We start from the raw sequence: 72,089 nt of genomic DNA on the forward strand, positions 1-72,089 counted from the left end.
ACAACACCCAACACACAAATATACGCACATACCGCACAACACACACACTGCACAAAACATACCTCCCCCAAAACACACACACGCACTCCACACCCACACAAACCGCGCAACACACACAGCACCACACACACAGACAACACTGCAGACACACAGCGCTCCACAAACAATGCAACACACACAACGCAACACACATACAACACCGCTCTCACACACCCCCACACCAAGACAACACCCAGAACATTTACAGCGTCCTACACAAACACTGGCAACTACACACAACAACATCGATATAAATAACAAAAAACATACATTAACTACATAATAAATTCTAGAATACCCGATGCGTTAGAATCGGGCCACCTTCTAGTAAATAATAATTGTGCAATAGTTTATGCTCATTTTAACCCCTTTAGCCCTAAGCTTGGTTTTCACCTTCATGACAGGGCTATTTATTTAATTTCTGACCAGTGTCACTTTGGCCTGCAACACACATCCGTTTAAAACGTGCATGTTTGGTCCGTTTCCGTACATACCGGAGATACGACCAAACGTGCACATATGTTTTTTTATGTTTAAAGGCACACGTGCGTGTTATTTGATCTTCCGTGTGTTCGTGTGCGTCCCACGTTTTTTGCTCCTTTTGGCACAGAAGCATGTTCGTTTTTGGGACGGAGCACGCACACACGGACATAATGTTAGCCTATGGGAGTCCAAATAAAACGTTCCTTGCACGGATGTGTGGTTATGTTGTCCGTGAGAAATGTCCGTGTGTAATGAAAAATGTCGTTACTACATGTCGGAAGACAGAGTAGCGGGATGAGAATGAACTCAGGTGAACTTCACCCGATTTCATTGTCATGCCGCGGCTCTGTCTGTGTGCCATGTACTGATTAGCGGTCACCTGTGAAGGATTCACCGGTGACCGCTAATCCCCCGAATGACTGAAGTGTCCCCCCCTCTCTCATACTCACCGATCCCCGATCACCGGCGCTGCACGGCGTTCACACTGCTCCGGCGGCTTTTTCTAATTTTAAAAAGCCAGCCACTCATTAAACAATCTCGTATTCCCTGCTTTCCCCACCCACCGGTGCCTATGATTGGTTGCAGTGAGACACGCCCCCACGCTGAATGACAGGTGTCTCACTGCACCCAATCACAGCAGCCGGTGGGCGTGTCACTATGGAGTATATAAATAAATAAATAATTAAAATAAATGGCGTGTGGTCCCCCCAATTTTAATACCAGCCAGATAAAGCCATACGGCTGAAGGCTGGTATTCTCAGGATGGGGAGCTCCACGTTATGGGGAGCCCCGCAGCCTAACAATATCAGTCAGCAGCCGCCCAGAATGGCCGCATACATTAGATGCGACTGTTCTGGGACAGTACCCGGCTCTTCCCGATTTGCCCTGGTGCATTGGCAAATCGGGGTAATAAGGAGTTAATGGCAGCCCACAGCTGCCACTAAATCCTAGATTAATCATGTCAGACGTCTCCCCGAGATACCTTCCATGATTGATCTGTAAATTACAGTAAATAAACACACACACCTGAAAAATCCTTTATTAGAAATAAAAAACACAAACACATTCCCGGGTTCACCAATTTAATCAGCCCGACAAAGCCCTCCATGTCCCGCGTAATCTAGGATGGTCCAGCGTCGCTTCCAGCTCTGCTGCATGAAGGTGACCGGAGCAGCAGAAGACACCGCCGCTCCTGTCACCTCCACGCAGCAAATGAAGAGAACTGCGTGATCAGCTGAGCTGTCACTGAGGTTACCCGCTGTCACTGGATCGAGCGGTGGCCGCGAGTATCCTCAGTGACAGCACAGCTGATCGCGTTACTCACCTCAGTTGCTGCGTGGAGCTGACAAAAGCGGATGTGCCTTCTGCTGCTCCGGTCACCTTCATGCAGCAGAGCTGGAAGCGACGCTGGACCATCCTGGATTACACCGGACATGGAGGGCTTTTTTGGGCTGATTAAATTGGTGAACCAGGAAATGTGTTAGTGTTTTTTATTTATTTCTAATAAAGGATTTTTCAGGTGTGTGTGTTTATTTACCGTAACTTACAGATTAATCATGGAAGGTATCTCGGGGAGACACCTGACATGATTAATCTGGGATTTAGTGGCAGCTATGGGCTGCCATTAACACATTATTACCCCGATTTGTCAACGCACCAGGGCAAATCAGGAAGAGCCGGGTACTGGTATTATGATTCTCCAGGTCTGTACGAATTTGTACATACCAAATATATATATATATATATATATATATATAGTTCTACTTTTATCTACACGGTGATAAAAAATTCAGAAGTTTGTTAAAAAAAAAAAAAAAAAAAAGGGGTAGTGCTTTTGTTGACATTTTCCAAGACCCATAGCATTCTAATTTTTTAGGATCTGGGGATCAGTGTTGGCTTTTTTTTTTTTTGTCTTGAGCTGGAGTTTTTAATTATACCATTTTTGCGTAGATGTGATGTTTTGACCTTCTGTTATTGCATTTTAATTCGATGTTGCAGTGACTATAAACAGTAATTTTGACATTTGTAATTTTTTTTATTGCTATGCCGTTTACCTATCAGATTAACTGATTTTATATTTTGATAGATCAGGAATTTCTGAACATGGTGATACTATATATGTGTCTTTTTATTGTTTTATTCTCAATGGGACAAAAGGGGGGGTGATTTGAACCATTAGGGTTTTTTATTTTTTAATATTTTCAACACTTTTTTTTACTTTTTTTTTTAAATTTATTTTACTAGTCCTCCTAGGGGACTTTATCACTGCACAGCGCAATCACTTGTGCTGATCAGAGCACTGCTTCAACATCACTCTAATCAGCAGAAATGCTATTCTGTGAGCGCCAGCGCTCTGCCAGCATTCACAGGAAGTGAGTCATAAGAGTGACAAGGTTCATCAGCTGACCTCATAATGCCTTGTCAACCCATTGGCGCCCCATGATTGCGTCCTGGGGCCGCCAATGGTGGTGGGGAATGGCGCGATTCCCACCGGTGCTCTTTAGATCACGCTGTCAGAGTTTGACAGCGTAATCTAAGGGTCTAACAGGCGCCTTTTAGCCACACATGTCTGCTTATCAGGTCAGCAGACATACGCGTGGATGACCGTTGGCTTGTTGTAACCAGGGGCAGGCAACCTAGGACATACACATACATTCTAGGTCATGAACGGGTCAAATGAAATGGTGAAGAAAAAAGTCAGAAATTTGTAAAAACAATTGTTTGCGTTGCTAATTCTTGAGATTCACAATTTTTATTTTTAGGCCGATGGAGGTTTGTGAGGGCTTGTAATATTTTACTGAAACTGTTTTGGGGGTACAGAGAACATTTTCAGGACTTTTTCTTGCATTCTATTAGGTAAGTGTGTGACCAAAAACTGCAGTTCTGGCAAGTTGTTTTTTTTTCCTCTTTTTGGTGTATAGTGATTAATTTAATATAATATTTTTACAGCTACAGCTTTTATAGATGTATTGAAACCAAATCTGCAAGTTTATTAATTTGTTTATTCTTAGCTGGGAACAAATGAAGTGGTTAGAATATTTATATTATTTTATTTTTTTATATTTTAATATTTTTTTTAAAATGTTTTACTCTTTTTTGGCTCTTTAGGGAACTTAAACCTGTAATCAATTAATCACTATATATATATATATTTATATATTTACTGCTGTATTGCATTGTATGGCCAAAATAATGTCATCCTATGAAACACAATCACGGAAATAACATGTTAGCCATGTCACAGGCTGGGAGCGCATCTGACTGCAACCAATCACAGACGACAGGACGGCTGGTGGGCGGGGAAAGCACGTAAAGCTGTGCAGTACAGGAAGTGAATGCGCGACCCAGAAGCAGTTTCCCACCATGACACCAAGTCTCCGTAAGTATGAAACTCTCACATAATTCTTGTTTTCTTTATTTTTCAATTAATTTCCCCATCGTGTACCCGGTATCCCGAGCCCGGATCCGGCACCAGGGTATCTTTGCAACCGCGCGGATCCGGACTTTTACAAATATTGTTTGCATAGGCTTCCTGTTACGTCCGGATGGTGGAAGCACTGGACCGTACACCGATTTCCCCTGAGGAGGCAGCCAGGCCGGTCACCCCGCCAGAGGGTCCTGATGCACGGCAGCCGAAGCACTATTGGTAGCCAGACAGTCCGTAGAGGAGCAGGAAAGGTGTATGTTGCTGAACCCACGGAGTTCTGGACTGTAGTTCGGGTGACGAGGCTCAGGGCCCGAGGCCGGGTTGTAGGGTCAGGCGGAATCCGGAACCTGCTGAGCGATGGGGCGGGTCACCGAACGGAGCCAGGGACTGGAGACTGGTGGAGCTGCAGAGGTGGTGGAACATCCGCCGAAGTCACCGTCAGGGTCCAGGGATGAACTTGGTTCGGAGCGGCTGGCGTGGCAGGACAGGCTCTACGAGACAGACAGGGTTAATACAGGGCAAAGCACAGGGTAAAGCAATACGGGGACCTGAACACTAGCTTGCTAAACACGTAGAACAGGCCCCGCCCACCAGGAAAGAGAACCCTAATATACCCTGTACCTGTCTATGCAATATCCTGTTTCTGGGTGCTGGCCCTTTAAGAGAGGGTCAATGACCTAATGCGTATGCGCGAGGCCCGTGTGCCAGAAGCCAGTCCAGGAAGCGGTGAGGAGGAAGCAGGAGCGCCCGGCTGTGTGTCCCATGTCGCAGAGGAGCGCCGGGAGCGGGGAGCAGGACACAAGGAGGGTGCAGGGGAGGAGGACGGGACCGGGACCGGGGTGGTGAGCAGGGGACGCCGGCGGGAACCGGGGAGCGGACCACGGGGACCGGAGTGCGGGGCACGGGGACCGGAGAGCGGGGCCCGGGGACCGGGAAGCGTGACAGTACCCCCTCCCCCACGCCCGCCTCCCCGCAACCGGGACAGGAAGGCATGTATCAGAGGAGTGCCAACATTCTCCCGGGGCTCCCAGGACCTATCCTCGGGACCATAACCCGCCCAGTCCACCAGGAAGTATTGCCGACCTCGCACGGTCTTCATGGCCACGATATCCCTTACCGCATAGATGTCATCGTCAGCGATGGGAGGAGGAGCAGTACCGGCATCAGCGGAGAAGGAACCAAGGACAACAGGCTTGAGCAGGGAGACATGGAAGGAGTTGGGTATCCGCATCGTGGCCGGGAGCTGCAGCTTGTAGGAGACTGCATTAATTTTGCTGATGACTTTAAACGGCCCGATGTAACGAGGACCCAACTTGTACGATGGCAACTTCAATCGGACATATTTGGATGCAAGCCAGACCAAATCACCAGGGGAGAAACACGGGGGATCCAGGCACCGTTTGTCCGCATGTCTCATCATCCGCAAAGAAGCATGCTCTAGGGAAGTCTTGACAGAGCTCCATATGGCTGAGAAGTCTTGGACCAGAGCATCTGCTGCGGGGATGTCGGAAGCCGAGGATACTGGCAATGGGACAGAAGGCTGAAGTCCGTAAACGACTCGGAAGGGAGAGCAGGAAGTGGACTCGCTGATGTGGTGGTTGTGGGAGAACTCAGCCCAAGGAAGAAGCGCGGACCAGTCATCGTGATGGGCATTAATGTAGTGGCGCAGGAAGGAGGTCAGGATCTGATTGACCCGTTCCACTTGCCCATTCGACTGAGGATGGTAGGCTGAAGAGAAGTCCAGAGATACTCCCAGATGTTTGCAGAGGGCCCTCCAGAAGCGCGAGGTAAACTGAGTTCCTCTGTCGGACACAATGTGTGCGGGAAAGCCATGCAATCGGAATATATGTTGTATGAAGGAGTCAGCTAGTTCCTGGGCAGAGGTCAGCCTGGCCATGGGAATGAAGTGAGCCATTTTTGAGAAATGGTCCACCACAACCCATATGACTGTGTGTCCGGAGGATAAGGGTAAGTCCGTAATGAAGTCCATTGCAATATGTTGCCACGGAATGGAAGGAATGGGCAGAGGCAGAAGACGTCCATATGGTAGGTGCTTGGGTGTCTTGTTCCAGGCACAGGACGAACAGGCTGAGACGAAGGTTGCGACGTCTTTACGGAGAGACGGCCACCAGTAGTGACGGACAATCGTACTCCACGTCTTCTTCTGACCAGCGTGGCCGGCGATCTTTGAGGCATGGCCCCATTGCAGGACTCTGTGTCTGTCAGTATCAGAGACATAGGTTTTCCCAGGGGGTATCTGAGTCAGAGCGACAGGAGCCACCGGAATGACTTTACTGGGGCTGATGATGGGCTGGAACGTCTCCTCCTCCAGCTCAATGGGCACGAAGGACCTAGACAAGGCGTCTGCCCGCATGTTCTTGTCCGCGGGCCGAAAATGGAGTTGGAAATCAAAACGAGCGAAAAACAAGGACCAGCGGGCTTGTCGTGGGTTCAGTCTTTGGGCTGACTGCAGATACTTCAGATTCTTGTGGTCCGTGTAGATAATCACAGGATATACAGCTCCCTCCAAGAGGTTGCACCATTCCTCCAAGGCCAGCTTGACGGCCAGTAGCTCCCGATCACCGATGGTGTAGTTGCGTTCGGATGCCGAGAAGCTCTTGGAGAAGAATCCGCATGTAACCATCTTCCCGGAGCAGGATTTCTGCATCAACACTGCCCCGGCCCCTGAGGAGGAGGCATCCACCTCCAAGGTGAACTGTCGGTTCAATTCAGGGCCTTGAAGAACTTGGGAGGAAGCAAACGCCTGTTTCAATGAGCAGAACGCGGCATCGGCCGCCGGTGGCCAGTCCTTAGGATTAGCTCCCTTCTTGGTTAAGGCAGAGAGGGGCGCAGTCAGGGCAGAGAAGTGCGGGATGAATTGCCGATAATAGTTCGCAAAACCAAGGAAGCGTTGGATAGCCTTCAGTCCGGATGGAAGAGGGCAGTTGAGGATGGAAGACACTTTCTCGGGGTCCATCTGCAGGCCGGTGTCCGAGATTACATAACCCAGAAAGGGAAGGGACGACTTTTCAAAGACGCACTTCTCGTATTTGGCGTACAGACGGTTCTCTCTAAGCCTTTGGAGCACTAGCTGCACGTTCTCTCTGTGGGTCTGTAGGTCCGGAGAGAAGACCAGGATGTCGTCCAGATACACCATGACACAGACATAGAGGAGATCTCTGAACACGTCGTTTACCAATTCTTGGAAGACTGCCGGAGCATTACACAGACCAAAGGGCATGACACAATACTCGTAGTGCCCATCCCGAGTGTTGAATGCGGTCTTCCATTCGTCTCCAGAGCGAATGCGAACCAGGTTATAGGCCCCACGGAGGTCCAACTTGGTAAATACACGAGCTCCTCGGAGCCGATCGAATAGTTCGGGGATGAGAGGCAGAGGGTATTTGTTTTTTACTGTGATCTGGTTTAATCCCCGGTAGTCAATGCAAGGGCGCAGATCACCCTCCTTCTTCTTGACAAAGAAAAACCCTGCTCCGGCAGGGGACGAGGATCTCCGAATGAAGCCCTTAGCCAGGCTCTCGGTAATATAGGCAGACATGGCCCGTGTTTCAGCAGGGGACAAGGGATATATTCTTCCTCTAGGAGGCGTAGTTCCTGGCAATAGATCGATGGCACAGTCGTAGGGACGATGAGGCGGTAGTACCTCCGACTCCTTTTTATCAAAAACGTCCGAGAAGGACCAGTAGGCAGAAGGCAGTTCTGGTAGAGACTCTGGAACCGGAGGTCGTCGGATGGGCTGGATGGATTTCAGGCATCTCTCGTGACACGAGGAGCCCCATCGGGTAATTTCACCTGTACTCCAGCTGACCGACGGTTCGTGTGCCCGTAACCATGGGAGTCCCAGCAGGATCTGATGAGACATGCGCGGGAGGACGTAGAAGGTGATCTTCTCGGTGTGCAGGGCACCGATCCGTAAGTCCACAGGCTTGGTGATCAGTGAGACGGTGTCAGAGAGGGGTCTCCCATCTACAGAGGCGATCACCAGCGATTTTCTAGTGGGAGAACAGGCACCTGGTACTTATCCACTGTGGCATGCTGGATGAAGTTGCCTGCTGCTCCGGAATCGAGAAACGCCACTGCCGTGAACCGGGTCTCTTCTGTAGTGACTTGAACAGTCCATGTAACGGAGTCTGAGAGAGTCCCAGCACCTAGGGTGGCCTCTCCTACCAAGCCTAGGCTTTGGAGTTTCCCGGCTTCTCGGGATAAGAGCGTAGCAGGTGTGTGCCATCACCTCAGTAGAAGCAGAGACCCTTTGCTAGTCGTTCTGCTCTGCGTTGCTCAGACTGCCTCAGGCGGTCAATCTGCATGGGCTCGATGGTAGACGCGCCAGGTGACGCTGACTGGGGAGCGATGGACTTCTGTGGTGGGGAGGAGTGCCTTATCGGACGCCTCTCGCGGGACACCTCTTTGGCTCGTTCCTGAAAGCGAAGATCCACTCGAGTCGCTAGATCAATCAGGGCATCCAGGGTGGAAGGCACGTCACGACCAGCCAGCTCATCTTTAATACGACCCGAGAGTCCTTCCCAGAAGGCGGCGGTTAGAGCCTCATTGTTCCACCCTAATTCCGAAGCCAAGGTGCGAAAACGTATAGCATATTGGCCCACCGTCAGAGTCCCCTGACGTAGCCGGAGGAGGGATGAGGCAGACGCGGAGGCGCGTCCGGGCTCGTCAAAGGTGCCACGAAAAGCCTGCAGGAACTCCTGGATGTTGGCGGTTACCGGATCCTCCTTCTCCCACAAGGGGTTCATCCAGGCCAGTGCCTCTCCCTCTAGATGGGACATCATGAACGCGACCTTGGCTTGGTCAGAGGCAAAAAGGTGCAGCAGCAGCTTGAAATGGAGGGAGCATTGATTTATGAATCCCCTGCAGGTCTTGGGATCTCCGGCGTACCGGGGTGGTGAGGCCAAACGAAGTTTGGAAGTATCCGAGGAGGCTGCCATGGGAGCTGCGGCCGTGGATTGCACAGGGGACACCTGAGATGCCAAGGACGTGGCCGTTGCTTGTAGCTTGTTCAGGCGGGTATCCACAGAAGACATGAAGGACAGCATGCGGGTCTGGGTCTCGCGCTGTCGTACGAGTTCCTGCTGCAAGGCCGCTAGTGCTTCGGCGGGATCCATGGCCTGTTCTAGCTGTTACGTCCGGATGGTGGAAGCACTGGACCGTACACCGATTTCCCCTGAGGAGGCAGCCAGGCCGGTCACCCCGCCAGAGGGTCCTGATGCACGGCAGCTGAAGCACTATTGGTAGCCAGACAGTCCGTAGAGGAGCAGGAAAGGTGTATGTTGCTGAACCCACGGAGTTCTGGACGGTAGTCCGGGTGACGAGGCTCAGGGTCCGAGGCCGGGTTGTAGGGTCAGGCGGAATTCGGAACCTGCTGAGCGATGGGGCGGGTCACCGAACGGAGCCAGGGACTGGGGACTGGCGGAGCTGCAGAGGTGGTGGAACATCCGCCGAAGTCACCGTCAGGGTCCAGGGATGAACTTGGTTCGGAGCGGCTGGCGTGGCAGGACAGGCTCTGCGAGACAGACAGGGTTAATACAGGGCAAAGCACAGGGTAAAGCAATACGGGGACCTGAACACTAGCTTGCTAAACACGTAGAACAGGCCCCGCCCACCAGGAAAGAGAACCCTAATATACCCTGTACCTGTCTATGCAATATCCTGTTTCTGGGTGCTGGCCCTGTAAGAGAGGGTCAATGACCGCGCGCGCGCCCTAATGCGCATGCGCGAGGCCCATGTGCCAGAAGCCAGTCCAGGAAGCAGTGAGGAGGAAGCAGGAGCGCCCGGCTGTGTGTCCCATGTCGCAGAGGAGCGCCGGGAGCGGGGAGCAGGACACAAGGAGGGTGCAGGCGAGGAGGACGGGACCGGGACCGGGGTGGTGAGCAGGGGACGCCGGCGGGAACCGGGGAGCGGACCACGGGGACCGGAGTGCGGGGCACGGGGACCGGAGAGCGCTGCCCGGGGACCGGGAAGCGTGACACTTCCTTTGCTTGAGAGAGGAGATCCTTCTGCCACTTAGTCCTTCCTTTAGGCCCACTTGCCGGAGTTAAGGAATCCTTCCTCCACTTAGTCTTTGGTTGTCTTTAGAACATTCTATCCAATTTGGTCTCCCCTTTCTTGGCTCACAAAGACCCATTATGGATGGCTGCGAGAAACAGGACCGTAGGTCTGTTCCTTTTCAACACTCCTCCTTATATAACGAACAAATTGGAAACTGCAATTCTTGTGCCACATAACTCCTACCATCCTAAGATGGTCCCAATAGTTAAATCCTGTCTGCAGTTAATGTATGTCAACCATAAAACAGATAAAACCACATTTAAAACATTACAGTCCATTATATAAAATAATATCTTCAAGGAGTGTCGGCAGCTTTTCCGCTCCTTTAGCAAAAAGCTATTATGAAATAAGCTGACCAAGAGGTGGCTTGAGGAGGAGAAAATGCCTAGTGTCTAGCAAGATGCATCAAATGAATCACACAGCTCCCACCAAAGTAATACTGGAAATCTAACACAATTTCTGTATGTCCCATCCACTATTAAGCTGTCCACAATGAAGACACTATTAATAGTGCTCTCCTCTCAAAGTTACAGAAACAATAGACCTTATATAATTTTATGTTTACATTGTAAGGGCTTCCATAGATTTGTAATATATTTTCACCAGGGACGGGCACATTCTATGGCCATTGGACGGGCACTCTGAGAATTGCCTCATACTTCCCAGCATCCGTGGCTTTTCTTTTGATTAGCAGGCTTAGCATGTCATTGCATCTGTGTCATGCAACAGCAATAACGTTGTGCCAGTCCAGCTAATCAAAAGAGAAGCTGTTGATGCCACCTTTATAAGGCTGTTTGAGGAGTTTCTGTCCAATGGCCACAGATTACTGACTCTGGCACATAGACCGCGTCCTGTGAATCAATTCTCGCCATCTCTAGTGCATGTCACCACTACTATACCAAATGTAGCTGATCTTGATTTTCAGTTTTTGTATTTGTCCACTGACACTGTCTATGTCTTTGACAATACAGTTGTCACCAGATACCAAATAGACCTAATATAGCAATATTTTTGCAGACAGTCAAGCTGTTGCATAATTTTATAATTACTAGTGATGAGCGAGTATGCTTGTTACTACTCGGTACTCGCACTATACTCGGGCTACTCGGCGGGGACCGAGTAATTTCGCGATACTCGTGCTGTACTCGTGGTCTTCATCCCTGCATGTTGGTGCTCTTTTGAGAGCCAACCCTCATGCAGGGATTGGCTGGCAGACCACTGCAATGCCACAGCCCTGTTAGTTGTGGAATTGCAGTGATTGGCCGGCCTGCACAGCGTGACCGAGCCTTTATACCGGCGGGCGCGCTGTGCTCTGCACACAGCCATCTCATATTCCCTGCTTTCCACGCCCACAGGCGCCTATGATTGGTTGCAGTGAGACACGCCCCCACGCTGAGTGACAGGTGTCTCACTGCACCCAATCACAGCAGCCGGTGGGCGTGTCTATACTGTGCAGTAAAATAAATAAATAAATAATTAAAAAAAACGGCGTGCGGTCCCCCCAATTTTAATACCAGCCAGATAAAGCCATACAGCTGAAGGCTGGCATTCTCAGGATGGGGAGCCCCACGTTATGGGGAGCCCCCCACCCTAACAATATCAGTCAGCAGCCGCCCAGAATTGCCGCATACATTAGATGCGACAGTTCTGGGACTGTACCCGGCTCTTCCCGATTTACCCTAGTTCGTTGGCAAATCGGGGTAATAAGGAGTTACTGGCAGCCCATAGCTGCCACTAAATCCTAGATTAATCATGTCAGGCGTCTCCCCGAGATTCCTTCCATGATTAATCTGTAAATTACAGTTAAAAAACACACACACCCGAAAAAATCCTTTATTAGAAATAAAAAACAATAACAAAGTCCCTCATCACCAATTTATTAACCCCGACAAACCCTCCATGTCCGGCGTACTCCACAGTCCTCCAGCGTTGCGTCCAGCTCTGCTGCATGAAGGTGACAGGAGCTGCAGAATACACCGCCGCTTCTGTCAGCTTCACACAGCAACTGAGGTGAGTAGCTGCTGTCAGTCAGGTAACTCACGGCCACCGCTGGATCCAGCGGTGCCGCGATTAATCTCAGTGACAGCAGCTGATCGCTATACTCACCTCAGTTGCTGCATGGAGCTGACCGGAGCGGCGGTGAGTAGCGCGATCAGCTGAGCTGTCACTGAGGTTACCCGCGGCCACCGCTGCATCCAGGTAACCTCAGTGACAGCTCAGCTGATCGCTATACTCACCTCAGTTGCTGTGTGAAGCTGACCGGAGCGGCGGTGTATTCTGCAGCTCCTGTCACCTTCATGCAGCACAGCTGGACGCGATGCTGAAGGTCCGTGGATTACGCCGGACATGCAGGGTTTGTCGGGGTTAATAAATTGGTGATGAGGGACTTTGTTAGTGTTTTTTATTTCTAATAAAGGATTTTTCGGGTGTGTGTGTTTTTTAACTGTAATTTACAGATTAATCATGGAAGGAATCTCGGGGAGACGCCTGACATGATTAATCTAGGATTTAGTGGCAGCTATGGGCTGCCATTAACTCCTTATTACCCCGATTTGCCAACGCACTAGGGAAATCGGGAAGAGCCGGGTACAGTCCCAGAACTGTCGCATCTAATGTATGCGGCAATTCTGGGCGGCTGCTGACTGATATTTTTAGGCTGGGGGGCTCCCCATAACGTGGAGCTCCCCATCCTGAGAATACCAGCCTTCAGCCGTATGGCTTTATCTGGCTGGTATTAAAATTGGGGGGACCGCACGCCGTTTTTTTTAATTATTTAATTATTTATTTCACTGCACAGTATAGACACGCCCACCGGCTGCTGTGCTTGTGTGCAGTGAGACACCTGTCACTCAGCGTGGGGGCGTGTCTCACTGCAACCAATCATAGGCGGCGAAAAGCAGGAAAGCAGGGAATACGAGATTGTTTAATGAGCGGCCGGCTTTTTCAAAAGAGGAAAAGCCGCCGGAGTTTAGTGAACAGCTGTGCAGCGCCGCGGCAGTGATCGAGGAACGGTAAGTAAGAGAGAGGGGGAAGAATGACCGACAGACTGTGAGAGGGGGACAGACAAGACAGAGAGAGACCGACAGAGCGAGACCGACCGACGGGAGATAGAATGAAAAAAAAATGACCGACATCGCTAGTAAAAAGCACAAAACGTGCGTTTTGGACATCGGAGTGCCACACAATGTTTTACGTAAAATTTTTCATGTATTAATCTCAAAAAGTAACATACACCAGCTCTATCTCACTATTGGGTATGTGCCCTTAACATTTCCGCCATGAAAATTCATTTTGGTGTCATTTTGGAAGGTTTTCTGGTGAGTCCGTAAAAATGGCGTAAAACTCGGACAAAATTGTTCACAGCTGTGACTTTTGAGTGATAAATGCTTCAAGGGGTCTTCCCCATGCTGTTGCCATGTCATTTGAGCACTCTTCTGAGACTTTTGTGACATTTTTAGGGTTTCTACATGCTGCCGGGGGTCATTTCATAAAAATACTCGGGTCTCCCATAGGATAACATTGGGCTCGGTGCTCGGGCCGAGTACACGAGTATCTTGGGATGCTCAGTCCGAGCCTCGAGTACCCGAGCTTTTTAGTACTCGCTCATCACTAATAATTACCAATTTATTAATATATTGGCTTAGTCAGTCCCATCAGAATTGAGGTTGAGTTAAAGAAAATGAACTGGCCTAAAGAAGTACATATGCAGAAGTGTATCTAGGTTTTCCAGGCAACCAGAGCAAGAATTCAGTTTGATGCCCCCCCAAGTGGTTTGAGCAGTCATCATGTGACCAATCATTTATATACAATTTGCATGCTTACAGTCACGTGCCAATGAGCTGCTCTTCATAACTCTCTCAATGTTCAGTGAAAAGCTAAGAGAAGCAAATATAATTTGCCACATTACCGTAAGAATGAAAATCACATGAGTGAAGTGGCAGAGTGAAGATGTGATGACCACTGGAACTAGCAGACACAGCTTAATCCTGACAGTGAGAATATTACGCACTGTTAGGATTGGCATGCTACACTGCTTAATTTTATAATTAAATACTTTATCATTTGTGAGAGTGTATGGAAGTGGTAGGATTTTGCTGGCCACAGTATGGACAGGTGCAACAATGTGGACCCTCGGCACCATTATAGGGCGGTGGTTGTGGCAGAGACTTGTAGTAAGCATAACACAATACATTGTCTTTCTAACCACGTACTTCTTCCTCCACATAACCTTTGTTTACAATTGTGCAGGCTACTACTATACCAAGCTTAGACTGTCCCAAATAATCCTGCATCTTCCAAAGTTCCTTTCTGTTCTTTCAATGCCTTATTCCATTGTTCATGTTGTAATTGACCATGTTCTGGCATACTGCAAATTAGCATCAACTTTTTTTCATTTTTCTTTAAAAAAAAATTTCTACGTTTCGTGCTCACTCAGTGGGTAACCAAATCACGGGCTTTCATGTTTCCAGGGGTTAAGCCACCAACAGACTTAAAAATGGACTTAAAGGCGTCCATTTCGGGAATTTTTCGGCCGGTTGTGATTCCTGAGACAATACCTAACATCGTGTCCACTCAGGTGGACACCCAACCAGGACCTTAATTGGCCTTTTCCCACTACTCAGAAGACGGCTAGTCTGAAGTCTGTAGCAAGGGCGTATACCTTATCTGGGCCTTATGACATTTAAGTCTGCCACTTATTGCCAATCAAGCGTACCTGGTCTACACAATTAAGGGGTACTTCACACACAGCGAGATCGCTACTGAGATTTTTGCTGAGTCACGGTTTTTGTGACCTCATTAGCGATGTTGCTGTGTGTGACACTGAGCAGCGATCTGGCCCCTGCTGTGAGATCGCTGCTCGTTACACACAGCCCTGGTTCGTTTTTTTATTGTTGCTCTCCCGCTGTGACGCACAGATCGCTGTGTGTGACAGCGAGAGAGCAACAATCCTGAATGTGCAGGGAGCAGGAGCCGGCGTCTGACAGCCTGCGGTAAGCTGTAACCAAGGTAAACATCGAGTAACCAAGGTGGTTACCCGATATTTACCTTCGTTACCAGCCTCCGCAGCTCTCACGCTGCCAGTGCCAGCTCCTGCTCCCTGCACACGCTAAGCTAAGCGGTGTGCGCTGGTAACTAAGGTAAACATCGGGTAACCATACCCGATGTTTACCTTAGTTACCAGTGTCCGCAGCTTCCAGACGCCGGCTCCGTGCAAGCGTAGCGTCGCTTGCACGTCGCTGCTGGCTGGGGGCTGGTCACTGGTCGCTGGTGAGATATGCCTGTTTGACAGCTCACCAGCGACCATGCAGCGACGCAGCAGCGATCCTGACCAGGTCAGATCGCTGGTGGGATCGCTGATGCGTCGCTAAAGTGTGACGGTACCCTAACTCAGAAAATCCAGTGTCAGAAAACACAACTTGCTAGACATATCCCCAATTTCAAACAGAGAACAATTTCAGAAGACAGTCACTTACAACCTTTTTGGGTTCTTTAAGGTCGCCCAGGAGGAAGGCGATCCAGTTGTAGAGATAGACCCATGGGACTGACTAGACTACCCCAGGCTAATGGGAGCCGCCCAAGGACACAGATAAGAAAATTAATATAAATCAAAACTCTTACCATAGTCCATTGGAGTTGATCAGGCTCCAAGTTGGGCAGTCCACAGTCACCACAGGGACATCCGGTGTTGGTCCCCTAAAGGCTGCTTTACACACGTCGATTTCATGTGCGATCACACCCACCCCATCATTTGTGCGGCACGGGCAATTTCTTGCCCGTGTCGCATAAAGTCAGTAACCCCGGTCACACGTACTTACCTCCCGAACGACCTCGATGTGGGCGGCGAACATCCACTTCCTGAAGACGGAGGGATGTTCGGCGTAACAGCGACGTCACACAGCGGTCGGCCAATAGAAGCAGAGGGGCGGAGATGAGCGGGACGTAAACATCCCACCCACCTCCTTCCTTCCGCATTGCCGGTGGCTGCAGGTAAGCTGCAGTTCATTGTTCCCGGAGCGTCACATGGAGCGATGTGTGCTGGCTTGGGAACAATGAACAACTGGCACGCAGAAGGACGTTTGATTTTTAGAAAATGAGCGACGTGTCAAAGATCAACGATAAGGTGAGTATTTTTGCATGATCACACTCACTCGTAGCTTTCACACGCTACGATATATCAAACTATGCCGGATGTGCGTCACTACCGACGTGACCCCGACGACATATCGTAAGTCTCCATTCCTCCCTTGTATTAAACATCAACAGCAGACTTCAGTGTACACATGCTTGCTTTCATGATACACAGCAATAATCAGGAGACAGACTGTATCTTATTCCTCATATACAAAAGAAAGCTTAGTTATAGAAAAGCATATAGGGATAAAAATATATATATATAGTACTCTACCAGTAGAAAAACATATAAAAAAATATATTGTATCCTAACAACTTGTGTACACGATCAAAACCAATAACGCACAAGAATGCATCATCAGGACCACCAGCAATAAGGAAATACATCACCAGAACCATCAGCAATACTGACATACAGTGCCTTGCGAAAGTATTCGGCCCCCTTGAAGTTTTCAACCTTTTCCCACATTTCAGGCTTCAAAGATAAAAATTATAAATTTCATGGTGAAGAATCAACAACAAGTGGGACAATATTGTGAAGGTGAACGATATTTATTGCTTATTTTAAATTAAAAAAAAAATAAAAAACTGAAAATCTGGGCGTGCAATATTATTCGTCTCCTTTAAGTTAAAACTTTGTAGCGCCACCTTTTGCTGCGATTACAGCTGCCAGTCGCTTGGGGTATGTCTCTATCAGTTTTGCACATCGAGAGACTGAAATTCTTGCCCATTCTTCCTTTGCAAATAGCTCGAGCTGAGTGAGGTTGGATGGAGAGCGTTTGTGAACAGCAGTTTTCAGCTCTTTCCACAGATTCTGGATTGGATTCAGGTCTGGACTTTGACTTGGCCATTCTAACACCTGGATATATTTATTTGTGAAACATTCCATTCTAGATTTTGCTTTATGTTTTGGATCATTGTCTTGTTGGAAGACAAATCTCCATCCCAGTCTCAGGTCTTTTGCAGACTCCAACAGGTTTTCTTCAAGAATGGTCCTGTATTTGGCTCCATGCAACTTCCCATCAATTTTAACCATCTTCCCTGTCCCTGCTGAAGCAAAACAGGCCCAAACCATGATGCTGCCACCACCATGTTTGACAGTGGGGATGGTGTGTTTAGGGTCATTTGACCAGAGCACCTTCTTACACATGTTTGGTGTGTCTCCCAGGTGGCTTGTGGCAAACTTTAAACAACACTTTTTATGGATATCTTTGAAAAATGGCTTTCTTCTTGCCACTCTTCCATAAAGGCCAGATTTGTGCAGTGTACGACTGATTGTTCTCCTATGGACAGACTCTCCCACCTCAGCTTTAGATCTCTGCAGTTCATCCAGAGTGATCATGGGCCTCTTGGCTGCATCTCTGATCAGTCTTCTCCTTGTTTGAGATGAAATTTTTGAGGGACGGCCGGGTCTTGGTAGATTTGCAGTGGTATGATACTCCTTCCATTTCAATATGATCGCTTGCACAGTGCTTCTTGGGATGTTTAAAGTTTTGGAAATCTTTTTGCAACCAAATCCAGCTTTAAACTTCTCCACAACAGTATCACGGACCTACCTGTTGTGTTCGTTGGTGTTCATGATGCTCAATGTGCTTTAAAGAGAACACTGAGACTATCACAGAGCATGCATTTATATGGAGACTTCATTACACACAGGTGGCTTATATTTATCATCATCAGTCATTTAGGACAACATTGGATCATTCAGAAATCCTCAATGAACTTCTGGAGTGAGTTTGCTGCACTGAAAGTAAAGGGGCCGAACCACTAGCACCCCCATTAGTACAGAAACACAGCCTCAAAACCCTCATCAGTACATAAATTCATATGCAGAACCACCAAGAGCACAGAAATTCATCATCAGAATCACCAGCAGTACAGAAATTCCTCATCAGAACCTTCAACAGTACAGAAATACATCACCAAAATCACTATCAGTATACTCGGACCCATTTACATTTGTATTATAAGAACCTACAACTTCCAGTACTTCCTTAACAATAGTAAGGAGATACTGGGAGTTGTTGTTATCAGTCATCGTCAGACTCAGGACCATACAGGGACCACAGTACTGATGAGATTTAGTAAGTATCACAAACAAACATTTACATACAGGTACCTTATAGATAATGTTGTCTCTGATTGGAGTAGTTCTTTCTTTTCTTCATCTTGTCCAGATGCCATGCTGACTTTTCACATCCACAGCTCGTCTCTGTAGACTTCCATCTTCTCTGATTTTGTCCAGCACATCCTGGCATAATACCCCTAGCGGTGACCTTATAATGCTCCTGAATAACAATATAAGCATTACATGTGTGCCTGAATAAATCATTAATCCTCATTGAGTTCCCTCCAAAAAATATCACGCACACACTGTCCCTATTATACTACATACCCTCCAAATTCCTCTCTTCTTTCCATACTGGGCCCCATCTTCACACTGTCCTATTCACTGTATCTCACTATAGTGCCCAGTCTCTATACTGTTTCCCCTTTAACACACTCCCCCATCTCGGCATACTGTTCCATCCTTGCTTTGCCCTCACACTGTCTCTCCATGCTGCTGTAAAATAGTGAGTTTATGGAGATTGATTCATAGACTGGAGTACATATATTCATAAATATATGTATATATTGCCCCGTCCCTTTAAGGATGCCTGTAAGTTGGAAAATGCTAACCAAAAGTTTGAGATGGTAAGAACCAAACTCATCTGCTAGTTGTTCATCAAAGCCATCTGACATTGTTTGTCAAAGTTGTCAAAGTAGTGCTATATTCTGTTTGGAATGTTGGGCTATGAGCTGAAATAGCTATGAGAAACGTTTTACTGTAAGTTACTGTTACACTGAGGTCAAAGCTCAGCGAGCCTCAAAGGGTTTCTATATATATATATATAGATTGAAGTAGGTTTTGTTACAGGTCTCTAGTGCGCAGGTACACTTATTTCGCGGGTAAAATGTACCACGTGACATGATGTAATGCTCAACCTAAAATAAGGATAGTTAGTTTTTGTGTTACCATGTAAAGAGATAAGGGCTATCAGGAGGAGGGGTTTTGGGTTATAAAAGAAGCCCACACTTCAAAGGTAGTGGAGAAGGAGGGAGAGGCAGAAGGTGACAGGAGAAAGACGGACCCATCCGACCAAATCATCTACAGACCATCCCGAGACGGCTTACACACTACAAGCGATGTAAGATATATGAACTGTTATTTTTTTCTATCTGTCTCCATCTATTAACTCAAGCCAAGACAGTTATTTTTCTCTAATGACTGTAACCCTCCAACTCTTATCTGAATAAATTCATAATATGTTTTTGACCTATCTTCGCTCCAATCATTATATACTGGCTATGCAGTTGTCGCCGTAAACCCATTATTTAACATTTGGCGAGCACCAGCCTGAATGATTGTGAAACACAGCTGTTTTCTGTGCAAGGTGATTTTTTTCACGCTGCCTATTCTTGCAGAAGGACTTTTTTTTTTTCTTTTCTCTCACGTCATTCCCTGCCCTTTGTCCGAGAAGGGGGGTCTGTGGGTCTGTGAGTAATTTCTGTCCAAGTAATGCAGGCAAAGACGATACACTGTGTCCACATCAGAACCTAAGAGAGGGTTAACGTGACAAAGCTGCACGGAGGTCGTATGTGTCAAAGCCATTCCAGGACCATCCATCCAGTCGGTTGGAGCCATCCGAGGACCATATCCATAAGACGGTTGAAGCCATTCCAGGACAAGCATCACATATTGGTGAGATATGGATTTCATTCATCATTATTCTAATAATTGTCATGTAGAGTATACATTTGACCAGAGGCACACTGACGCACAGTTATGGTCAAATTTGTACCGGCAATGTGAACTTGAGAATACTAAGCTAGATAAAAAGTTTTTTACTGTGAATCGGTTGCAGAAAAAGATACAGAATGTATTGGGTATGGTATACACTTACAACTCCATGGTGGGTGGGGCACAGCCATATGCACACACTATCTGCATGGTGACTGACACACCCATAACAACAGGCACGTCCAATACAACAGACACACACGTCACAGATTCAGAAGCAACAGATTGTCCAAATTGTTCGATATTAGCAGAACATATCGAACATCTGGAGGATCAGTTGGAAACAAGAGCAGATTTAATATCAAAACTACGGAAAGATATTAAATATGTATCTGTTAATACGAGACAGAACACGACAGATGCTTCCCAATCACCTGCATCAGGTTTAGGTTCAGACGTACCGGACGGGCTGGATACGGCCGAGGACGAGACTCTGAATGAGGGGGAACTTCGGAAAAAGAAGTTACATGATAAGGCCGCCCGTCTTAACATTAAAATCCATGACCAATTAATGAAAATCATTAAAGACATACCGAAATATGATGATAAAATGGACGCCTTCCATAATGCGGACATTTTTGAGTCACATTCCGATAAATATAATCTAACAAATGAACAGAGAAACAAGATTTACAGGGTATGGCTTCCCTCCCACATGGCAAAAAGGTTACAAGCAACACCTAGGACTGACGAACACAATGACCTGATCCATGACACAAAGGAAGATAGGTTGAGACAGTTGATTCTCTTTACCACAGGAGAGTCTACCCCAACAGTCGAATTGTTAGAAAACCTTAAGACACACATACAGGAGGATCCGTTTGTCTTCCTAGTGAAATTCGAGCAAGGATATCGTTTGATAATGGAAATCGGATCTGATCAAGAACCGCCTTCCATGATCAAGGCCTTTGTTAAAAAGTTTAAATATTTGGACCCTGCTTCATTCGAAATAGCTTCTAGAATGGAAAATCTACAAGAGGCCACATCATTTATTGATAGAATACGTAGACGAATGAAGCAAAATCAGGTAAAATCAAAAATAGCCATGATAGAAGGGAACACTGACACATTAGTATCCCAGGAAAAACAGATCAAAAACAACAAAAGACCGGTGTTGAATTCTAAAAACAAGAATTCAGGGGGGGGTAACAGGAAAAGCACAATTCACTGCTTTTTTTGCGGCCTACCCGGACACCTGAAGTGGGAATGCAAGAAATTCCTGAGGGCGGGAGTTGAGGAAAGGCTGGGTAAGGAAAATGGACTGATGCCAAACACATCCAGTGCACCTCCCCCATCTTCAGCACCTCCATCATATGCACCCACTCATACTGACAACAGAAATAACCAATCACCATACACGCCCACTCATACTGACAACAGAAATAACCAATCACCATATGCACCACTGACCAGACAGATAAGGGAAATGTCCATACAGGGATTGGATGGAAGGGGCAAGACACCTGTTGCTCTTCTCCCTTCTCCATCATCCTGACTCGCAAAGCCGGTCCCCAGGCTGCATCCACTGGAATTTGTCACTCGAGTTTCAATGGATAGCTGTGGTCGACCATTTTTAAAGGTAAATCTTGAAGGTCAGGAAGTAACATTTCTCCTTGATACAGGTGCGCAATTGAGTGTCACAAATGTTGATTTACATTTAAAGCCAGATTCCCCTGTATGCACAATTGTTGGTTTCAGTGGTAAAAATGGAACAAAGGTGACTTTAGCGCAGGATGTTTCTTTGGAAATACCTGGTTTTTTGAAAACGAAAATGGATATTTGGTGTTGTCAGGATACTGAGAATATAATTGGCACTGATTTTATGGAAAAGCATGGCTGGATTATTGATTTGGGTAACAAAACAGTATGGAAAGATTCTAACGGTTGTAAGGCGGTAGTTATTGATCCAAATGAATATAGTCATGTCGGGACCATTTGTTTGACCGATGTAGTGTCAGCAGATCATTTGTGGCCTGAAACTGGTGGTGACGAAGTATTGACTGAGTTAGTACAGCGGTTTCCTTCTTTATGGGCTCAGTACAGGAATGAGGTTGGAACAATGAAGGATGTAGTTGTCAAAATTGAAGGCCGAGACCCACCTCCACAGCGTCAGTATAAGTTGCCTCCGGAGTCAGTTGCTCCGATGTCGAAGATTATACAGGAATTGTTGGCTCAAGGTGTCATACGTAAGGCAAATTCTGTCTGTAACAATCCATTGTGGTGTGTTCTGAAAAGCGATGGTAGCTATAGGATGTTGTTGGACTTGAGGATGTTCAATAAGTGTACTCCCAATGTAGCACCGATTGTAGCTGATACACATGACATGATGTCGAGATTGGATGCTAAGGCAAGGTATTTCTCAGTGTTGGATATCAGTAATGGTTTTTTCAGTATACCGATTGAGCAAAGGTGCCAATATCGATTTGCATTCAACCACCTCGATCAGCAATATGTATGCTGTAGGCTTCCTCAGGGGGCTAGTATGTCGCCAAGCATTTTTCATCAGGCGCTAGCGAACGTTTTGTCGAAATTTTCTCGTCCGGAATGTTTATTGCAATATGTGGACGATATCTTGTTGAGCACGGAGGATGAGGAGATGCACGTGATCTTGCTTGCAGAATTGTTTGAGCTGCTGCATGATGCAGGTTTAAAACTGAATACCAAAAAGGTCAAGCTGATGCAGACTGAGGTCAGGTTTTTAGGAGTTCTGCTAAGTCCAGGTACACGGCGACCCCTACAGGACAGAATAGAGGCAATTGCATCTCTTCCACTTCCAACATCACACAAGGCACTAAGACATTTTTTAGGACTTGTAAATTACTCAAGGGATTTCATTGAAAATTTTGCTGACAAAGCCAGACCTTTGTATGATCTTTTAAAAGGTGACAATGATGATTATTTTGGTCCCTGGAGTGTCGAACAGGAAAAAGCCTTCACACAATTGAAACATGATCTACAACACGCACCTGCGTTAAGTATGGTGGAAAAGAACGCACCTTTTGCGCTTCAAGCACACACTTCAGAGACAAGTGTCTCTGTGGTTTTGCTGCAGCTGCAAGGGGGGGAATGGAGAATCTTGGGGTACTTCTCTAAGCTTCTCTCACCTGTTGAGAGGGGGTTTGAGGTGTGCGCAAGACACCTGGTGGGAGTGTATTTTGCAATAAAAATCACTCAACACATCATCGGGTTCCAAAAGGTTATTCTCCAAACGCCACATTCCACACTGAAACTTCTCTTTGAGAAAAACATCCCAGGTGTGTCACATCAGAGATTTGCCCATTGGTTGCTCTCATTGTCTCCAAATCAAATTGAGGTAGATTATAAGGCCAAGTATGTTCTTCCTCAATTGATGCAGTATGAAGGACAAACCCATGATTGCATAGAAACGTTCCATGAACCAAGTCCATCTCTCTTCAGACGACAGTCGGAAGACGCAGATGAACCTGTGTTTGTAGACGGTTCTAGATTTTTTCTGGAAGGACACTATCACACAGGATATGGAATTTTCTATTCCAAGCGAGGACAAGTGGTAAAACACAAGTTACCGAGTCATTTCTCAGCTCAAAGGGCAGAGATAGAAGCGGTAAGAATGGTCCTACAGCTGAATGAAGCTGATGATCAAACTCCAATGGTAATCTACAGTGATAGCTCCTATGTTGTCAGATCCCTAACCGATTACCTGCCTGTTTGGGAAAGGAGAGGCTACGTGGACTCGTCCAACAAAGCCTTGTTGCACCGCGAAACTCTAGAATCAATTTTTGAGATGGCATCTAGGGCCCCAAATAGATTTGCTATAGTGAAAGTCGCTGCACATCAAAGATCTGATGATGAGTTATCTGTAGGTAATGCAACCGCAGATGCTCTAGCCAAAGAAGCTGCCCTGACAGGAGAGGAAGTGTTTGACTCTGAACCCTCTGAGAATTCAGCGGTTCAGAGAGCAGACACGTACATACCTTCATTTGCAGAAGAACAGAGAAAAGATCCTTCTCTTGTTATTTTTCTGGATGATCCAAAACCTCCTTTCATTTGTGAAAATGGGGTTTTGTGTCACAGTTCAAATGAAGAATTGCGTCCAGTTGTACCAAAACATCTACAGGTAGAATTCACTCGATACAACCATGAGAGTTTAGGTCACTTGGGACAACAGAAATTGTTAGTCATTCTCAAGGAGAAATTTTATTGGGAAAAAATGGACGAAACAGTTCAAAGTGTTGTACTATCATGTCTCATTTGTGCCCAAATAAATCCAAGACCTAAAGGACAGAAGCCACCACTTCTACGAATCGCACCTGCAGATGGTCCATGGTCTACACTGCAGATAGACTATATTGGTCCTTTACCCTCAGGTAAACATGGTCTCAGGTATGCATTGATTGTGGTAGATGTGTTCTCAAAATGGGTAGAAATATTACCTGTTAGGAAAGATGATGCTTTGTCCACAGCAAGGGAATTGGTACAACATGTCTTTTGTACTTGGGGGATCCCAAGGATGATTACCTCCGATCGAGGTAGCCACTTCACAGGTAAAATCATGCAAACTGCTTGTGCTATTCTAGGGGCGCGACAGCAATTTCATGTCCCCTATCATCCACAATCTGCGGGAATTGTGGAAAGAATGAATAGGACAATCAAGTCCAGAATTGCAAAGATGCTTTTGGACAAAGGTAACACTTGGGTTGACAAGGTGCCTTTCATACTGATGAGTATAAGAGGTTCAATCTCTTCTACAACTCAATTCACTCCGTTTGAGTTGATGACGGGAAGAAAAATGCCATTGTGGTTTCCACATGAGCCATTTTTATCCACTCCACAAAAAGATGCTATCTCAAGGTCCCAATGGTTGAGATCGCTGCAGGAGAACCTGAAAGCGATTCTGCCATATGCGGCATCGAGAATGCAGAAAATGGAGCCACCCTATGAGTCCAAATTCAAGAAAGGTGCTCTAGTGATGATCAAAACCTTTCGCAAGAGTGGACCATGGGAGTGTAATTGGGAAGGTCCTTTTGAAGTCCTTGAGACTATGGGACAAGTCATGATTCTTGTGCACCGAGTGTCAAATGTGGTAAAAAAGACCCGGAAAACACAAAAAGTGTGGGTTCACGTTGACCAGTGCAAAATATTTGTGACAAAATAATGATACTGCATTTCTTTCCAGGAAGAAATGGTTTCCTATACGAACTGGAATAAAGAACCTAAAGACTGTGAAGGAAAGATGACATCAAGCCTACCGGAGAAAGAACATCTTCCCAAGCTCAAGACAAGCTTCTACGTGATGGGATCTACGTTCCTGCTGCTTTGCTTTATTTTCGTCATTGTTTACATGTTACATCAAGGAACAATCGCCAATGATGTGAATGAACAGACTAGAGAGATTCAACATTCTCGAAGACCAAGAGGATCAGATACACGGAACTTACTGACAGAGGACATCACGGACAATTCTGTGGAGATAACAGGAAATATCTGCATGGGATATGGAACAAAATGTTGCATTGAATTGCATTTCATACACGACACAGACATAATATTACATGCGATTGCAGGACCTAAAACTAGATTCACACAATTACAAGGAGAATATGTACACAATAATAAAACTGGTACATGGGAATGTTCTCCTACAGATGTACTATACTGGAACATAGAGATCAGAGGTGATGAACCTGCTGTATGGTCCGGTGATATTACAAATGACATGATTGCAAAGGGAAAGTTTGGAAGATCCAAAACAGAAATTTTGTTAAAAACTCAGGTTTTTGGGAAAATTCTGGATCCTTCTTTACTCTCCATCACAGAAGGAGATAAAGATTGGGTCAAAACATGGAATTTCCAGATAACACGGGAACCTGTGCAAGTTCAGGTATCTGTAGTGTTTACCGTTACTAACACTATAGTTCCGGAAATAAGGGTTTCACCACAGACAGTACATAATAAAGTAAATACATTTCCCATAATGTTAAAATGTAACACAAGGTTGAAATTGCCTTCTGAGTCTTTGTTGACATGGACCAAAAATTCATCATTTTTGGGAAGTTTTTTAAACAGTCCAACTAATGTCATTCACAGAGGTCAGATTGGTAATATCAGGTGGATGGATGATACTTTCATTTTTTCCATAGAAAATCCATCTTCCAGGGACTCTGGAATTTACCAGTGTTGCGTTGAAACAAAGACACATTACAGACATTGTAAAGACGTTAGTGTGAATATTTGGTCAGCAGCAGATAGTGCATGCACAGACACGAGGTTCATGCCGTCTACTCCTTTCCAAATTAATCAATTTCAGTCCAAGTCCTTATTAAGGGATGGAGAATTTATGACTATGGTGTGGATTTTCAATATGTCTCATTGGAAGATCTCTACCAGGTTTCCTCAGTGTCAATCACATCTCATAAACATGGAGATGGGGATAGAACAGTGGTTTGGGAAAAGAACAGCTCAAACTAGGAGTAAGAGAGGAGTGTTAGAAGGAATTCTGGGAGGAATTGGGACAGTGGGAAGTCTGACTAATGCCATGAATATACAGACACTTAAGTCAGATTTGGATAATATTGGTTTTATTGGAGGAAAAGGTGTAAAGGTTCAGAAGAGTCTGAATCAACTTCTGGAAAAGATGGTAATGAATACAGCTGCTGTACTAGGCTCTTCCATGTCACATCTACAGGATGCTACATTAGCTCTCGTGGAAAGCACACACGAAACACAAGTGGCTAAAGCGTGCCTGGAGATACAGGTAGAGTACTCTTCTAATTTAAAGTTGATTGCACAAGCTTTACAGAGTGGAATTACTCCACTGGGAATACTGCGAAATTTACCTGTAGAGTATGATTTTGCATTGAATCATACGGATTTGTGGGTAAATAAGTGGTTAGGATGTGAACGAAACATTTGTGTTGGCACATCACTAATCCCAGTGATCGTAAGAGAAGGAACTATTGTTCCTGTTACAGTTTTGGGTATACCTGTGAGCAACACACAACAAGTGTTCTATCAACTGCAGTACACAGATTTTGCATTTGATGGAGTGAACACTGAACAAGTAGACATTTCTTCATGTTTGCATTTTGTTTCTAAGGTGATGTGTTTACCTGGACAGGATAAGGTGATTTATCATTCATGTTTTCATAATCATTCTTCTTGTCATGCGAGAATAGGGACTGTACAGACACTACATGATCTGGTGACTCCAGTAAGTCCAACTAAGATATGTTTTCAGGTCATGTCTGAGACAGAAAAGGTTTCTGTTTTCTATCCTGCTTGTGTACATAAGGAAAACCTACCTATGGGTTTGTATTGTATAGAAGGAGATGTGATATCTCTTTCAAAGAAGGAAGGAAGTTTTAATATCACTTCTATAGAAAAGAGAAACTTAACGGCATTTCCGATACAATTCAATTTATCACAGATAAATGATTTTCCTTGGGATATGTGGACAAGTGAAGTAAAGAAAGACAAGGGTTTGTTAGATTTATTAACGAAACAGTTAAAGGAAGCAGAAATTATATTCAGACATGAACAAGGTGAATTAAGTGATATTGAACACGAATGGAATGGAATGTCAGGTAGAACTTGGTGGAAGAGTTTTAGTAAATCTGTACATTCCTGGTCTCAGTCATCTTTTCAGTCAGCGGTTGGTAATGTTTTATTTAATCCCATCATAATCATATTTTTATTAGTTTTGATGTGTATTATATATCAAGTTTTTGTGATGTGTAGAATTCAGAAGATATATAGGAACATAAAAATAGAAATGAAAAAGGAAGATAACATTCTTAGGGGAATGTTAAATCGCAAGATGACTTTTTGACAGAAAGTTGCAGATTGGTTTATCAAGTCAAATATTGGTCTAGAATTTCCAACAAGAATGTATGTGATACGAATGATGACACGATTGAGTTAGGGTTTCCCGGGGTTCATCAAACTTCCATATAAGGGGGGACTGTAAAATAGTGAGTTTATGGAGATTGATTCATAGACTGGAGTACATATATTCATAAATATATGTATATATTGCCCCGTCCCTTTAAGGATGCCTGTAAGTTGGAAAATGCTAACCAAAAGTTTGAGATGGTAAGAACCAAACTCATCTGCTAGTTGTTCATCAAAGCCATCTGACATTGTTTGTCAAAGTTGTCAAAGTAGTGCTATATTCTGTTTGGAATGTTGGGCTATGAGCTGAAATAGCTATGAGAAACGTTTTACTGTAAGTTACTGTTACACTGAGGTCAAAGCTCAGCGAGCCTCAAAGGGTTTCTATATATATATATAGATTGAAGTAGGTTTTGTTACAGGTCTCTAGTGCGCAGGTACACTTATTTCGCGGGTAAAATGTACCACGTGACATGATGTAATGCTCAACCTAAAATAAGGATAGTTAGTTTTTGTGTTACCATGTAAAGAGATAAGGGCTATCAGGAGGAGGGGTTTTGGGTTATAAAAGAAGCCCACACTTCAAAGGTAGTGGAGAAGGAGGGAGAGGCAGAAGGTGACAGGAGAAAGACGGACCCATCCGACCAAATCATCTACAGACCATCCCGAGACGGCTTACACACTACAAGCGATGTAAGATATATGAACTGTTATTTTTTTCTATCTGTCTCCATCTATTAACTCAAGCCAAGACAGTTATTTTTCTCTAATGACTGTAACCCTCCAACTCTTATCTGAATAAATTCATAATATGTTTTTGACCTATCTTCGCTCCAATCATTATATACTGGCTATGCAGTTGTCGCCGTAAACCCATTATTTAACAGCTGCCCCTTCTCTATACCACTCACCGCCCACACTACCTAGTCTCTCTTCTGTGCCTCCTCACCTTTTATGCATCCCATAATGTTTGCTCACTACTTTCACATCCATCCTCCCCTCAGTCCTTGTACTGTGTACCTTATACCCCCACTCATCATTCTGCATCTTCAAATTTACCCATGCTTTCAATACTATCCTCAAATTTCTTCCTGTTTGTTCCCCATACTGTGTCTGTTTACCTTCCCCCCCCAATCCTCTCTACCGATACTCTGTACTCAAATTTCATCCACTAATTAGAATAAATCTTTGGTGTCTTCAACTCCAATGGAGCACTTACCACACCAAATGTCTGCTGCTGTGGCACCGAGGAGTGATGTCAGCAGTGTTATAGTGTGCAGTCCCGGTCTCAGTGCGGCACCCCCACATGCCCCAGCTCCCAAGCTTCAGTTGTGTCACTGCTCTACTCATCTGTCTGGCAACTACACAAGCTCCTCTCCTGCCCTGGGGTCTGCTGCAGCCTCCTCCTGCTTCCAGGCTACATGCAGGCCTTCTGTAAGTGCCCATAGAATGCATGCGCGGCCACGCACCCTTCTTTAAAGGGCTGGCGTCTCATTACCTGGAACTGTTTCTTGAGGTCACCCATCACCTGAAAGGTATTTAAGTCTACATTCCCTTAGGGGGGCACCTGAGCAACATTGCTTATTTGTGCGTTACTATTTCTCAGGTCCCATTACGCTACTGTGTCTAGTTCTGCTTGTTGTGTCCTAGTACCAGTCTCATGTTCCTAACCTGTGTCTCCTCTTAGAGCCTGCTCAATACCACCACCTCCGTGCTGCTACATCTAGGCCACCAACTCCATGATGCCACGTCTGAGTCACCACCTCTGTGTTGCCACATCTGAGCCACCACCTCTGTGCTGCCACGTCTAAGCCACCACCTCTATGCTGCCACATCTGAGCCACCACCTCCGTGCTGCCACGTTTGAGCCACCACCTCTATGCTGTCAAGTCCGAGTCACCATCTCTGTGCTGCCACACCAGCACTTTTCCAGTCTGTAACAGCCAACCTCCACTGGTTAATGGCAGTCGTGCATTCAGGCTGTGCCAGACAATACCTGTATAGGGGTTTGCTACTGGTTAGCTACTCCAGGGGTACAGCCCAGTGGTTCCACTCCCAGATGCTCATCGCACCTCGGCAACAGTAACAGTTTTCTCAGGCTGTGGACTTCACCGGGACCAAGCTTACCCACCTGGCAGACTTGCAGCAAGAGCTCACCCACCAACGTGATACCCAGGCAAAACTAGTGATGTGCATGAAATCTGTAGAGTCCCGTCTGGCGGCAATGCAAGCTTTCGGATCCTCTGACTCTCCCCAGCTTGTCGAGATGCAGAAGAAACTTTCCCGCCAGCATGAAGCATAGAGATGCATGTCCGAGTACATGGCTTCTGTGGACTCCCGTTTGTATGCACTGCAGAACTCGGCTCCTTCAGCTACTCCAGATCCTGTGGTGCCACCTGCATACCTGTCCAGATCTCGCCTGGCCTCCCCACCGATGTATGGAGGTAATCCAAGACTATGCCAAGGGTTCTTGAATCAGTGCTCTTTGTACTTCGAACTTTCACATCTGCACCTTGCGACCAACCACTTTAAAGTGGCATTCATCATGTTGCATATGACCGGACAGGCCCTGGCCTGGATGAATCCTCTCTGGGAGAAGAATGATCCGATTGTCCAACACCTGTCCGCCTTCTTAACTACCTTCTGTAAGGTATGATGAGCCAGGAGGCCTCGCCTCTACCTCCTCATTACTCATGAGAATCTGCCAGGGAAATCTCACCGTGGGGCAGTACGTAATCGAGTTCCGCACCCTGTCCTCCGAACTCGGATTCAACAACGAGGCGTTGATGGCCGCCTTTTGGGAGGGATTGTCCAGAACAATTAAGGACGAACTGACAGGTCAGTATGTACCTTCCACCCTGGATGACCTGATCTCCTTGGTATCCCGTATTGACCTACGCTTCCAGGAACGTGCCAGAGAGTTTACCCGGGAGAGGAGAACCTCGCATTTGGCACCCACCTTTTAGCAACCCATGTTGCCTCATCCCTCCAGGGCCATTACCCTGCATGATCTTATGGAGGTGGAATGCGTTGCAGAGTTCAGGTTGCGTCAGGAGACTTAGTGAGTGGCAGGAGAGTGCTTCTACTGTGGAAGTGTCAAGCACCAGATTCGGGACTGTCCTGTGAAGTCGGGAAACTACCGAGCCTATGGTCCATCGGAGAGGCCACCCTAGGTCACGTCAAGTCCTCTTTATTCCTCCACGTACCAGTATCCCTGTCCTGAGGTTCCACCCAGTTAATGAAGTATGTGTCCCTGGGCTCCGGCTCCGCCGGAAATTTCATCCAGCAGTCTGTTGTGGATCGTCATCAGATTCCAGTCCAGTGCCTTTCCAACGCCATCCCAATCTCCTCCGTGGATGAGAGACCCCTTTTCCGAGCCTATCCGGTTTGTCACAGAGACTCTTGAGATGTGAGTACGATCGCTGCACTCTGAGAAGATTGCCTTTCACGTGCTGCCAGGTATGGCTCATGCTCTGCTGCTGGGGTTACCATGGATTCGGTCACACAAGCCGGTACTGGTTGGGATTCAGGAGATATACTCCGGTGGGAGGCACACTGCTACAACAAGTGTCTGATTCCTGTTCATTCCTCTCACCCACCAGCAGCTCCAGCTAATCTCCCGAGCCTGCCATCCACATTCTGGGTCTATGCCATCATCTTTGACAAGAAAGAGGCTGAGACGCTACCGCCAAATAAGTCCTATGACTACCCCATCAACCTCCTCCCCAGGTCGTCGCGTCCTCGAGGGCATATCTATTCCCTGTTGCAAGTACAGACTCAAGCCATGTCCGAATACGTAAATGAGAATCTGGCCCGAGGCTTAATCCAAAGCTCCTTTTCTGTAATTTATGCTTGGCATTTTTGGAGTCCTTGGTTTTAATTTGTGTGTCTTTTTTATTCTTCTTCTTCTCGTTTTTCTATTCCCTATTTCTGTATAGGTTAAAAGGGATCCATACCTTTTCAACCGATGACATCACTCTTCTGAGCAAAAATAAACTATTTATGCTGCATATTTCTGTAAAGAATCCTTGTTTTCGCTCTCATTGCACTGCTATGATATAATTTTGTCATATGCCTGTTGATCAATTTTATATATGATCCCCGCCCCTATACTTACCTGTCTTATAACTCCTTTTAAACACTATTTGTCCGTGAGATGGCTACTGCGCATGTGCGCCGCGGGCTGATAGCTTGGACGCATCCTGGAAGGTCTCTACGAGTGATGTGGGCGGTACTTCATGACGTCACCAGGGATTTCCCTGATCCGTGACATCACTCTGAGGCCGGAAGTGATGCGCCCGTGGCGTCCACTCGCGCTGCGCATGCGCTACAGCTGACGGTCATCTCACAGTCACTCGGGGCTTTAAATAGCCCGGCACACACAATCAAGGCACGGCCCCCCGAGGCAGCCCTACGCGAAACGCAGCGTCGGGGCCCCCAGGACAGCACTTACCGCAACGTCTACATTATGGGTGAGCACTTTTGACTTTATATATTTGGGTGACTTGGTGGCTGCAGTGCATCTATAGTGTGCGATTGGCTAAACTGTCCCTATTTATGTGTGTTAGGACTTGGATGCCTGAGTCTTCCCTTATACCGGGAATACTTGTTTACACCCAGTAATTTGGGCTCCTCTCCCTGCCACCGTGGTTTAGGCATATGAATATATGAACCTGATGGTACATGAGATGCCTTGTGCAGATTGACTTTATTACATGCTAGAATTTTTGTCTACACGGTGGTGGTGTGTCGATCCTCATACTGATTGGTGGTACTATACGTTACTGGATAGATCAGGCTGGTCCAGGCACTGGTGTTACTATGTGAACACTATTCCCACATTTAAGTGGGACATAGTCTCTGTTTGCCAACCGTTTACTTGGCACAGCCTGCACTGTATGTCACTTCTAATGTGTGCTCATCAATTACCTTCCTTGCGGTAATTCTGCTGTTCCTTCTCTTTGCACCTTACCCCCCCTTTCCTGAGTGTCAATTTTAACAACTTTTGTATTCAATAAAGTTGTACCTTTTTAAAAAAAACGCAATTTTTGGAATATGACTCCGTTTTTTTCTGAAGTTTCATATTGCTGGGAGTTTCCATACTTGAACCTTCATGATGTATCGGATGTATTTTATTATATATATATATGTTCTGTGTTTCCACAGCTGTATCATCTGATAAAATGGACTTTAAGGCACGCGAACAGACATGGCGTGCACAACTTGACCTAATGTTTGGGGGAGAAAGTGGTGCAAGCATTGATTTTAATTCTAAGGACTTTACTGACCTCACCAATAAGTATAAGGAGCTTATGCATAAAAGACTGCGACTGGTGGAAAAAAGCCTTCCTAGAGAGATACCTGACCTGTGGTCTTGTCCCCAGGAGCCTGCGGGTTCAGGTTTTTCCTGCCTTCCCCACGGAGGATGATGTATTTAAAAATCAATGGGAGGAATTGGCAACTACCTGTTCAAGGGGTTTTATCTCACTGCTGGTAAAATCTAATGAAAGTTCCTTAATAGAACTCAATGCTGACCTGGGCACTATTCAGGAGGACATTAAAAAATCATTATCCCCTGAGAGATCCTCAAAATTCTATGCTGATCTCGATGTGGAAATTCAAAAGTGGGAGAAAGAGATCATTGGGACCAAGACCAAGAAATATCAAAGGGACCTCTCTGATTTTCAGAGCAATAAGGTATATAGGTGGAGGAAACAATATAAAACACCAAGACACTCGCCACGCGACCGATCTGCCTCTTTTTCGTCGGTTTCGTCTGTTGAGGACAATTCAGCTCGAAGGGAGGATACTGAGGCTGGTAGTGAACGGATGGGCTTTATTAGAAATTTGAGGTCTGCTATGCAATCAACCAAACGCAAGATAACATCACCTGCACAGACTGATAAGAGATCCAAGAACAGAACCTTGGAGGTAATTAATTTATCTTCTCATTCCATTACTCCCCAACAACGGGAGGTTCTGTCCTTGGGTCTCACATTTGTACCATCTAATCACTATGATTACTTCACAGCCTTAAAGGACCTGCACCTTTTCTCAAGGAAAATCGTCCTAAAAAAACTACACTCTAAGGGCAATGTTGCTGAATTGGGCCTCAACAGTCGTGCTGAACGGGAGGCGGTTCGGGTGCTGGAAGAGCTGGCAAGTGAGTCTACCCCTGATACACCCGATAAGTTTCCTCGCTCTGTTCTCCCCAGGTCTACCACATTCCCCTCACTCTCCATCTGTCCCCAGGTTGACATTTTCACGCAGTTGGTGGGTAATGATCTGAAACAAATTAACAACAAAAAGAAAAAAGATAACCTTACTTCGGATCAGAGGCTAGCCCTGTGTGAATTAAAATCCTGGGATGACGTATTATTTAAACCTGCGGACAAAGGTGGGAATGTGGTAATTTGGCCTGTGGAGAAATATGAGTGTGAGGTGTTTAGGCAGCTTTGCAATAAGGAGGTATATACAACTTTGACTTATAACCCTGTGGGAGGCTTTTTTTCCATTCTACTAAAGATTTTGGAGCAGGCTCTGAATGCAGGTACCATCACTAAGAAAGTTTTTCATGGCCTCATGGTAAAAAATCCCGTTACTCCAACATTTTATTTGCTGCCGAAAATTCATAAAGATCCCCAGAATCCACCCGGACGTCCAATTGTCTCTGGCATAGGAGGGCTGTGCGATCCAATTTGTAAATTTATAGAACATTATTTGCACCCCTTAGTGGAGACGCTGCCCTCTTATGTCAGAGACACTATGGACGTCCTTCAATGTCTTGATGACATGACCCTGGAACCGGATATGTATTTGGTGGTGGCAGACGTTGAAAGCCTCTATACCAGTATAAAACACACTGATGGCTTGGAGGCGTCACAATATTTTCTCACCATGAGTAATCTAGACGTGGACTTGGTCGGTCTGGTGTTGGAGTTATTGCAGTTCATACTTACACATAATTTTTTTATTTTTAAAGATAGGGTTTTTTTACAGAAACAGGGTACAGCCATGGAAGCGGCATGTGCCCCGTCGTATGTCAACCTCTTCCTGGGACTCTGGGAGAGGGGCATTTTCGGCGGGGCAGATGCTGCTCCCCAGGTACAAGGATGGTACAGATACATCGATGATGTACTGTTCATCTGGCAGGGCTCACTTCATGATTTACAGACGTTTATGACAGGATTGAACTGCAATGACTCCAACATCAGACTTACCTATAAGTTTGACAAACAGGAGATTGATTTCCTGGATATAAAAATTCTTGTACAGGCTGACGGTGTTGTACACACTGACTTGTATAGAAAGAGACCTCTGTTAATGCCCTCCTGCATGCCTCCTCCGCCCACACACCATCTACCATCAGGGCAATTCCCATGGGCCAGTTCCTCAGAGCCAGAAGGATTTGTGCTACTGGCAAACTCTTTGAGGAACAGACCGAGGATCTAAGGGATAGATTTACTGAGAGGGGGCTATAGCAGGAGGTGCATTAAGAGAGGCTATTTAAGGGCTAAATCTAGTAATAGGAGTGATCTTTTGACACCGACTACCAGGAAGTCTTCCCCTGGAGCCATACGGTTTATTTCCACTTATAACCACCAGTGGGAGCGCATGCGTCAGATTTTACAAAAACATTGGTCTATTCTGCTCACTGAATCAACTCTGGCGGGTGTTTTGCCTACATCTCCCTTGATGACGGCAAGAAGGAGCATGAATTTAAAGGACCACCTGGTCAAAAGTAACTATGTGGCAAACGTGACCAATCCCTGGGTCGTGGGTAGGAGAGTCGGTTTTTATCCGTGTGGTGATTGCCCTGCATGCCCCAATATGGTGAGATCTACAGTGTTCTTATCAGCGGATGGGCTTAGAGAATTTAAAATATTGGATTTTAAATCCTGCAGCAGTACATATGTGGTGTACTATGCCACTTGTACTTGCAATTTAATCTATGTAGGTCTCACCTCCAGGGAATTACGTGTTCGCACACGCGAACACGTAAGAGACATTCTGGCAGCACGCACCACCGAGGAACCGGCCCTCCTCAAACCCATACCGAGACACTTTCATGCTCATCATAACTGCGACCCCACTGGATTCAGGGTTCGTGGCATTGAACAGATTAGGATGGGTGCTAGAGGTGGAGATATGAAGCGTCTTCTGGCACAGTGGGAGTGCCGTTGGATTCATATTTTGGGTACACTTAGACCCAATGGGTTGAATGAGCAGAAGAGCTTTGCTCCTTTTTCTGTCTTTTTATTATTCTTATTCTCATTTTTCTATTCCCTATTTCTGTATAAGAAAGGGTTTAAGGGATCCATACCTTTTCAACCGATAACATCACTCTTCTGAGCGAAAATAAACTATTTATGCTGCATATTTCTGTAAAGAATCCTTGTCTTCGCTCTCATTGCACTGCTATGATATAATTTTGTCATATGCCTGTTGATCAATTTTATATATGATCCCCGCCCCTATACTTACCTGTCTTATAACTCCTTTTAAACACTGTTTGTCCGTGAGATGGCTACTGCGCATGCGCGCCGCGGGCTGATAGCTTGGACGCATCCTGGAAGGTCTCTACGAGTGATGTGGGCGGTACTTCATGACGTCACCAGGGATTTCCCTGATCCGCGACATCACTCTGAGGCCGGAAGTGATGCGCCCGTGGCATCCGCTTGCGCTGCGCATGAGCTACAGCTGATGGTCATCTCACAGTCACTCGGGGCATTAAATAGCCCGGCACACACAATCAAGGCACGGCCCCCCGAGGAAGACGTACGCGAAACGCAGTGTCGGGGCCCCCAGGACAGCACTTACCGCAACGTCTACATTATGGGTGAGCACTTTTGACTTCATATATTTGGGTGACTTGGTGGCTGCAGTGCAGCTATAGTGTGCGATTGGCTAAACTGTCCCTATTTATGTGTGTTAGGACTTGGATGCCTGAGTCTTCCCTTATACCGGGAATACTTGTTTACACCCAGTAATTTGGGCTCCTCTCCTTGCCACCGTGGTTTAGACATATGAATATATGAACCTGATGGTACATGAGATGCCTTGTGCAGATTGACTTTATTACATGCTAGAATTTTTGTCTACACGGTGGTGGTGTGTCGATCCTCATACTGATTGGTGGTACTATACCTTACTGGATAGATCAGGCTGGTCAATGGACACTAGTGTTACTATGTGAACACCATTCCCACATTTAAGTGGGACATAGTCTCTGTTTGCCAACCGTTTACTTGGCACAGCCTGCACTGTATGTCACTTCTAATGTGTGCTCATCAATTACCTTCCTTGCGGTAATTCTGCTGTTCCTTCTCTTTGCACCTTACCCCCCCTTTACTGAGTGTCAATTTTAACAAATTTTGTATTCAATAAAGTTGTACCTTTTTAAAAAAAAACGCAATTTTTGGAATATGACTCCGTTTTTTTCTGAGTTTTCATATTGCTGTGAGTTTCCATACTTGAACCTTCATGATGTATCGGATGTATTTGATTAATCCAAAGCCCTCCTTTCTTGCTGGAGTGTGCTTCTTCTTTCTTAAAAAAAGGACGACTATCAGGGGATGAATAAGATCACAGTGAAGAATAAATAACCGTTGCCTCTTATTCCCAAACTGTTAGACCAACTGCGAGGCTCTAGGATCTTCTCTAAACTTGAACTATGGGGAGCATACGATCTGGTCCGGATCCGGTCAGGTGGCGAATGGAAGACAGCATTCAAGACTGATAATGGACACTAGAAATATCGAGTGATGCCTTTTGGGCTTAGTAACGCCCCCGTAGTCTTCCAGGAATTTGCGAACGACATATTCCTTCTTTACACCTGCCTGGTTGTTTGCCTAGACGACATCCTCATTTTTTTCTCCAGATCTGTCTACCCACCGGAGGAATGTTCGTCTGGTTCTTCATAGATTGAGGGAGAACCGCCTCTATGCAAAGCTTGAGAAGTGTCTGTTCAACCAGACCTCGTTGCCATTCCTAGGGTACATAGTCTCTGATGCCAGTCTGAACATGGACCCGGACAAGGTGTCGGCCGTACTGAAGTGCCCGCCGGAAAGGTGGAAGGCTATCCAGCAGTTTCTAGGATTGACCAATTATTACAGGCAATTCATCCTGCATTTCTCTTCAGCACAGAAGGAAATCCATGGCACTTACTTCCAGTGAATAAAATCTTCTTTTATCCTGCACATCTTTTCTCTGCTGTGTCCCATCTCAGCTCCGACCCACAAAGGGGAGAATCCGAAGAAATGGACCTCGGAGGCTGAAGATTCCTTCTTGTCACTGAAATGGGCCTTTGCTTCTGCTCCGACATTGCATAGATCCGATACCACCAAGCAGTGTATCCTGGAGGTCGATGCCTCTTCTTCCATGCTGTCAAGTCCGAGCTACCATCTCTGTGCTGCCACATCCGAGCTAACCAGCACCTGACATTAAAAGACTTTTCCAGTCCGTAAGAGCTGACCTCCACTGGTTCCTGGCATTCGTGCATGTAGGCCCCCTGTGGCTGCGCCAGACAATCCCTGTATAGGGGTTCGCTACTGGTTAGCTCCTCCAGGGGAGTCCAGCGTACAGTACAGTGGGTCCACTCCCATACGCTCACCTCCCCTCAGCGACTGTAACAAGTATGATCAGCTAACCTGATCACACTGCTGACATTGCCTTGACTCGAAAGTGTCGTGGTTAGGGCCTCAATTTTTCTTGCACCTAAAAGACGCAAATACAATCAGTCACTGGGAGTCAGCATGCTGCACCATCTCTGAGCTGGCTGTCAGCTTAATAGTCGCCTCAGGCAACAGCCCAGATATGCCATTGTTATTTACCTTAGTGAGGGGACAGCTAACAGAATAGGTATCACTTTTAAAATCACGTGATGTGCACTGAAATCAGACCATCTGTACAGTTTCAAAGTTGATATGTTAGCATTCTTTTTGATTAACTTACAGTTGTAAATACTAAAGACCTTTTGTGTCATTGTACAACTCATTTATGCAAATTACACTTCATCAATTTATTACCTCAAAATGACAAAACAAGCAATACTTACAGTAACGACTAAAGACTTCACCACTGTCTGCCACTTTTTTTTTACATAGCTGCAGTAGCTGTCTTAAACAAATGACCACTTTAGCCAATCACTTGATTCAGAAGTGATGTTGTCGTAGACAGCAAAAGACTACTAAGCCCAGTGATTGGCCGCAGCAGTCACCTCTTGTAGCTAAGATGCTACTGCTGTAAAACAGGGGAGTGGGGGACTGGAACATCAAAGGCTTCTGCATGTAAGTTATGCTTATTCCAGGGATCACATTATTATGAATATAGTCTTATAATGTATGATCACTAGAGGTCCAACTGCTGGGACACCTCTACCAATCTTGAGAAAAGTCCTCCTAAAGACTTAAGTGTAAATAATGGGGTGGTGCATGAGTTGAACAAACAGATTTTCAGGATCCTAGTCCACTGGTCATGTTAGTAGACATTGACAATTTATTGTGAAATTCTTACTAATGTGACATCCCTGGTGCTTTCCTGATTAGTAGGCTGCTGAGACCCTATGCGTGCTTCATGGCGAAACCTGTCAACGTTGGCACTGGATTAGGGTCCATTTGTTCAACTCTAGTGGTGTGCATGTGCAAATGTATTCAGTAGAAAAATCTTTTGATATAGCATGATTCAATGATGGCTTGCATATCCTTTGTTAAAGCTCTTGTAGAAAAGGGGTACATAGACAACGTTCTTTAGAAAAAAAAGAAAACCCATTCTGAACCTGTAATGAAACTGCTGTGCTTGAAAGAAGCATGAATGTCGCACTTATTAAAACAATCCCCAAGAAATAATGAATTTCCTCACCTGCTCGGCCCTGCACATCTTATGAGTAAGTAGCCTCCAGCATTACACATTTTAGCCATGACAAGCAACACATAAGTTGTCGCACCAGTTTTTTACAGCTGACACACCACCTCCTGTGCGAGTACACATATTGGAACATTCTCACATTTCTCATAAATATGATTGCAAGATAACATGATTATGATCATGAAGTAGCGATAAACGTTTCATATGAGCTGGGAACAGAATATAGCTGATTTTTTTATTGCTTAATGATTTAATTAAATGTCTATTTATTTTGTCATGATGTTTTTCTAATTGTTAATTTGATAATACAGTTAGTGAGTAAAGAAAATCTATCTTAGATTTAGACCCCAAAAACTGTTTAGAGAGCTATAAAGATGACCAGAATTCAGTGCATGTTTGTGATCTGACACTTGCTGCTGTGCTAAATGTCTACTGGGCTTTCCTTAAAGGGGTTGTCGTTAACATTGATGACCTATCTTAAGGTGGTCATCAATTTTTGATTGGTCGGAGTGCAAAACTCGGCATCCCCACCTATTAGCCGTTCCAAGTACCGGTAGTTGCAGAGCAGCACAGCACACCTCATCAATGGGAAAATGGATGCGGTTATTTGAATAGGAGGCGGATATCCAATATCTAGACATGGCCACCATATAGTTGACAGAGCTGTGCTATGCAGCTCCACCACTATGTATTTCCGGCACCTGCTGGTACCGGAAACAGCTAATCAGTATAAGTGCCAGTTGTCGCAGACATTGATATCCTGTCATAAGGATAGGTTGTTTATGTTACAATTACTGTCAATTTCTTTAACCCTTTTATGACCAAGGACGTACTGATACATCCTTCGTCACCTCCCTCTAGTTACAGCAGGCTCCGGAGGCGAGCTCACAGTATTCCACACACATGTCTGCTGATCAGCATGAAGTGTGTGGCTAACAAAAGCAGGTGTATAGGAGATCCACCGATGCCTGTTAACCCCTTAGATCACGCTATCAAACACTGACAACATTTAAAGGGTCACGGTGGGGATTGCGATATTCCCCGCCATCATCGGCAGCCCCGTGATGCAATCACGAGGTGCCAATGTGTTTTCAAGCTGATGACCCCTTATCATACCATGACGTATTTCCTGTGAGAGCCAACAGAGTGTCGGCACTCACAGGAGATTAGCATTTCTGCTGATCAGAGCGATGCTGCTGCTCTGATCAGCAGAAATGCATAGGCAACCGGACTGTGCAGTGATAAAGTTCCCTAGGGAAACTAGTAACATAAATAAAAAATATTCCAAAAAAGTTTAAAAAAAAACCAAAAAAAAAACCAAAAAAACTAAAAGTTCAAATCCCCTCCCCCTTTCACCCCATTGAAAATAAAACAGTTACATTTTTTAAAGAAAATTACACATATTTGGTATTCCTGGATTCATAAAAGCCCGACCTATCAAAATATAAAATCAATTAATTTGATCAGTACATGGCATGGCAAGAAAGAAATTCAAAACACCAAAATTACATTTTTTGTTCACCGCAATATTTTTTTTAAAATGCAATAACAGGCGATCAAAACAGCGCATCTATACAAAAATAGAATAATTAAAAACATCAGCTCAAGTCACAAAAAAATAAGCCATTACTGAGCCCGAGATCACAAAAAAAAACCGCTACGGGTCTCAGAAAATGGCGACAAAAGCACAATTCATTTTTGGACAAACTTCTGACTTTTTTTTTCACCACTTAGATAAAAATAAAAGTATACATGTTTGGTATCTATAAACCCATATCGAACTGAGACTTCATACTGACATGTCAGTTTTACCATATAGTGAACATGGTGAATAAAAACCCCCAAAAACCATTGTGGAATTTCACTTTATTCATTATTTCTCCACATTTGGAATTTTTGTTCCCATTTTTCAGTACACTATATGGTAGAACTAATGGTTTCATTCAAAAGTGCAACTCATCCCACAAAAAAATAAGCCCTCATATGGCAATATTGACTGAAAAAGAAAAAAGTTATGGCTCTCGGAAGAATGGTAGGAAAAAACGAAAATGAAAAACGGAAAATCGCCCGGGGTAAAGGGGTTAACACTGAAGTGTCATCATGAGTTCTTGGCAGTACAGCTACCCAATTCCTCTACTTTTGAGTGACAACTCTAGCGGTCTCCTTGATGGATTTAGAGTTATCAATGAAAAGTATACGCATGGTACCAAAAAGAGCCCATACCTTCAAGCATTGCTACACAGGCTTCCTGGACACAGCTCGACTGTATGCATGAACCTTCAACCTAAGCTTTTATTATTTATTACTGCTTTCTTAGCTTTTTTGTTTTGTCAAAATACACATTTTTTTCTAGAAATATTTGTAAAATAAAATAAAAATGCAGAGAATTGCGACAAAAAGGGTTTACAAGATTCTATGCATGGCTTTTAGCTTTGTTGATCCACCAATAAATAATATATTTACTGTGTAGATCATTGAAAATATTGCTACTCCACAGATTAAAATCTATCAATGAAATTTCTTCCTTTAAACTTTTTTAGTAATTTGTTCTAGTCCTGCTAAGAATAATAAAATCTCTTACCATCCTCTGGCTCACCTCTGCTGCTCTGATAACTGTATATTGACTGCAGTAGTGACGTCACATCTATAGTGCTGCAGCCAATCCCTGGGCTCAGTATCTTGTGCTGTCTATTGGCTGCAGCACTGTTGATGCGATGTCATCACTTCAGCCTGCACACAATCACCAAAGCAGTAATAAAAATACAATCTTTGTCCTGGGGAGAGTAAGTAAGATTTTATTAATTTAACACAAATTTGATTACTATAATATTATATAATGTAATATGCATATTCTAAAAGGAACTGAATATTTCAAAATAATGGCACAATATAGTTTCATATTTTTTTTTTTTTAAACATTACATTTTTATTGAGTTTTCAAATGTTCACAAAAACAAATATAGTATAACAACAAAATAGGCAAGCATTCCTTAGGCCAATTATACTGAACAATATGTCTTGGAGAATTAGTATGACCAGGCGTTAGGGAACGATTGTGTTGGTTAGTTATTTACTTACATTGTAATGCATTGCCATGCGCGATGGCGTCTATGGCCTGAGGGCCTGATGCATACATATGTTCATTTTTCCCAGGACATGAATGCATTTTCAAATATTCCCATCACTTGTCTCACAACTTAAGGAACTCATTACCAACAACAAAGATATAAAACACCTATAACAAAAAAAGAGAAGGAAGGAAGGAGAAGACGCTATTGCGTAGGGGAGAAGAAGAAGAAGAAGAAGTTTGAGCCATTGCACTTTATTTCTGAATGTGTCGATATAGGGGGGACGCCAAGAACGTTTCCTAAGGGAACCAGGTCTTAGCAACTGTGTCCCTTTCCTGACTAGATCCTGACATCAGAGACTCCATACGGTGTGTCAGGTTTACTTCTGCAAACCATTCCTCCAAAGACGGGGGATCCATAGATCTCCAGTGTCTGGGGATCACTGTTTTTGCGGCCTGCAAAAGATGTCTGATTAGTGATTTTTTATATCTCGATTTAGACATAGGGAACATGTAAAGTAGAATTGCTTCTGGAGATTTTGGAACTGTTATTTCTGTTACCTCCAACACTGTCTTAAGAACTCCATTCCAAAACGCATGTAGGGTCGGGCAGGAGCACCATATATGTGAGATCGTACCCAGCTCCGTTTCACAACGCCAGCATGTATCTGGCACCTCCGGGAACCAATTATGTAATGTTGTTGGGACCATATACCATCTTGATATTATTTTGTAACTTGTTTCCTGGGATTTGGAAGCTATAACTGATTTATGAGAGAGAGAGAAACAATTATCCCATTGGGGTTTTGTGAAAGTTTTGTTAAGTTCCGATTCCCAGGCTCTACAAAATGGGGGCAGGGAGAGAAGATCCCTTTCTGATAGCAATTTGTAGATGGCCGATGTCACATGTGGTATAGTTGATTTTGCGAGACAGAGCGTTTCAAAGGCTGACAGAGGGCGAATCATTGTATTTTTCTCAGGGATTGATGCGTAGAAATGCTGCAGCTGAGTATATTCAAACATGTGGCGCGGTGTAGGGAACAGTTCTCCTAGGATCATTTCCAGTGGTAATAATACTCCATTGGGAGCCACCTGATGCAGACGTAGTGGACGGGCTTTAGAGCGTCCCAAGAAAATCGGGGCAGTATACCCCGACGAAAACTTAGGATTACCTGAGATGGGAAACAGGGGGCCATGCACCTCCACCAGACCCTTTTTCAGGGAGGGTATATTCAGAGATTTCAGTGTGTTGGAAGTTGTATAGGATATGTCTATATTCTTTAGCAGCAGGGAGGGTCGCATCCATGGTAGGGCCCCGACTGGCATTGGACATATATCCGTTGCCATGCGTACCCAGAGTTTCGGCGAGTAGTTATGGATCAAATCAAGCACACGAGCATGCACCGCTGCCAAATAATACCGACGACAGTCCGGCAAACCTGTTCCACCAGCTACTTTAGGACGGATCAGTGTTTCCCAACGTAATCTTGGGTGTTTTGACGCCCAGACGAAGTTCTTGAATTGTCGCCTGAGCCCATCCCAGAACGAGGCCGGGATATATGTGGGAATCGTATGTAGTAGATACAACAACCTAGGAAGGACTGTCATTTTTAATATATTGATACGTCCAAACCAGGAAAAACTCGTCCGCTCCCAAGTGGCCAAGTCAGTCTCCAGTCTGGAGAGGAATGGCTGGAAATTCAGTGAGAACAGTCTAGACAGATCCGAGGGAAGACGAATGCCCAGGTAGGTTATGACATTACCTGAAGGCCATTTAAATGGATAGTGTGTCTTCAATTCTTGTACCATCTCTTTAGAAAGAGAGACGTTAAGGGCCTCGGATTTGTCTACGTTGATCTTAAAGTTGGACCAACTACCAAATCTTTCCAGCAACTCCATCACGTAAGGTAGGGAGTACTTTGGGTTGGTGAGATAAATTAGTACATCGTCCGCAAACGCAGAGCATTTATACTCTTTACCCGCTAATTTAATGCCACGAATCTCAGGGTTGTTACGAATGGCGGTCAGGAGATGTTCCATGATTAATATGTAAAGAATTGGAGATAGTGGACAACCTTGTCGGGTGCCATTGTGGATGGTAAAGGGGTTTGATATTGAGCTATTAATTTTTAGCCTAACCGTTGGAGACTCGTAAAGAGCAAGTATTTTTTCCCGGAAAGAGGGCCCAAGGCCGATCTTCGTAAGGGTGTGTGCTAAAGAAGACCATGCAATTCTATCAAATGCCTTTTCCGCATCCAATGACAGGACCATCAGTGGTATTTTGTGAGTCTGGGCGTGGTGTATGATATCAATTGTTTTGAGGGTATTGTCCCGCGCTTCTCTACCCAGGACAAAACCTACCTGATCCGGGTGGACCAGCGAAGGGAGCAGTGGACTTAGTCTGTTTGCCAGTAATTTCGCGTAGATTGTTAGGTCAGTATTCAGAAGTGAAATTGGGCGGTAGCTTTTGCATATGTTAGGGTCTTTACCCGGTTTGGGGCATACCGCGACATATGCTTCCGTGTACTGGACAGGGAACGGGTGAGACTTTGAGATCGAGTTGAATGCTACTATCATCAAAGGGGATAACAGGTCAACAGGTTTTGTAAAATTTTCCCGTGAACCCATCAGGACCCGGGCTCTTATTATTTGGTAGGTTTTTTATTACATCCACTAATTCTGTGTGAGTAAAAGGGTTATCGAGATCGGTTGCTATTTCTGGTTTCAGGGTAGTGAGAGGGGATGCAACAGGGCGTGGGGTGATTGCTGGGTTAGGAAGATTGTACAGTTTTGAGTAATACGAGCGAAAAGTTTCCGATATTTCTGCCGTTGTGTGAACCATGTGTCACGCTCTCCGCGTCCCCTGCTCTGCTCCCCGGCTCACCTGCCACGCTCCCCGGCTCCCCTGCTGCGCTCCCCGGCTCCTCTGTCAGGCGTCCCCCGCTCCACGGTCTCCAGCCTCCATCACCTGCGGTCCCCAGGCGGCCCGGTCCCCGCTCCCGGCGCCCGTCGGCAGCCCTGCTCCAGGCCGGCTCCCCTGCTTCCTATACACCGCTCCCTGCCCTGGCTTCTGGCACCCGGGCCTCGCGCATGCGCATTAGGGCGCGCGCGCGGTCATTGACCCTCTCTTAAAGGGCCAGCGTCCACTGACAGGAAATTGAACACACAGATACAGGGTATAAAGGGGTTTAATGTCCAAGTGGGCGGGGCCTGTTCTTCGTGTTTCCTAAGCTAGGAGTCAGGTCTCCTTGTGTCTCTGTGATATACTTACATATCTCTCTTCTAGAGCCGCTCCTGCCTCGCCATCCTGTCCTGCCGATTCCCGAACCCCGAACGCTGACTATCTGCCATCCCGTCAGTCCGTACCATCTCTGATCCCTGTGGTGACCCGTCCTCTCGCTCCATCGGTTCCGGACTCTGCCTAACAGCATCTCGGCCTCCGAACCTGAGCTCCGTCACCCGGACTACCATCAGTGACTCCGTGGTCCCAGGGACTTCTCCATTCCACTCTTTTGCACGGACTGTCCTGCTACCCGTAGTGCTCCGGCTACCGGACCCCTTGCCTTCATTAAGGTGTTCGGCCCAGTGGATCCACCTCCTGGGTCTGCCCGTCCACCTGGCCCTAACAGTAAGAACAGGCCATGGATCCCGCCCAAGCACTAGCGGCCTTGCAGGAGGAACTCACACGCCAGCGTGAGACCAGACCCGCATGCTGAACTTCATGTCTTCTGTGGACGCCCGCCTAAACACGCTGCAAGCGTCGGTCACATCTTCGGCATCTCGAGCTTCCACTGTACAATCCACGGCCACAGCTCCCGTGGCAGCCTCTTCGGATGCTTCCAGACTTCGTTTGGCCTCACCACCCCGGTACGCCGGAGATCCCAAGACCTGCAGGGGATTCATCAATCAATGCTCTCTCCATTTCAAGCTGCTGCCGCACTTGTTTGCCTCCGACCAAGCCAAGGTCGCGTTCATGATGTCCCATCTAGAGGGTGAGGCGCTGGCTTGGATGAACCCCTTGTGGGAGAAGGAGGATCCGGTGACCACCAACATCCAGGAGTTCCTGCAGGCATTTCGTGGCACCTTTGACGAGCCCGGACGCGCCTCCGCGTCTGCCTCATCTCTCCTCCGGCTACGTCAGGGGACTCTGACGGTGGGTCAATATGCCATCCGTTTTCGCACCTTGGCTTCGGAACTCGGGTGGAACAATGAGGCTCTAACCGCCGCCTTCTCGGAAGGCCTCTCGGGTCGTATCAAAGATGAGCTGGCTGGTCGTGACGTGCCGTCCACCCTGGATGCCCTGATTGCCCTAGCGACTCGAGTGGATCTTCGTTTTCAGGAACGATCCAAAGAGGTGTCCCGTGAGAGACGTCCGATACGGCATTCCTCTCCTCCGCAGAAGCCCGCCGTACTTCAGTCAACGTCATCTGGTGTCTCCGTCCACGAGCCCATGCAGATCGACCGTTTGCGGCAGTCTGAACAACGCCGAGCAGAACGGCTCGCCAAGGGCCTCTGCTTCTACTGCGGAGAGGGCACACACCTGCTACGTTCCTGTCCAGAGAGGCCGGGAAACTCCAAAGCCTAGGGTTGGTAGGAGAGGCCACCCTAGGTGCTGGGATTCTCTCAGACCCGGTTACGTGGACTGTTCAAGTGACTACGGGAGAGACGCGGTTCACAGCCGAGGCGTACCTCGATTCCGGGGCAGCAGGCAATTTCATCCAGCAGGCCATGGTGGACAAGTACCAGGTGCCTGTTACTCCACTCGACAAACCCCTAGTGATTGCCTCTGTGGATGGGAGACCCCTCTCTGACACCATCTCGTGGATCACCAAGCCGGTGGAACTGCGTATCGGTGCCCTGCACACCGAGAACATCGCTCTCTATGTCCTCCCACACATGTCTCATCAAATCTTGCTGGGACTCCCCTGGTTACGGACACACGAACCCTCAGTCAGCTGGGGTACTGGTGAAATCACCCGATGGGGCTCCTCTTGCCACGAGAACTGTCTGAAGACTATTCAACCCATCCGACGACCTCCGGTTCCAGAGTCCCTACCGGGACTGCCCTCGGCCTATTGGTCCTTCGCGGACGTCTTTGATAAAAAGGAGTCAGAGGTACTGCCGCCACATCGTCCTTACGATTGTGCCATCGACCTGCTCCCGGGAACTACACCACCTCGAGGACACATATATATGCGCTGTCTCCTGCCGAAACAAGGGCCATGTCTACCTACATCACAGAGAACCTGGCAAGGGGATTCATTCGGAGATCCTCCTCTCCTGCTGGAGCAGGCTTCTTCTTTGTTAAGAAGAAAGAGGGCGACCTACGCCCATGCATTGACTACCGGGGATTGAACCAAATCACCGTGAAAAACAAATACCCCCTGCCGCTCATCCCCGAATTGTTTGATCGGCTTAGAGGAGCTCGTGTGTTTACCAAGTTGGATCTTCGGGGTGCCTACAACCTGGTCCGCATCCGCTCTGGGGACGAATGGAAGACCGCGTTCAATACTCGCGATGGGCACTATGAATACTGTGTGATGCCCTTCAGCCTGTGTAACGCACCAGCAGTCTTTCAGGAATTGGTGAACGACGTGTTCCGGGACCTTCTCTACATCTGTGTGGTGGTGTATCTTGATGACATCCTGGTCTTTTCTCCGGACCTCCAGACCCACAGAGAGAACGTGCAGCTGGTACTACAAAGACTGAGGGAAAATCGTCTGTACGCCAAGTACGAGAAGTGTGTCTTCGAGCAGTCTTCTCTTCCCTTCCTGGGTTACGTAATCTCCGATACCGGACTGCAGATGGATCCGGAGAAGGTCTCTTCCATTCTCAACTGGCCCCCTCCTTCTGGACTGAAGGCAATCCAACGCTTTCTGGGATTCGCAAACTATTACCGTCAGTTCATCCCTCACTTCTCTGCTCTGACTGCACCTCTCTCCGCCTTGACCAAGAAGGGGGCTAATCCAAAGGACTGGTCATCTGTGGCCGACGCCGCGTTTGGCTCTCTGAAGCGGGCATTTGCTTCCTCCCCTGTGCTCCACCGTCCGGAGTTAAACCGACAGTTCACCTTGGAGGTGGATGCCTCCTCCTCGGGAGCCGGAGCAGTGCTCATGCAGAAGTCCTCCTCCGGGAAGATGGTGACTTGCGGTTTCTACTCCAAGAGCTTCTCAGCGCCTGAACGCAACTACACCATTGGTGACCGAGAGCTATTGGCAGTCAAACTGGCTCTGGAGGAATGGCGCTACCTTCTGGAGGGAGCAGTGTACCCCGTGATCATTTACACGGACCACAAGAACCTGGAATACCTGTGGTCCGCTCAGCGACTGAACCCACGGCAAGCCAGGTGGTCCTTGTTCTTTGCCAGGTTCGATTTCCAGCTCCATTTCCGACCTGCGGACAAGAATGTACGTGCAGATGCCTTGTCCAGGTCATTCATGCCCATGGAGCAGGAGGTGGAGACATCCCAGCCCATCATCTGCCCTAGTAAAATCATTCCGGTGGCTCCTGTCACCCTGGCCCAGATACCGCCCGGGAAGACCTATGTCTCTGAGACTGACAGGTAAAAAGTGTTGCACTGGGGCCATGCCTCGAAAACAGCCGGCCATGCTGGTCAGAAGAGAACATGGAGTACGATTGTACGTCATTACTGGTGGCCATCCCTTCGTACGGACGTCACTTCTTTTGTCTCAGCCTGCTCCTCTTGTGCCAGGAACAAGACACCCAAACATCTGCCTTATGGCCGTCTTCTGCCTCTGCCTATACCCTCAGTTCCGTGGCAACACATTGCAATGGACTTCATTACGGACTTGCCCCTGTCCTCCGGACACACAGTCATATGGGTCGTGGTGGATCGGTTCTCCAAAATGGCTCATTTCGTCCCTATGGCTGGACTGCCCTCAGCCCAGGAACTCGCTGACGCCTACATACAGCATATCTTCCGGTTGCATGGCTTTCCATCACACATTGTGTCCGACAGAAGAACTCAGTTCACCTCCCGCTTCTGGAGGGCTCTCTGCAAACATCTGGGAGTGACTCTGGACTTTTCTTCAGCCTACCATCCTCAGTCGAATGGCCAAGTGGAACGAGTCAATCAGATCCTGACCTCCTTCTTGCGTCACTACGTTAACGCCCATCACGACGACTGGTCCACGCTTCTTCCTTGGGCTGAATTCTCCCATAACCACCACGTCAGTGAGTCCTCCTCCAGCTCTCCCTTCCATGTCGTTTACGGACTTCAGCCTTCTGTCCCATTACCTGTATCCTCTTCCTCGGATGTCCCTGCTGCTGATGCTGTAGCCCGTGACTTTGCAACAATTTGGGACTCTGTCAAGGCGTCCCTTGGACGTGCTTCCCTGCGGATGAAGAGACACGCAGACAAGAGGCGTTTGGATCCTCCGTGTTTCTCTCCAGGAGATCTCGTCTGGCTTGCTTCCAAGTACGTCCGATTGAAGCTACCATCATACAAGCTGGGTCCTCGCTACATCAGGCCGTTTAAAGTCCTCTGCAGAATAAATGAGGTCTCCTACAAGCTGCAGCTCCCGGCCACGATGAGGATACCCAACTCCTTCCACGTCTCCCTGCTCAAGCCGGTTGTCCTTGGTCCCTTCTCCGCTGCTGCCAGTTCGGCTTCTCCTCCTATCGCTGATGATGACATCTATGCGGTAAGGGATATTGTGGCCATGAAAACTGTAAGGGGCCGACAGTTCTTCCTGGTGGACAGGGCAGGGTATGGTCCTGAGGATAGGTCCTGGGAACCCCGGGAGAATGTGGGTACTCCCCTGATACGTGCCTTCCTGTCCCGGTTGCGGGGAGGGGGGCGTGGGGGGGGTACTGTCACGCTCTCCGGGTCCCCTGCTCTGCTCCCCGGCTCACCTGCCACGCTCCCCGGCTCCCCTGCTTCGCTCCCCGGCTCCTCTGTCAGGCGTCCCCCGCTCCACGGTCTCCAGCCTCCATCACCTGCGGTCCCCAGGCGGCCCGGTCCCCGTTCCCGGCGCCCGTCGGCAGCCCTGCTCCAGGCCGGCTCCCCTGCTTACTATACACCGCTCCCTGCCCTGGCTTCTGGCACCCGGGCCTCGCGCATGCGCATTAGGGCACGCGCGTGGTCATTGACCCTCTCTTAAAGGGCCAGCGTCCACTGACAGGAAATTGAACACACAGGTACAGGGTATAAAGGGGTTTAATGTCCAAGTGGGCGGGGCCTGTTCTTCGTGTTTCCTAAGCTAGGAGTCAGGTCTCCTTGTGTCTCTGTGATATACTTACATATCTCTCTTCTAGAGCCGCTCCTGCCTCGCCATCCGGTCCTGCCGATTCCCGAACCCCGAACGCTGACTATCTGCCATCCCGTCAGTCCGTACCATCTCTGATCCCTGTGGTGACCCATCCTCTCGCTCCATCGGTTCCGGACTCTGCCTAACAACATCTCGGCCTCCGAACCTGAGCTCCGTCACCCGGACTACCATCAGTGACTCCGTGGTCCCAGGGACTTCTCCATTCCACTCTTTTGTACGGACTGTCCTGCTACCCGTAGTGCTCCGGCTACCGGACCCCTTGCCTTCATTAAGGTGTTCGGCCCAGTGGATCCACCTCCTGGGTCTGCCCGTCCACCTGGCCCTAACACCATGGTATCCTTGGGTCCTTTGAGACAGGGAATAAAGTTTTGGAAACATTGGGTTCGCGCCGCTCTAGCTAGCATCCGCCCCGGTATATTACCAAACTCATAAAAGCGGCTTCGACCAATTTGAAGGTAACGCTTATAGGAGTCATCTAGCAGTTGTTTTACTTCTTGTCTTGCTTTAAGAAGACTCCTCAACGTTACAGTCGAGAGCGCGTTCTTATGGGCTAACTCTAGCTTGGTTACGTTTTGAAGGGCGGAGTTCAGAGTTTGGGCTTTAATTTTTTTTATACGCGAGCCGTGTTTTATTAATACCCCCCTCAGTACGCATTTCAGGGCTTCCCATTGATAGATGGAGGCCGTTGTGTCAGAGGCGTGGTCCGAGAGGAAATGTCTGATGGAATCCTGCACGTCTAACAGACACACAGGATCATCAAGTAAGCTCTCATTCAAACGCCAGGGACGCACCGTTTTGGAACTGGATGGTATCGTCAATGCGCAGTAGACTGGGGCATGATCGGACCACAATATATTACCGATTGACGTTGAGGTAACCCACGGAAGGGCAGAGTGTTGGACCAGGATGTAGTCTATCCTACTATAAGAATCGTGTGGTGTAGAATAAAAAGTATAATCCCTGTCCGCCCCTTGGATCAATGGGAAGGCGACCTCCATCAGGTTTGAGACAAAGTTGGGCTGATCTTGGTTCGGGGCATACACATTTAACAAGGTTATTACCTGACCTTCGATTTTTAAAGAAAGAATAATATATCTAGCCTCTTTATCTATTGTGCAACCAACTAGTTGATGAGGAAGGGATTTGTGTATAGCGATGGCAACTCCTTTAGATTTATTACTAGGGTTATTGGCGAAATGCCAACTGGTGTAGTGTTTATGTCTGATGGTGGGTGCATGGTTCTCCCTAAAATGTGTTTCTTGAAAACAGAAAATCTGTACCTTTTGTCGGTGGAACTGTTGCAGAATTTGAGCTCGTTTTTCTGGCGTGTTTAGTCCTTTGGCGCAAAAGGAGGCTATTTTCAATTCCATTACTTCGGCAGTACTATTGGATGTTCTTAATGAGTAGAGAGCTTAGTGCAATGCAAGAAGGGGAGAAAGGCAGCAGAGTTAGGGTTTAGATAGAAGGCAAGAGAAAAGAACAACAATAAACGACAAAGTCAGAGGTATAGCCTCTGCACGATAGAGAACTAGAGAGGTAACTATGTAATACAGGAGCGTGTGCAACCCTGAAAGGCAGGACAGAGGCTCCCTCCCTATGTGGGGTGAAGTCTGGTCCAACCGGTAACAAGGCCGCACAGGAGCCCGCAAAACACCATTGTAAGAGTAATATTCCGATTTGGCAAAACTGATATTACACTGGCAAACTAATTAAACCAATCATTTTTTGGGCAATACTAAAGATGCAATTGACAATATGTATACTACTACTATGAAGCTAGAAAAACCATATCATATAAAAAACATTCTCGTTGTCACTGAGCAATTGTTAGGGTATCCGAGGTTGATAGCGGCAAGGGGACCTCCTCCTCCACCAACCCCAAACACACAAGGATCGATTTAATAATTCCTGCTTCCCCTCCCATATATTTCCCCTCAGGTCTGTGTCGGGGAAGGAAAGTAGACCTTAAACAGTGTCATGGTACTGTTGAAGTCCCATCTTTAGGTCAGGACGTCAGGTCGTGATGCGGCGATCCGCGAGCGGACTCCTCTTTTCTCCTCCCTTTGGTCTGTCTCTGGGGGGGAAACCAGATGGCGGGAGTCTCGGTGGTCTTGAAAGCCTTCCAGACAGGGCCATTCCATTCTCTGTGAGTGCCACCCATTCCGGTAGATGAACATTGGGTAGGCCCAAGTCTATCAGGAATCCACGTAGGTCTTCTGGTGTCTTCAATGTGAATGTCTGGGGGCCCCTCCTCACCGACAGAGAGAAGGGGAACCCCCATCTAAAGGGGATCCCCTTATCTTGTAGAAGCGTTGTCAAGGGTTTCAAGGCTGTTCTTTGAGCCAGAGTGTATCTAGATAGGTCTGGCATAAGGCGAATAGTCTTGCCTTGGTAGGAAAGTGTTTGTTTCTGACGAGCAGCCTGGAGGATTAATTCTTTAAGGTGAAAAAAGTGAATCCGGCAGATTATGTCCCTTGGATGGGGATTCTTTGGGTCAGGTGGCCGTAGGGCTCTATGGGCCCTGTCTATCTCAATAAAGGTGTCCAACGGGCGCCGTAACAACCCATTGAAAATGGAAGTCAAAGTGGACGGTATATCTGCTGCGGATATGGATTCTGGGAGTCCTCTAATCCGTAAATTATTCCTCCTATTTCTATTTTCTAAATCGTCCAAGGTAGATTTGAGGTTTTGCAGCTGGGAAGAGTGTCGCTTAACGGTTTCTGTCAGCTCTTGTATGGTTTTAGCCGATGAGTCACGGGACTGAGTTAGAGAGTCTACTTGTGATGAGAGGTTTGTTATCTCAGAGCGGATTTTTGCGAACTCTTGCTTACATTCAGTAACAATTTTGGAGGACATATTAGCTATGTCTTGCTTGGTAGGCATGGATTCTAGTAAAGAGCGTAAATCCGCCAGGGTAGCGGGCCTGTTTTCTTCCTGGGGTGAGTGTTTCAGCAGCCTCTTACTCCCTTGAGGGCTTTAGTCAGGGTTACTAGGGGACGGGGTCCCATCTGTTATTCCAGAATGGGCCATATCAGGGGCCAGGTCCTGTATTGATGCCTGTGTCCCTTGCCGGGGCGGGAGAGCAAGCACTTCAGACTCTGATCTCCCGTCGTCCTTGGGGGACACCGACTGCCATGACGATCCTGTTGACCACTGAGTGGGTGATTCAGTGGGGTCCAGATAGGGGGGGTCAGACCATTTTTTTTGTTTCATGTGTTCCAAAGAGGTCGGTTCAGGTGTCTTAGAATCTGGTATGATCTGCTGCTGAGTTAGTGTGAAGGCTTCTGAGGGTGAATGCAGGGAACCAGGGGATAGCGACCCCCCCTCTCTATCTCTCTCCCTCTGAGGGTCGCTTTCTTGGGTGCATGATAGGGGGGGGGAATTCTGAGATTATAGCACCCTCTCTGTTGATAGGTGACCCCTTGCTCGTCTCCCCCTGCCCTGATGTACTTGTTGTGGGGGAACTAGCTACTTCTGTCTGTCCAGCAGCATGGACGTTAGCTGCGAAGCCATATTCCCTCCCTCCTCGCCTCACCTCTTCAGACGCTGCTGGGGTCTGTTTACTTATCCCTCTGTCCTGCTCCCTTGTCAGCTCCTGTGGCATCAGGGGAATCCCGCTCTGCGCGCCGCTGCATTTAGAGATCTGTGGAGCAGCGGGTCTATCTGAGCTTCTGCCTGCATTTTCACATGGGAGGACGCCATTCCTTCCAGCGGTGACCTCTCCACCCGACCACCGCGCATCCAGCCCTCCCGGCATCTCCGCTTCTGAGGAGGAGGTCAGAGCTGTTGGGGTTGCTGGGGATCGCAGGGGAGCCCGGCATTCTGGCACCGGAGCTGAGCGCTCACCTTGGAGATCTTCATGAGGTGAGCTCCTGGTCTGGCGGCTGGAAACTTCCGGTCCCTCGATGGGGAGCAGAGGCTCATGTCAGTAATTGTACAATGTCCCCCTTGGCAGTCGGGGGTTGTGAAGAGGCCCGAGCCCTGGTTTTTCTCGTTGATTTGCCCATTTGTAGAAGGTTATAGCCAGTGTAATGATAGTGCGGGAGCTCCCAGAGATGCAACCTCACACCACCATAGTTAGCCACACCCCCCCATCTGTTTCATATTTTTTAAGGTTGAAAGTAAACTTAAGTGCATCGAGTTCAACTCATAGCCTAACATGTTAATCCAGAGAAATGAAAAACCTCATGGCACAGGCAGTAAGCCCCACATTAGGGGAAAAAATCCTTCTGGACTTCACATACAGCAATCAGACTAGTTCCCTGGATCAACACACAATCACGGAATGTAATGTTCATAACCAGTAATATTATATTTTTACAGAAATACATCTGGTCCCTTCATGAATTTTAGTAATGAATCAACTATTACAACATTATGTGGCAGAGAGTTCCATAGTCTCACTGCTCTTACAGTAAAGAATCTGCGTCTATGATTATGATTATTTTTTTGTCCTCTAGATATAGCGGATGCCCACTTGTCCCCGTTGCAGGCTTAGATGTAGAAAGATCATTAGAGAGCTCTGTACTGTCCCCTTATATATTTGTACATTGTAATAAGATCGCCCCTAAGCCTTCATTTTTGCATACTGAATAACCCCAACTTTCATAACCTGTCTTGGTACTTCATTCCTCCCATTGCTTTAATAACCTTGGTTGCTCTTCTCAGCACCCGCTATAGTTCAGTTATGTCCTTCTTATACACCGGAGACCAAAATTGTACCCAGTATTCTAATTGTGGTCAGAGCAGTTGTAACGTCCGGGTGGTGGAACCTCTGGACCGTACACCGGTTTCCCTTGAGGAGGCAGCCAGGCAGGTCACCCCGCCAGAGGCTCTGGGTGCACGGCAGCCGAAGCACTATTGGTAGCCGGACAGTCCGTAGGTGAGCAGGAAAGGTGGACGGAGTTCTGGACGGTGGTCCGGGTGATGAGGCTCAGAGTCCGAGGCCAGGTGGTAAGGTCAGGCGGGATCCGGGACTTGCTGAGTGATGGAACGGGTCACCAAGCGGAGCCAGGGACTGGAGACTGGCGGAGCTGCAGAGATGGTGGAACATCCGCCGAAGTCACCGTCAGGGTACGGGAATGAGCGTAGTTCGGAGCGGCTGGCGTGGCAGGACAGGCTCTACGAGACAGGACAGGGTTAATGCAGGCAAGGTACAAGGCAAAGCAATAGGGGACCTGAACACTAGCTTACTAAACACGTAGAACAGGCCCCGGCCGCCAGGAAAGAGAACCCTTATATACCCTGTACCTTTATATGCAATATCCTGTTTCTGGGTGCTGGCCCTTTAAGAAAGGGTCAATGACCGCGCGCGCGTCCTAATGCGCATGCGCGAGGCCCGTGTGCCAGAAGTCAGTCCAGGAAGCGGTGAGGAGGAGGCAGGAGCGCCCGGCAGGGAGTCCCACCTCGCAGAGGAGCGCCGGGAGCGGGGAGCAGGACGCGTGGAGGCTGCAGGCGGGGACGAGGAGGACGGTACCGGAGTGGTGAGCAGGGGACGCCGCCAGGGAGCGGGAAGCGAGCCACGGGGACCGGAGAACGGGACAAGGGGACCGGGAAGCGTGACAGTACCCCCTCCCCCACGCCCCCCCCCCCGCAAGCGGGACAGGAAGGCACGAATCAGAGGAGTGCCAACATTCTCACGGGGCTCCCAGGACCTATCCTCAGGACCATAACCCGCCCAGTCCACCAGGAAGTATTGCCGACCACGTACGGTCTTCATGGCCACGATATCCCTTACCGCATAGATGTCATCGTCAGCGATGGGAGGAGGAGCAGTACCGACTTCAGCGGAGAAGGGACCAAGGACAACAGGCTTGAGCAAGGAGACATGGAAAGAGTTGGGTATCCGCATCGTGGCTGGGAGCTGCAGCTTGTAGGAGACAGCATTAATCTTGCTGACGACTTTAAACGGCCCGATGTAACGAGGACCCAACTTGTACGATGGCAACTTCAATCGGACATACTTGGATGCAAGCCAGACCAGATCACCAGGGGAGAAACACGGGGGATCCAAGCGCCTTTTGTCCGCATGTCTCTTCATCCGCAAAGAAGCCCGCTCAAGGGAGGTCTTGACAGAGCTCCATATGGCTGAGAAGTCCTGGACCAGAGCATATGCTGCGGGGACATCGGAGGCCGAGGATACTGGCAACGGGACCGAAGGCTGAAGTCCGTAAATGACTCGGAATGGAGAGCTGGAGGTGGACTCGCTGATGTGATGGTTGTGGGAGAACTCAGCCGAAGGAAGAAGCGTGGACCAGTCATCGTGATGGGCATTAACGTAGTGGCGCAGGAAGGAGGTCAGGATTTGATTGACCCGCTCCACTTGCCCATTCGACTGAGGATGGTAGGCCGAAGAAAAGTCCAGAGATACTTCCAGATGTTTGCAGAGGGCCCTCCAGAAGCGCGAGGTAAACTGAGTTCCTCTGTCGCACACAATGTGTGCGGGAAAGCCATGCAATCGGAATATATGTTGGATGATGGAGTCAGCTAGCTCCTGGGCAGAGGGCAGCCCGGCCATGGGAATGAAGTGAGCCATTTTGGAGAAACGGTCCACCACAACCCATATGACTGTGTGTCCAGAGGATAAAGGTAAGTCCGTAATGAAGTCCATTGCCATATGTTGCCACGGAACAGAAGGAATGGGCAGAGGCAGGACACGTCCATATGGTAGGTGCTTGGGTGTCTTGTTCCGGGCACAGGACGGACAGGCCGAGACGAAGGTTGAGACGTCTTTACGGAGGGACGGCCACCAGTAGTGACGGACAATCGTGCTCCAAGTCTTCTTCTGACCAGCATGGCCGGCGATCTTCGAGGCATGGCCCCAGTGCAGGACTCTCTGTCTGTCAGTATCTGGGACATAGGTTTTCCCAGGGGGTATCTGAGTTACCGTGACAGGATTCACCGGCATGATGTTGCTGGGGTTGATGATGGGCTGGAACGTCTCCTCCTCCAACTCCATGGGCACTAAGGACCTGGACAAGGCGTCTGCCCGCACGTTTTTGTCCGCAGGCCGAAAATGGAGTTGGAAATCAAATCGGGCAAAAAACAAGGACCAGCGGGCTTGTCGTGGGTTCAGTCTTTGGGCTGACCGCAGGTACTCCAGATTCTTGTGGTCTGTGTATATGATTACAGGGTATACTGCGCCCTCCAAGAGGTAGCGCCATTCCTCCAAGGCAAGCTTCACGGCCAGTAGCTCCCGATCCCCGATGGTGTAGTTGCGTTCGGGTGCTGAGAAGCTCTTGGAGAAGAATCCACAAGTGACCAGCTTGCCGGAGGGGGAGTTCTGCATCAACACTGCTCCGGCTCCTGAGGAGGAGGCATCCACCTCCAAGGTGAACTGTCGGTTCAATTCAGGGCGATGGAGAACCGGGGAGGAAGCAAACGCCTGTTTCAAGGAGCAGAACGCGGCATCGGCCGCCGGGGGCCAGTCCTTAGGATTAGCTCCTTTCTTAGTCAAGGCAGAGAGAGGCGCAGTCAAGGCGGAGAAATGCGGGATGAATTGCCGATAATAGTTCGCAAAGCCGAGAAAGCGTTGGATAGCCTTCAGTCCGGAAGGAGAAGGCCAGTTGATGATGGCAGACACTTTCTCTGGGTCCATCTGCAGGCCAGTGTCCGAGATTACATAACCCAGGAAGGGAAGAGATGACTTTTCAAAGATGCATTTCTCGTACTTGGCGTACAGACGGTTCTCTCTAAGCCTCTGGAGAACTAGCTGCACGTTCTCTCTGTGGGTCTGTAGGTCCGGAGAGAAGACCAGGATGTCATCCAGATATACCACGACACAGACATAGAGGAGGTCTCTGAACACGTCGTTCACCAGTTCTTGGAAGACTGCCGGAGCATTACACAGACCAAAGGGCATGACACAATACTCATAGTGCCCATCCCGAGTGTTGAAGGCGGTTTTCCATTCGTCTCCAGAGCGAATGCGAACCAGGTTATAGGCCCCACGAAGGTCCAACTTGGTGAAGACCCGGGCTCCTTGGAGCCGATCGAATAGTTCGGGGATAAGCGGCAGAGGGTATTTGTTCTTTACGGTGATCTGGTTTAAACCCCGGTAGTCGATGCAAGGGCGCAGATCGCCTTCCTTTTTCTTGACGAAGAAAAACCCTGCTCCGGCAGGGGATGAGGACCTCCGAATGAACCCCTTTGCCAGGCTCTCGGTAATATAGGCAGACATAGCTCGTGTCTCCGCAGGGGACAAGGGGTATATTCTTCCTCTAGGAGGCGTGGTTCCTGGCAGTAAATCGATGGAGCAGTCGTAGGGACGATGAGGCGGTAGTACCTCTGACTCCTTTTTATCAAAAACGTCCGAGAAGGACCAGTAGGCAGAAGGCAGTCCTGGTAGAGACTCTGGAACCGGAGGGCGTCGAACGGGCTGGATGGTTTTCAGACATCTCTCGTGGCACAAAGAGCCCCATCGGGTGATTTCACCTGTACTCCAGCTGACCGACGGTTCGTGTGTCCGTAACCATGGGAGTCCCAGCAGGATCTGATGAGACATACGCGGGAGGACGTAGAAGGTGATCTTCTCGGTGTGCAGAGCACCGATCCGTACTTCCACAGGCTTGGTGATCAGTGAGACGGTGTCAGAGAGGGGTCTCCCATCTACAGAGGCGATCACCAGCGGTTTCTCTAGTGGGAGGACAGGCACCTGGTACTTATCCACCGTGGCCTGCTGGATGAAGTTGCCTGCTGCTCCGGAATCAAGATACGCCTCTGCCGTGAACCGGGTCTCTTCTGTGGTGACTTGAATAGTCCAGGTAACGGAGTCTGAGAGTGTCCCAGCACCTAGGGTGGCCTCTCCTACCAGGCCTAGGCTTTGGAGTTTCCCGGCTTCTCGGGACAAGAGCGTAGCAGGTGTGTGCCAGCTCCGCAGTAGAAGCAGAGACCTTTTGCTAGTCGTTCTGCTCTGCGTTGCTCAGACTGCCTCAGGCGGTCAATCTGCATGGGCTCGTAGGTAGAAGCGCCAGGTGACGCTGACTGGGGAGCGATGGGCTTCAGTGGTGGGGAGGCGTGCCGCATCGGACGCCTCTTGCGGGACACCTCTTTGGATCGTTCCTGGAAACGAAGATCCACTCGAGTCGCTAGAGCAATCAGGGCATCCAAGGAGGACGGCACGTCCCGACCCGCCAGCTCATCTTTAATCCGACCCGAGAGTCCCTCCCAGAAGGCGGCGGTTAGGGCCTCATTGTTCCACCCGAGTTCCAAGGCCAAGGTGCGAAACCGAATGGCGTATTGGCCCACCGTCAGAGTCCCCTGACGTAGCCGGAGGAGGGATGAGGCAGACGCGGAGGTGCGTCCGGGCTCGTCAAAGGTGGTACGAAATGCCTGCAGGAACTCCTGGATGTTGGTAGTTACCGGATCCTCCTTCTCCCACAAGGGGTTCATCCAGGCCAGTGCCTCTCCTTCCAGATGGGACATCATGAAGGCGACCTTGGCTTGGTCAGATGCAAAAAGGTGCGGCAGCTGCGTGAAATGGAGGGAGCATTGATTTATGAATCCCCTGCAGGTCTTGGGATCTCCGGCGTACCGGGGTGGTGAGGCCAAACGGAGTTTGGAAGCATCCGAGGAGACTGCCACGGGAGCTGCGGTCGTGGGTTGTGCAGTGGGAACCCGAGATGCCACAGGCGTGGCCGCTGCTTGTAGCGCGTTCAGACGGGCATCCACAGAAGTCATGAAGTTCAGCATGCGGGTCTGGGTCTCGCGCTGTCGTGTGAGTTCCTGCTGCAGGGCCGCTAGTGCTTCGGCGGGATCCATGGCCTGTTCTAGCTGTAACGTCCGGGTGGTGGAACCTCTGGACCGTACACCGGTTTCCCTTGAGGAGGCAGCCAGGCAGGTCACCCCGCCAGAGGCTCTGGGTGCACGGCAGCCGAAGCACTATTGGTAGCCGGACAGTCCGTAGGTGAGCAGGAAAGGTGGACGGAGTTCTGGACGGTGGTCCGGGTGACGAGGCTCAGAGTCCGAGGCCAGGTGGTAAGGTCAGGCGGGATCCGGGACTTGCTGAGCGATGGAACGGGTCACCAAGCGGAGCCAGGGACTGGAGACTGGCGGAGCTGCAGAGATGGTGGAACATCCCCCGAAGTCACCGTCAGGGTACGGGAATGAGCGTGGTTCGGAGCGGCTGGCGTGGCAGGACAGGCTCTACGAGACAGGACAGGGTTAATGCAGGCAAGGTACAAGGCAAAGCAATAGGGGACCTGAACACTAGCTTACTAAACACGTAGAACAGGCCCCGCCCACCAGGAAAGAGAACCCTTATATACCCTGTACCCTTCTATGCAATATCCTGTTTCTGGGTGCTGGCCCTTTAAGAAAGGGTCAATGACCGCGCGCGCGCCCTAATGCGCATGCGCGAGGCCCGTGTGCCAGAAGTCAGTCCAGGAAGCGGTGAGGAGGAGGCAGGAGCGCCCGGCTGGGAGTCCCACCTCGCAGAGGAGCGCCGGGAGCGGGGAGCAGCACGCGTGGAGGCTGCAGGCGGGGATGAGGAGGACGGGACCGGAGTGGTGAGCAGGGGACGCCGCCGGGGAGCGGGAAGCGGGCCACGGGGACCGGAGAACGGGACAAGGGGACCGGGAAGCGTGACAGCAGTGACTTGTATAGGGGTAAAACTATGTTCTTCTCATGAGCACCTATGCCTCTTTTAAAGCATCCCATAACTTTATTAGCCTCGGCAGCAGCTGCCCGACACTGGTCAGTAAAGTTGAGTTTGCCGTTCATCCATACACCCAAGTCTTTTCAGTGACAGTTTTACCCAGTGTTTTACAATTTAGTACATAATTATACATATTTCCTCTGCCCAATTGCATGGCCTTACATTTGTTTACATTAAACTACAATTGCCAATACTGACTCCTGTGGTACTCCACTATTAACTGTGACTCAATCTGTGTGTGTTGCATTAATAACCACCCTTTGTTTGGTATTACTGTGAAAGTTGTTAACCAAGTTCCACATATTTTCCCCTAGTCCTATTCTATTTCTATGTACAAACCTTTCGTGTAGCCCAATATGAAATGCCTTTAAATAGTCAGTCTATATTAACAATATCCACTGCATTTCCCTGGTCCAGTCTGGAACTTACCTGCCAAGGAAGCTGAGCAGGTTATAGTCCAATCCCTCATAAACCCATGTTGACACTGGGTCATGATGCTTTGCTTGATAGCATCTCTTTGGAAACCCTCAAGGATTTTACCTACAATGGGGATTAAACTTACTGGCCTATAATTCTCTGGCGCAGATTTTGTCCCCTTTTTGAATATTGGCACCCCATTTTCTATGTGCCAGTTCTGTGGTACAATTAGGCTATATTTGGTGCAGAAATTTTCCAGATCTGCACGCTGTGGCAAAAAAAGTGTCAAAATCGGATGCGGTTTGGTGCGTTTTTTGATGCAGTATTTCGGCCATCAAGAAAGAAAATGTTGTCAAGATAGCTAGGTGTCACGCTCCCGGTGTCCCAGTAGCGCTCCTTACTTACTGAGCCGGTTTCACCATCCAGGCACCGCTCCGTACCCACTGATCCGGTCGCACCTGCATTGCACCGCTCCATGCTCACTGATCCAGTCTCGCCATCGCACCACCGCTCCTTGCTCACTGGTCCAGTCAATGCGTCCACCGGTCACGCCTGCCTCTCCCGCTCTTGCTCCCCTGAGTCCTGTTCCAGGTCTCAGGAGTCTGACTCTGACTGATGCCTCTGTATAGGACCGGGCCGCGGCCACTCACCTGGTCTTAAAGGCCCAGCACTGCCGCAACAGTAAATGACCTGAGGCTGTGCTGGGTATATAAGACTGGCCTTTCCATGTGGGCGGGGCCTGATCATCGCTTGTGTTTCTTTGCTTTGTCTTGTAAGCTAGGTGCTCAGGTCCTTTTGTTCCCGTTTCCTGTATTACTGCCTTAAAGTACGCTGTGACCCTAGTGACCTGGTCCTGTCTTTGCTTCCTGATACCTGTACCTGTTCCTGTTCTGTGCTATGGGACTCCATGACCCTGGTGACCTGGTACTTCCCGTTCCTGCCACGCTAGTGCTCCAGCAACCGTGTACCCTGCCCTCCAGGTGGGGTGCTCGGTCCAGTGGATCCACCTCCTGGCCCTACCAGTCCTCCCCGGCCCTCACACTAGGTGAGTTAAAAAAAAATAAAAAAAAATGTTTCTTGATGTCATTTCCTGTTTTAACCCTGTTCTTCTTCATTTTCCATTTTGGAACACAAGAGTTTGTTGTGTGTGAAAATGTCCAGTCCAGAAACTGTACTGCGGATATGCAGGCCATATGTTAACCTGCTGTTACTTGTGACTATTAATATATTGAGTTGACGGCAAGCAAAGGTAATGTACTGTATACACAAACAATATTTTACAGGTCTCTCCAGTTTTTAGTATTTTAGATGTGACGAACACATTTTATATCTTATAGAATCATAAAAGAAGATCACAAAAAAATGTGGCTTCATCCATTAATAATAGAACATAATCACAAGGGGCATTTCTCAGTGCTATACAGAAATTTAACGAGGTCATTGAAATCTATTATATAATGTCGCTGGGGAAAATGTAAGTATGCTGTTTGGTAATTTTTTTTTTTTACAGATATCCACAAAAATGTAAAAATTTCTGTCGACTTTCAATTCATGGTTTTGATCGAGTGATAATCATCTTGGCACCCGACTTACCCTATAACAGATACAATCAAGAGAAAGTCCATCTATGCAGAGGAAAGGCTGCTCATCACCTTGCGGTAAGTAATGTAAAAAACGTGTTTTCATAAAATTGCATGTTTGGCCATAAATCTCTCTCTCTGTTGCTGCTTCTCTCTTGATCTCTGTCTCTTTGTATCTCTCTGTGTCCCTCTTTGTTGGTCTCTCCCTCTCTCTATAGGCCACATTACAGTGGCAACATTTCGGCTGCCCTCAGTCATCCTGAAAGATTGAAAAAGACAGAGGGCAGCCAAAACATCACAACAACATATGGGGTTAAATCTACTTTATTTTCAATTTTTTTTGTGGAACTGTTAGTTATATAATTCAGCCATTGTATTTATGTTTCAGCCATTGGATTTATGGTTTATGTTAGTTTGTTAAAGACCATCTACCTTGTTTTATTCTGTTATGTTATTCTGTTATGCTTGTTTTGGGCGTGTTTCTAATTCTCAACCTTTTATTTTTCAGATTTCTGGCTGCAGGAGAGAGCTATGTATCCCTACACCTCCAATTTTGGGTTGCTAAATCCACTATTTAAAAAATTGTGATGTACACATGAAACGTGATCTGGCAGAAGTTGCAGCCCATTGTGATGCCTTCCCCAACCGAGTAGACTTGGCTGCAGATCGCAGCATGCTTTTAAAATGTAGCCAACGTCCCCAACTGCAGAGTTGCCATTGATGGCAAACATGTAAGGGTTCAGCAGCCACCACGATCGGCATCTTCTTTAACTATAAGAAGTATTTTTCTGCACTGAAGCTATTTCCCGCTCACCTCTTCGGTCCCTGTTATTCCGGTACTGCCCCTCAGCCCCCGAGTCTCCCTGCACCTTTGTTGGCGCTGCCACCTCTTCCTCCTTGCTGTTCAGCCTGTCCTCTGGCCCATGCATGTGCGGTAGGGCTCTTGGGAGTGCGCATAGGGCAAAGCTGCGCTGCTCTCCCTTTTGTTAAAGGGCCAGTGCAACCTAACTTGGAAGTGCGCCCAACTTGCCACTATAGGCTTAATGTGTTTAAGGCATCCTCCCCCATCAGGAGGTAGCTGTTCAATGTGTCCCTGTAGCATGTCTGCCCATGCTAGTTGTCAGGTCCTCGTGCTTTTGCTTGCACTCTGTGCTGTTTTGTGACTCTGTCTCCGTTGTGTCTAGCAGTGCCCATGAAGCTGCTAGTGTCCATCCTGTGTTCACCAGACCTGCCTGCCTGTGACCACCAGTACCAGCCTGCTCCAGCCCGCACCAGAGACTACCTAATCCACTACAGTTCCTGGAAATCATCCTGTGGCACCAACTGCCGAGGTACCAGGATCCTTGGGGCTGCCTCCTGACGGCCACTTACCTGCATGTGTACCTACTTCCACCTCCTAGGGTTGTAGTGAAGGCTTGGTGGCTGCTCAGGTCCACTCCTCCAGGTCAATGAACGGTATCTTGGACCAAAGGACCCACTTTGCTCTCGTTTGGTCATCTGGATGTAACAAATTGAACATGCCATGGATCTCATTGGCTCCCATGCTTCCCAACAGGCTGGTATACAACGAGAGCTTGTCACTAACATGAAACACAGACTCAAATGCTGGCCTCGTCTGAACAGTTTGCAAGCTGCCATCACTCCGGCTCTTGATCAGAGCGCGCCCCCAGATCCTATAGCCAGTATTGCTTCTGCCTCCAAACTCCATTTCTCGCCTACTCCTTGATTTAATGGCGACCACAAATTATGCAGAGGATTCCTAAACCAATGCTTGTTGCACTTTAATCTTCTCCCCCACTTCACCTCTGATCAAGCTAAAGTAGCCTTCCTTATGTGCCACCAGGAAGGAGAAGCTCTGGTCTAGATAAATCCGTTCTTGGAGAGAGACGATCCCATTACCTCCAACATCTAGGTCTTTCTGGAGACCTTTCGCAAAGTATTTGATGAGCCAGGATGTGCCACCTCTGCAGCTTCATCGCTCCTTAGACTGCAACAGGGTACTCTTACAGTCAGCCAGTATGCCATACGCTTACGCACGCTCGCTTTGGAGTTCGGTTGAAATAACGACGCCCTGGGTGCAGCTTTCTGTGAAGGACTGTGAAGGACTGTTTGCAGAATTAAGGACGAACTGGTGGTCTGTGATCTCCCTTCCACCCTAGACAGCCTGATCTCCCTCTCCACCTGGATAGATCTTAGGTTCAAGAAGGTGGCCTACTAGAGGAAATGAGTGCATATATCTGCTTCTGCTCTGAGAAATTGGGAAAGTCCAAAGACTAGGGTTGGTTAGAAAGGCCAGCCTAGGTGAAGATAACACCTTTTCGTCTCTGACAATAACTGCCCAGGTGTCAGTAGGGGAGCCCCAGTTTACAGAAGATGTATATCTTGACTCAGGCAGCAGGCCATGGTGGATCATCATCGGATTACTGTTACCTCACTTCCGAATCCCCTCATGATCTCTTCTGTAGATTGCAGAGCTCTCTTGACGTTCGTGCACTTGGTTACCGAGCCTGTGGAACTTCGGATTGCATACGGAGAAAATAATTTTCTATGTGCTTTCAGATCTCGCTCACTCACTCTCTCTGGGCCTGCTGTGGCTACAGATTCATGAACCTATCCTTGACTAGCGATCAGGAAAAATCATTTGTTGGGGTCAGTCCTGCCTTGACAAGTGTCTTCTTCCTGTCTGGCCGGATCAGCAACCTTGAAGTTCATCTGGTCTGCCTGGTCTCCCTTCTGCTTATTGGTCTTTTGCGGATGTCTTCAACAAGAAGAAGGCTGAAATGCTACCCCCGCACAGACCATATGACTGTCCCATAGACCTTCCGTCTCAAGGACGTGTTTATCCTTTGTCTCCTGCTAAGATGTTGGCCATGTCTAAATACATCAAGGAGAACCTTGACAGAGGGTACATACGGATGTCCTCCTTCCTGTCAGGAGCTGGGTTGTTGTTTGCCAAGAAGAAGGATGGTTCCCTTCGACCTTGTGTAGATTATAGAGGACTTAATCAGCTTACCGTTATAAACAAATACCCTCTTCCTCTCATCCAGGAACTGTTTGATCACCTTAGAAGAGCTTGAATCTTCACCAAGCTTGACCTTCATGGAGCCTACATCCTGGTCTGTATCTGACAAGGGGACGAATGGAAAACCACCTTTACCACCCACGACGGTCACTATGAATACTGTGTCATGCTATTTGGACTCGGTAATGCCCCAGCAGTCTTCCAGGAACTGGTGAATATTTTCTGGGACCTCCTGTACACTTGAGTGGTAGAATATCTTGATTATATTCTAGTCATCTCTCCTGGTCTAACTACTCATAGGAGAGAAGTCTGTCTAGTCCTACAGAGACTGAGGGAGAACCGTTTATATGCCAAGTTTGAGCAATGCCTCTTCGAGCGGATATCACATCCCTTCCTTGGCTATGTCATGTCCAACACAGGATTGAGGATGGGCCCCGAGAAGGTGTCTTCCATCGTCAAATGGCCCCATCCTATGGTAATTAAGAGCATCCAGCATTTCCTTGACTATGCTATCTATTACCGGCAGTTTATTCCGGACTGCTCCCATCTCTGCCATGACGAAAAAGGGGAGGACAAAAAAAATGCAAATATGGTCTTACCAGATATTAAAATGCAGTGTGTACGATATTATACTCACCTATCGGGGTTGTGGAAGTCACAACCGCTGTGAAGGCTTGAAAAGTAATGGCGGCTGCCGTAGCCCCACATGGGTTAATATTAAGTGCTGGAGAAGAGAATCGGGGTTAATCCCATGCTGCCGCCAAATGAAGAAATTGTTGATTATTAATAAAATTATTTTATTTCATAGGTCTACGTGTTTCAGGAATCACATATAATTTATATACACAGATTATGTTTAAATTATATAATTTCAGTGTGGCATAAACAAATAAAACTCAGCTACACCTTACATATATGCAGGAGTCCAGGGTTCTAAACCTTTTATTCAAGCTTTTTTCTTTCACTTCTGGCTGCTCCATTATTTGGGGAGTGGTAGATCGCTTCTCCTAATTGGCTCATTTTGTCACGTTACCTGGACTGCCGACTGCGCCGGAGCTTGCAAGAGCCTACATTCAGCACATCTTTCGGCTTCACGGTTTCCCACTACACATTATGTCAGACAGAGGAGCATAATTTGTAATCTGTTTTTTTGCGCACCCTTTGAATTTTATTGGGTAACTCTGATCCTAAATAGTGATTAGCGAGCATGCTCGCCACAGCTTGTTATTCAATCGAGCATTCAGCATCTGAGTTTGAAAATGCTTGAGTTTCCAACTGACTTAAGCCCACTTTACACGTTGCAATTAGTTGTACAATCGCATTTGCGATGTGACACGCCCAGGTTGCATACGGGATCTATGAGATTTCACGTTGGTCGTTCATTTGCTGTCACACGAGCGTTAGTAGTCTATGTTAAATTGATCAATGTTATGTGCGATCCTTTAGATCATGTGTTCTGTGACGTATGCATTGGGCACCTTTTTTTTTTTTTATTTATTGACTTGACAAGCGTGTGTAATGTGTAGGGATGCTTTTTAACTATGTCATCTGCCGTTCAGCTCTGCTACATGGCCGCTGACAGCAGACACAGACAGCCATGTAGCAGAGCTGAATGGCAGATGACAGCAGACACAGACAGAGCCGCACTGTCAGAATGAACTCGGGTGAACTTCACCCGACTTCACGGTCATGCTGCGGCTCTGTCTGTGTCGCGCCCTGATTAGCGGTCACCAGTGAAGGACTCACCGGTGACCGCTAATCTCCTAAGTTACTGAAGTTAGCAGTCCTCTCTCATACTCACCGATCCCCGATCCCCGGCGCTGCACGGCGTTCACACTGCTCCGGCGGCTTTTACTGTTTTGAAAAAGCCGGCCGCCCATTAAACAATCTCATATTCCCTGCTTTCCACGCCCACCGGCGCCTGTGATTGGTTACAGTGAGACACGCCCCCCACGCTGAGTGACAGGTGTCACACTGCACCCAATCACAGCAGCCGGTGGGCGTGTCTATACTGTGTAGTGCAATAAATAATTAAATAATTAAAAAAAACGGCGTGCGGTTCCCCCCAATTTTAAAACCAGCCAGATAAAGCCATACAGCTGAAGGCTGGTATTCTCAGGATGGGGAGCTCCACGTTATGGGGAGCCCCCCAGCCTAACAATATCAGCCAACAGCCGCCCAGAATTGCCGCATACATTATATGCGACAGTTCTGGAACTGTACCCGGCTCTTCCCGATTTGCCCTGGTGCGTTGGCAAATCGGGGTAATAAGGAGTTATTGGCAGCCCATAGCTGCCAATAAGTCCTAGATTAATCATGTCAGGCGTCTATGAGACACCCTCCATGATTAATCTGTAAATTACAGTAAATAAACACACACACACCCGAAAAAGTCCTTTATTAGAAATAAAAAACACAAACATATACCCTGGTTCACCACTTTAATCATCCCCAAAAAGCCCTCCATGTCCGGCGTAATCCAGGATGCTCCAGCGTCGCATCCAGCGCTGCTGCATGGAGGTGACCGGAGCTGCAGCAGACACAGCCGCTCCGGTCACCTCCACGCAGGTAATGAAGACAGCCGTGCGATCAGCTGCTGTCACTGAGGTTACCCGCTGTCACTGGATCCAGCGGTGGCCGCGGGTAACCTCACTGACAGCTCAGCTGATCACGCTACTCACCTCAGTTGCTGCGTGGAGGTGATAGGAGCGGCGGTGAGTAGCGCGATCAGCTGAGCTGTCAGTGAGGTTACCCGCGGCCACCGCTGGATCCAGTGACAGCGGGTAACCTCAGTGACAGCAGCTGATCGCGCGGCTGTCTTCATTACCTGCGTGGAGGTGACCGGAGCGGCTGTGTCTGCTGCAGCTCCGGTCACCTCCATGCAGCAGCGCTGGAAGCGACGCTGGAGCATCCTGGATTACGCCGGACATGGAGGGCTTTTTGGGGATGATTAAAGTGGTGAACCAGGGTATATGTTTGTGTTTTTTATTTCTAATAAAGGACTTTTTCGGGTGTGTGTGTTTATTTACTGTAATTTACAGATTAATCATGGAGGGTGTCTCATAGACGCCTGACATGATTAATCTAAGACTTATTGGCAGCTATGGGCTGCCAATAACTCCTTATTACCCCGATTTGCCAACGCACCAGGGCAAATCGGGAAGAGCCGGGTACAGTCCCAGAACTGTCGCATATAATGTATGCGGCAATTCTGGGCGGCTGTTGGCTGATATTGTTAGGCTAGGGGGCTCCCCATAACGTGGAGCTCCCCATCCTGAGAATACCAGCCTTCAGCCGTATGGCTTTATCTGGCTGGTTTTAAAATTGGGGGGAACCGCACGCCGTTTTTTTTAATTATTTAATCATTTATTGCACTACACAGTATAGACACGCCCACCGGCTGCTGTGATTGGGTGCAGTGAGACACCTGTCACTCAGCGTGGGGGGCGTGTCTCACTGTAACCAATCACAGGCGCCGGTGGGCGTGGAAAGCAGGGAATACGAGATTGTTTAATGGGCGGCCGGCTTTTTCAAAACAGTAAAAGCCGCCGGAGCAGTGTGAATGCAGTGCAGCGCCGGGGATCGGGGATCGGTGAGTATATGAGAGAGGGGGATAGACTGACATGGACAGAGAGTGAGGGACAGAGATAGTGACGGACTGACAGAGATTAGTGAATGACAGACATTGTGAGGCGCTTCAGAACGCAGCTTTTCAGCTGCGCTCTGAAGCAGACCTTTTATAAGCTGCGGTGCAGAGCGCACACCTGCGCACATAGCATCAGACACCAAAATCGTATGAGGGATGTCACACATTACAATTGACTAGGTTCGTGCAACAAAACGCTCAATTCTAGAGAATGATACGATGTGTTTGCGATCAACGGTTTTGCGTTCAATCCTGATCGCAAGTAGATGTCACACGCAGATACCTCACAAACGATGCCGGATGTGCGTCACTTACAACTTGACCCCAACGACGGATTGTGAGATATATTGAAGCGTGTAAAGCGGGCTTTAAATTATACTCGGTACTCGAGTCACAATGTTCGATCTAGTAACAAGAATAGGCGAGCACATTCGCCCATCCCTAATCCAAAATAGTACCATTAATCAATGAAAGTAGTGCTTACTATTATTTTTAACTTGCAGTCATGTTGGCTTGTGAACATAAAATGGGCAGAGCTGAGGTGGGGACATGGCAGGAGTGTGACGCCACAGCTCGTCTATTCCTTGATGAGTTGTATTATTACGGACACCAGAAATTGTATTCCAGTTGGCGACTGGAGTCGGAGCACTAAACTGATGCAGGGTGTAAGCTTCATGGCTTCAGTGAGGTATAGTGCACATGACTGGAAGTGCTGCGATCTTCATTCATGCCCAGTGCGCATCCATCCTCCTCTGATCGCCATCAAGAGTGAAGTATGTGTGCGTCGTTGCGCATTGATTAGCATGTTAGAACACCCACAGGGGTGTGCTAGCATGCTATGTGGGTCAACCAGCCGAGGGAAGTAATGCCCTTGCGACTAGTCGCTGGCCTCATTAGCATGTACTAAACGATCTTTAGAAATACATATTCTAAAGATCTGTTTATTTATGCTAGTGTATATAGGGTCTGTTAGGCAGGAATTAGCAAGATGCATCCAGAATTGCTCGTGGTTCTGGGTCCATATTGCGCCTGACAAGTTCCCTTTAACTATGCAACTAACTATATAGCTATGAAATTGTCTCTCTAGGAAAGGAGATAAACTCTAGCGCAGAGCCACCATTGGAAGTAGCGATCCTAAAAGTCAGAAGTGGATTTTTAACAATCCTTTGCATATGACTTAGGATTTTATGCCAGACCAGAATCCCAATTTGCAGACACGGTGTTTCGGGGTGCTTGCCCCTCGTCAGTTCAAAGTATGGGGTGTCTGGTCTGGCTCATGAGAAGCTATGTGGGGGGACCACTGGGGAACACTATTCTCCTTAAGGAGACTTTGCAAGCCAGTCTGGCTGCCAGTAAGGGGACTTATAGCTGCCATGCCCCTCTAGAAAATATTCAAATTGTCTCTCCAGGAAAGGAGATAAACTCTAGTGGAGCGCCACCTATTGGAAGTAGCGATCCTAAAAGTATGTAGCTATGTACAGTTGAAACCACAAGTTTACATACACTATCTAATAAGAGACATATGCATGTTTTTCTCACTATCTGACATGAAATCAGAATAAACCTTTCTCATTTTAGGTCAATTAGGATTACCAAAATGATTTATATTTGCTAAATGCCATAATGAGAGAGAATGTATTAAGGTATTTTTATTACTTTCTGCAAAGTCAAAAGT

At 47.6% G+C, this 72,089-nt stretch overlaps 1 protein-coding gene across 1 annotated transcript; it reads left to right on the forward strand.

Annotated features, from left to right (window-relative positions):
- The first annotated feature begins 18,820 nt into the window (after nt 1–18,820).
- Nucleotides 18,821–35,324, forward strand: LOC142302400 (uncharacterized). The gene is made up of 4 exons (XM_075343448.1): nt 18,821–19,904; nt 25,159–27,289; nt 33,039–33,171; nt 33,257–35,324. Exons 1-4 carry the CDS (start codon nt 19,800–19,802, stop codon nt 35,322–35,324), a joined length of 4,437 nt encoding a protein of 1,478 aa, XP_075199563.1. The 5' UTR covers nt 18,821–19,799.
- The last annotated feature ends 36,765 nt before the right edge of the window (nt 35,325–72,089 follow it).

This window comes from Anomaloglossus baeobatrachus, chromosome 4, assembly GCF_048569485.1.
Source record: "Anomaloglossus baeobatrachus isolate aAnoBae1 chromosome 4, aAnoBae1.hap1, whole genome shotgun sequence".
Classification (NCBI taxonomy): Eukaryota; Metazoa; Chordata; class Amphibia; order Anura; family Aromobatidae; genus Anomaloglossus; species Anomaloglossus baeobatrachus.

Excerpts from the sequence above, each read along its gene's own strand:
- LOC142302400 (XM_075343448.1), top strand. The coding sequence starts at position 19,800 with ATGTGTCAAAGCCATTCCAGGACCATCCATCCAGTCGGTTGGAGCCAT. Across the intron at positions 27,290-33,038 it reads TAAGGAAAACCTACCTATGG|CTGTATCATCTGATAAAATG; the intron begins GTTTGTATTGTA and ends GTGTTTCCACAG. Across the intron at positions 33,172-33,256 it reads TTTACTGACCTCACCAATAA|GAGCCTGCGGGTTCAGGTTT; the intron begins GTATAAGGAGCT and ends TCTTGTCCCCAG.